Source organism: Apium graveolens, chromosome 11 (assembly GCF_009905375.1).
Source record: "Apium graveolens cultivar Ventura chromosome 11, ASM990537v1, whole genome shotgun sequence".
NCBI classification, from domain to species: Eukaryota; Viridiplantae; Streptophyta; class Magnoliopsida; order Apiales; family Apiaceae; genus Apium; species Apium graveolens.
This window is the reverse complement of record NC_133657.1, coordinates 149,168,797-149,240,885: the sequence shown is the minus strand read 5'-3', so window position 1 is coordinate 149,240,885 and position 72,089 is coordinate 149,168,797. Positions and strand designations below refer to the sequence as shown.

The following is a 72,089-nucleotide window of genomic DNA, read 5'->3' as shown; positions in this document are numbered from 1 at the left end:
CACGAAAGAATGAAAAGTTTATATGGAACGACAAGTGCGAAGAAAGTTTCCAGGAGTTAAAGCGGAGATTAATCACGGCACCTGTTTTGTCACTTACAGACGATCAAGAGAATTTCGTAATTTATAGCGATGCTTCTCATAAAGGATTAGGATGTGTTTTAATGCAGCACGAAAAGGTGATTGCGTATGCGTCAAGACAATTGAAACCACACGAACAAAAGTATCCTACTCATGACTTAGAGCTAGCAGCTATAGTTTTTGCTTTGAAGATTTGGAGACATTATTTGTATGGAGAAAAGTGAGAGATTTTCACGGATCACAAAAGTTTGAAATATATATTTACCCAGAAGGAACTTAATATGAGGCAAAGGAGATGGTTAGAATTGATCAAGGATTATGATTGCTCGATTAATTATCATCCCGGTAAGGCGAACGTGGTGGCAGACGCGTTAAGTCGGAAGGAAAAGTTAAATGAGTTATCAGTACCTGAAGATATATATAAGGAATTTCAGAAATTGGAATTGGAAATTAGAGTTTGCGAACCTGAGGAAGCGAAAGTGTACAGTATGACTTTCCAGCCGGAGTTGTTGGAGAAAATAAAGAAATGTCAGAAAGATGTAATGGATCAAGATATAAATCGTTTGGTAGGTGAAGAATTATGCACGCAGAAGGATGATCAAGGCATTTTGAGATTTTCCTCTAGAATCTGGATTCCACCAGTGACGGAGTTAAAGAATGAAATTTTACAAGAAGCACATAGTTCAAGATATTCCATCCATCCAGGAAGTACCAAAATGTACAGAGATTTAAAGAAGAATTATTGGTGGCCAGATATGAAGAGGGAAATTGCGGAATGGGTTAGCAAATGTTATACCTGTCAGAGAGTTAAAGCAGAGCATCAAAGACCAAGCGGATTGCTACAGCCATTGGAGATTCCAGAGTGGAAGTGGGAACATATTACCATGGATTTCATAGTTGGATTACCAAGGACAAGGGCTAATCATGATGCCATTTGGGTTATAGTGGATAGACTTACCAAGTCAGCTCATTTTCTGCCTATAAATGAAAGATTTTCGCTCGACAAGTTGGTCCATATGTACCTAAAAGAAATTGTAGTTCGTCATGGAGTTCCAGTGTCTATCGTATCTGATCGAGATCCAAGGTTTAATTCAAGATTCTGGAAGAGTTTTCAAGAATGTTTGGGAACAAGACTGAATATGAGTACAGCTTATCACCCCCAAACGGATGGCCAAAGTGAAAGAACGATCCAGACAATCGAGGATATGTTACGTGTTTGTGCTATTGATTTCAAAGGAAGTTGGGACAAACATTTACCCCTGGTAGAGTTTGCTTACAACAACAGTTATCATGCCAGCATTGGAATGCCACCCTATGAAGCCCTTTATGGACGCAAATGTAGATCTCCAATATATTGGGACGAAGTAGGAGAACGCAAGATACTTGGACCTGAACTGGTACAGCAGACAAAGGAAGTTGTTGAACTTATCCAGAAAAGATTAATAGCCGCTCAAAATCGTCAGAGGAAATATGCAGACCAATCAAGGAAAGACATGGAATTTGAAGAAGGAAGCTTGGTATTACTGAAAGTATCACCATGGAAAGGACTAACGAGGTTTGGAAAGAAAGGGAAGCTAAGCCCAAGATATGTCGGACCTTTTGAGATCCTAAAGCGTGTTGGCAAAGTAGCTTAAGAATTGGCGTTACCTCCGCACATGGAACACATTCACAATGTTTTTCATGTATCGATGCTCAAGAAATATAATCCAGACTCCAGGCATGTAATAGAATATGAGCCAATAGAGCTTCAGGCAGATTTATCATATGTAGAGAGTCCGATAGAGATTCTAGAGGCAAGAGAGAAAGTATTGAGAAATAAAGTGGTAAAGTTAGTAAGAGTATTGTGGAGAAACCCAAAGGTTGAAGAGTCAACCTGGGAATTAGAAAGTGATATGAGAGAAAAGTACCCTCATTTGTTTTCTTAGGAGATTCTAAGGACAGAATCCTTTTAAGGGGGGAAGGATGTAATATCCGGGATATATCGTGTAATTATTTTTGATATTATTATGTGTGCCCAGTATCTATTCTGTGAGTTAATTGTTAAGTGTTATCTGTACTTGAATATTCAAAAATAATATTAATTGAGTATTTTAATTTTTATATGTCCAAAATAAAATATAGATAATTGTTATATCTTCCTAATTATTTTTATGTTGATTTATGAATTTATAAGAATCATATGAAATTTCTAAAATCTTTTTCCGGGTAATTAAAATCTATTTTATAAAAACGGGAACCAACCGACGTCAACCGTTGTTACGTTTTTGGAACCCGAAACTCTTCCAAGAACTCCTTCCTAACCTAATTATAATATTCCGAGCATTTTCCATGTTTGGACTTTTTCGATCCGGCGTACGGTTTGTCCTGCGCGGGTCCCGGCGCAACATTTTCGATACAATATTCGTTTCGATAAATCAATAAAACCCGTATTCTCGATAAACGGGAGCTTTTTATTAAACTATCACAATTATCACTTCGTAATACGTAACCAGGCGCTGAGACCAAGACCGCAGTACAAATTGTACTGATTTGGATAATTATCCCGAAAACCGATACCGTTTGGATCAGTTTTTACAAATAAACGTACCGTTTTATATCCGGAATGATCCAACGGGATACTAATTTTCCATAATTATAAATAGACTTTTACCGTATTTTATTTCTGTTCTAAGAATCAAACAACCATTTGGAGGTGTTATTGAATTCAGTTTGGAAAGCTCGAGTAACCAATCTGAAGGTCTTGAAGAGCTCTACCAGTTTCTGTAATCCATACACCTGCAGAAATCAAGGTTATTTTTCTAAAAATTTATTTATTTTCGAATTTATTTTATTAAAAATATGAATTTTTGTTCGGATGATTGTTTGTATGATTTGATGATTGCATGTTGTAGAGCTTGTTTTCCTGATGATTTTCATATGTCATACGTGTGATTTGGAGTTCAATAACATGTTCAAATTTGAGTTTGATTTTCGAATTTTAAAATTAGGGTTTATAACCCGTATGAATGTTCTTAATTGAAATTTGGGGGTTTCTTATTCTGTGATAGATTGATGTTGTGTTATAGTGGGTTGTGTTCTCTGTGAAATTTGCAATCTAGTCGTATAAGTCTCATGAACCAACGAGGTCTGTAGAGAAGGGAGTTGTGTTTTGAAGTTTTCCGATGTTCGCCAGAAATTGGAAAATTTCACGGCCAAATTCCGGCCAACTCAGGGATTGTTAGGTTGTTTTGATTGCATGGTTGTGTTCCTGGTAACCTGTAGATGTGATCTGGAGGTGTTGGTAGGGTGAGGACGCCGGGAACGTGTTCTCCGGCCACCCCCGACTTTTTCCGGCGACTGGACTACAAAATTGCAGTTTGGTCCTTGCAGTTTTGAAAACGATGCAGTTTGGTCCCTGTAGTTTCCAGACTTTGCAAAAATTGGATTTCTATTTTAAAAAATCATATTTCCTATTTATTTTTATTATAAAAATTCGTTTTTAATTTCTGAAAATTCTAAAAATTATTATTTTAATTCCGAAAATTATTTTTTATTCACAAATAAATCTGAATTAATTAGTTAATTAATTTCAGTTAATTTTTAATTGATTAATTAGTCAATTAATTCGAAAATTAATTGATTAATTGATTTAATTAATTATTAATTGATTTTTAATTAATTATTTAATTAGATTTAATTATTTAAAAATGATTTAAAAATTCCGAAAAATAGTTTCGAACTTTAAAATATTATTCTAAATTATTTCCAAGGCTCGATAATTATTCTAAAATTGTTTCGGAGCCAGAATTGGCCAACCGAACCCTGTTTATTATTCCGAAATTGATCCAACGAGCCGTTTTAATTCCGAAAAATGTTTTAAAAATCATTTTAAATACCCGAAAGCATATTTATGACCCGAGACTTCTTTATAAATGATATGTCATTGATTACGTGATGTATTATGTGTTATACGTGACCTGTTGTTTGACTATCGGTCTATATATTCGGTGTTTACTTGGTTATTGCATAGATTTCAATCCGTTAATCGGATTTGGGTAAAACGAAGGGTAGATAGAAGTATGTGTTGAATAGAATCCTGTGAGTTGATGATTGATAGATGCTTATGATATGTGAGCAGAAGAGGCAAGGCGTAGGAAAGGGAAACAGGTAGTTGAGGAGTAAGACGATTGTGATTGAAAGCAAGTGCAGGATAGTAAGCTAATATCAGGCAAGTGTTCTGAACTTTCTTGAGATATTGTAATTCTTGATAGTCTTGTTGACATTGCAAGTGCTTTGAAGCACAGAAACCTAAATCCTGATTTCAGTTAATGTTCTTGAGCTATGAACCATATTCTTTCTAATCCATTGATTATTGTATACCCAAACAAGAACCACAAATCTACGATACTACTCCACAAATACATACAAACTAAATACCAGACACTGAACTGAATTATTATATACTCAATCCATGATATCTTATGCTTTGAAAGATCAAATCCTTGAAACCCTGAAACGTTGTTTCCTTTGTTATCCAATTCTTTCATTACCCAGCATTCAAGCTTTGAAAGTACCTTGTTGATCCTTACAAGGATTTAAACCCTTTCATTGTTAAATATTTATTGTTGTTAATGATTTCGGTTATTGTTTATTATTGCATATTCTGTTATTATGTTAGAATTGGATTCCAAATTCGTGGTCAGACCATATAATGGTCAAGTTAGGCCAATGTGTGCCTTGGATCCAGTAGTTAGAGCAATGCTGTGTGCCTTGCTCGGGGTTAGTGCGTGACTGATCAGCAGCCTAACCTTGGTTTTTAAATTAAAAGTATAATATCCAATTCTAAATCATAATCCATTGTTCACTTAATATCATAAACATATTCACCTGATGATCATTATTCTCAGTTTTGTCATTGTGACTTGCTGAGCTAGTTAGCTCATTTGTGCGATGTTGTTTATATTCTTTCCAGTTAAAAAGAAACCAGTTGGTAAAGAGGATCCCCAGTCCAGCGCGAGAGCTAGGGGTTCAGGTTGAGAAAGCTGAGCTAGTAGGCTTCTTTTGGAATAATTTAAGTTTATAATAGTTTGTAATAATGTTTAATACTCAGTTTGAATTTGAAATAGTTGGGATTTGAACAGTTTGTAATATATTAGTGTGTTTGGCTTGTGTGCATACTTTAACCTATTGCGGTCCGTGGTGATTGGTAAGTAGGGTCATTGCATATATTATTATTATCTTTATTATTGTTATAAGCAGGTTATAATTAAGGTGTTTGTGTGGACCCCAAACTTCTGACCCGGGTTTGGAGGGCGCCACACCTTTGGTAGTCCATCTAGCACATATAGTACCAGAGTCTACCCCTCCCTTGTCCTTTAAAAGAATTCTGTCATATCTCGAGAACTCGGAACACATCGAAGTTCCCACAAGCGTTTCGCTTGTTGATAGAAACAACTTGTTTTATTAGCGCATATATCTATGTATATGTATACGTATTTCTGAATTTTTTGGAGGAAGTACTAAGGATGTGAGTTGACCGTTGTCAACAGATAATTAATTAAGGGGGAGTTTCTTTTGAAACTATATTCAAAATATTTATAATAAGTCGAGATAATATTCTTCGACGATCTGAAATTATTCGAATGATTTTTCCGAAAATCAGAAAGTATTATAAATCGGGTTTTATGATTTTTAAATCATAAATAAATCCTTTAATAAATAATTAATAATTAAATATCAATCTTTAAATAATTAAACCTCGAATAATTATATTTTAAAAGAATATTGAAATAATATTCCTCAACTAATTTATATTTAAGTAATTTAAAGTAATCTTTAATAATACATTTAATAATTGGTTTTAAAATAAAATAAACGTTGGAGAATACTTCTCCCTTTTTAAATGAAGATCTGAAATAATATTCATTGTTCGGGTAATTAAATAGAGTTGAGGGAATACGATTTTTAGAAATCATTTTTAAATAAAATTCAATTTAGTTTAGTATTTCGCAAGAGGACATCGAGTCCCTTGAAATAAAATAAATACAAACTTTTGATCGTCCAAAATATCACCAGGATGATTCCCGGGTTTTTACTATAATATACATACCGACCGACTCTCGTCTACAATATACATGTCACGCTACTTTCTAGCGTTAACATTTATCAAATATAACAACTCTGGAATAATTCCGGGTTTTTATAAATTTACACCGACCAATCCTCGGTCTAAATATATCGTTTCAAATCCGGTACTTTTATTATACCAAATCATCATATCTTATGATTCAATATATAATAATTTGTAAATCACCATAAAACATTTATCATGCATATATAGTAGTATTTAAAAGCAATCACAACACAACAGTTCTAAAGAGGTAGGGTTTGAAAACTTGCCTGGAGTCCAAGACACGTTTCCCCGACTTCCTCTCGTTCCGGGTTTTCTAATCAACAAACATCATAATCTTAATCAGTATTCCTACTCTCATCACCAACTTATATTTCTAGTAAGTTCAATACTTCATAACTTTCATTATTCGAAAGACTCGAAATAAGTATCACTCCTTGGTCGAAACGGACGGTCAAAGTGGTCTTCTAGAATTGACTTTACCGAATATTACTATTACGCGACTCGCACTCTATCATTTTTAATAAATCGTAAAATTAATATTTTAAGACGAAACCACCTCGAGGAGATTTTTGAGTGCTTGTAATATTTATCCTAAAAGTTTCATTTTGATAAAATGAATCTAATTAGGTGAAAAGCATTTCAAAGATTCGGTCAACTACGGAGTTTTACTATTCAAACCGTTTTCACTAAAACGTTGATATCTCTCAAACCGTTAACTCAATTGATGCACCGTTTTCACGTGCGCGATCTAGACAAAATTTAAAACACATTATTTTAAAAATGGTTTTCTAGTAAAAGGATGAAAATCCCGAAGTGACAGTTTCCTAACAGGGGGTTGTTTTCGACATTCGTACTCCGCGCGACCTCGGCTCCGATATTTTTATAAAATTGAAAAATCAAAATTTTTACTTGAAATTTTTATGGAAGCTAAAAAACTCTATTTCTTACTCTTTTTAAAAATTTCATGATTTTTAAATATTTGTAAGTCGATCATTTATATTTACAAAGTTCGCAATTTGTAGCAATTTTGTCGCGTAAATCCCTTTTACTAAAACGGTCATAACTTTTGATCCGTAAATCGGAATCAAGCGATTCAAGTGCCTAAACGATTCTCATAACATTTTCTATCATAATCAAGTATCACTTTTCAGGAAACTACAGTTTATATATTTGGAAACGTCTGCGGAAACTTAAGTTATGTTTTGTTCGTTTTAACGAGATTACGATTACGATCCGAGTTTCGTTTACTTCTTAAATTATTATACCACCGTCAACAACCATCAAATCATCATCTCAACACTAACTCCTCTTAAGAACATCATGTTCTTGGGGTAACAATCATCAACCTTAAAACTAATTAACTAATTATCAAGATAATATGAAATTAATCATCAAAACCATACTTATATCCAAGATCCTTACTTTTCTTGAAACTTAAAACTTAAACAAAGTTTGGATGAATGTTTATACCTTCCTTGAAGCTTTTTAATACTTATTAAAGTCCTAAGATCCTTGATGAAGCCTTGGTCTAGCTTTAGGAGCCTTAAACTTTCATGAAAAATCAAGAAAACAAGTTAGTGATTTTCGGAGTTACTATTCACCCTCAACTTCAAACATTTTTATAAAATTTAGAACTTCATGGATGGGCATGAAATTTGGTGCGTGACTTACCCATTATATGAGAGAGGTTTATTAAAAATTTGGTGATTTTTGAATGAGTAGAACATGAGATATGAATTTTTCTCTCCATGGTGTTCTTGAAAATCAGCATGGTGTTTTGTGTGAGAGAGAGAGAGAGAGAGTTTGTTGCTTCTTGAATGCTTTTCTTGTAAGATTGCTTGTGTTTAATTGTTTATTCTCTAGTATATGTCCTAGGATAGATTTATGTTGGCAAATATTTGGACAATTCTAGCTAGCATTCCTAGATTACAAGCTAACCTAGTTGGCCTTTTAGGTTTTAGCTCACTATTCTTAGCCTTGAATGATCATTCCTACATCTCTAGCTTACTATTTGATAAAGTAACCATGGTTACTTTTCTACCATGGTTAGTTAGTGCGATACGTTTATTTAATCGTTTACGCGTTTGTTCAATCATTTAAACGTTTTCGTAATAATTTCTCGTAAACGGTTCGCGGCGTAAATCCTTTCGTATTTATTTTTTATGTTTTGAAGTATCGTCCTTGGATATAAATCCGTAGGGTTAAAATTATGTTGTGATTCCCGTAATCCTTGATGGTTCGTAGATACGGTCATTTTTCAAAGTTCGTTTTCTTCGAAAACTAATAGCGTTTACATACACTCATTTGGTATGTATAATCACAATATCAACTCGGAATCTTAAATTAAAAACTCGTATATGGTGTGGTCGCAAAAGTTTTTATTAAACCGCAAGGTTACTATTCATAAGGTCTTTTACCGATGTCAAAAATTTGGGTTTTTACAGTCTTCCCCCCTTAAAAGGATTCTGTCCCGGAATCAGTCTAGAAACAGGGAGGGATATGCTTCTCACATGACAACCTCGAGTTCTCACATTGACTTTGCAGTATTGAATCTCTTCATAGAATTTTCAGTCATCCGTTAAATATTTTTCAGAGTACTTTTTATTGTAGATCTATAATCTCTACACGTTGTTCCACATACCCTAAGTATGGCTACAAGTTTATTAGGTCATTTTCAATCGTATGTCTGGCTTTGACGGTTAAATTTCCTAACCTCGATTTGTGGTACTCGTTATAAACTTGGCGACCGTTCGACGATGGTGCTAATTTATAAGTCAACTTTCTTAGTCCTTTAATTCTTCAACCGGTCCAATAAATCTTGGGTTCAACATTTCTTTCCCTTTCGAATCCCATCACTCCCTCCTCGGGAGGTACTTTCAACAATACTTGGTTTATTACTTCGTACTTTCTGTCTTTATAGTTCTGGTCCGCATATCTTTATTGTTCATCCTGGGCTGCCACTAGCCGGGTTCTGATAAGTTCTAGGAATTTCTTTGGTCTGTCGACTCAACTATGGTCCAGTATCCTCCGCTTACCAATTTCTTCCCAACCTAAGAGAGTGCATTTTTTTTCTGTACAAAGCTTTGTAGCCGTTCCAATGCACGCTTGATAACTCGTTATTGTCGGTAATTCGATTAACGTCAACTGGTCGCTTTATTTCCCTTAAAAATGTTATAATATGGATGATTATCGCATCTTCAAGTGTTTAGAATTATCCTTCAACTTATTCGTTTCCCCCTCCATCGCTCCTACTAGTGCTAGAGTTTCGTTCCTTAATGTTTTCCCATTTTGGCGCATCATCTCTGTCGATTATTTTATGTAAGAAGTTCTTGTCACATTTCTACACGCTCGTCTCATGTTACACGCTTAACGTTAGTTTTAACATTTCTTCTCTTAGTAACGTAAGGCACGTCGGGTCATGTTGCCATCTTGAAGGAAGCACCATTTCATATGCAATTGATTGATACACCTTTAGAGTCGTGGAACGCTCAGCTTCCGTTATCGGTAGGACTTCTTTAGTCATTCCCCGTATAATATCTATAATACTACGATTCCTTCTGGGTCATACTTGTTATTCTCGCTAGCGCCTTAGACTTATTCGCGTTTATTGGTACCTGCTACCAGTGGTCTTTATAGGGCGTGTATGATCTTTCTTGACTTCAGTCAGTTCTAACCATAACATTCTTCATTCTGCCACGTTGTCCTTCGTGAGGGATATCGGCGTCTATTTTCCGTATGCTCGCGTGGTAAGTATATCTATACGAATTTTCTGTCAATGATAGGCGATTCTCCTAACCGTTCCAAATAAAAGGCAAGCCGATAGACGTATCTTCAATGGTCTGGATAGTCCTTCCATTCTACTTGTTGATTTGAGAACTCTAAGTCATGCCTCTGTTCGTCCCTTCTCGCGGAATATCTTGGGTCCTTGTATGGAGCGATATCACGGGGTCTCTTTATCACCAGTTATCTCTTCCGCGTTCATAGCAATTTTATAGAGTGGAGATCTATTATTTGTATAGTAAGATAAGCGGTCTTTTTTTTAACCTATTACTAAAAATCCTAAAATTGCACGACGGCTTACTTGGTCCTTGATAATCCTCCTCCAAAATTTATAATAAACTTTTACTCCCATTTGGGTCATTTACAAGCCGTAATCGTCAAAATTTTAATCCTCACCTTTCCGTTTTCACTTTCAACCATGTCGAGTACTTACTTGCCTAATTAATGACATCGCTTTCATATTTGGTCATGACCAATATCCTTTTACGTGTTTAGGCATCTTTAAGTCTTCTTGTTAAGTAATAAAGGTTTCTCTTCATGCGATCCTTCTCATCAGTTGTTCTGAGAGTTGTCATCCTCAATATATCTTTTCCAACTTAAAGTGTTGGCCACCGCATTGGCCTTTCCTTGATGATAATAGATTTCTCAATCACGGTCCTTGATCAATTTGACCAAAACTTCTACGCCGTGTCCAGCGTAAGTAAAAAAAAATTCCAAATTTTCCTCATATGTTAAACTCTTTGTCCCTTCCAATGCGAACCTTATCGCAATTTTTCTAGATCATTATTAGGACACCTTATGTCACGGTCCTAAAGCTGCGTAGATGTATCATTATATTTCATACAAAATCCTGTTTTTATCGCCGAGTATTTCTAACAAGAGGTTAGTACTAATCTTACCTTCACTTTTTGAAAATCTTATTCCTCGAATTGATACATGATCGGTCTTTACCGAATTAATTAGTTCTTATCTCGATAGTGTTTCACAGAAGCGTACCTCATTAATCACGTTATATCTCTATTATCGTTCTTCTATAACCATGTTAAAGATCCTTATGATAATAACTAAGCATGGTATTCCCCTTTTTAAAACAACTTACTCATCACGATGCTCCGATTGCACCATCATAGCACTAAGCTTTCAGTCTCATATTACAACAATCGGTTCTCAACTATGCCTCTCTTTGTTCGGAAGGCAATTAGCCTTGGAAAAATTATTTTCACGATATCGATGAAATTTAGACAATCTTAACAAGATTTCAAAATCTAACATCTGAACAAATAATGAGCTCTGAATAAAAGAGTCGCGACACTCAGAAGATTTATAACTTGGAAGGAAGAATACAACAAGGATTATCCTTCAATGTCCTTAGAATTTTATATTGTGATATTATAGAGAATATACATTGAAAGCAATGATTGCTGAATAATAGCATCATATGAATGATACTTGTAAGATTTTTCCATTGAAAGAATATTTTTCTTTTCGAATAATAGAAGAAATATTGAATAACATCCTCAACCAAAGGTTAACCATTGAGGTTTTAGAGAGATGCTATTTTGAAAGAAGGAATTTCATTCAATGATTAACAAATAAGGAAGTTGTTAGGTCACACACACACACACTGTAGAGGGGGTGAATACAGTGTATAGTACAATCAAATCAAACTTTAATAACTCAAGTAACAGAAAATAAACTTTATTGAAATAATAAACTCTGTTACAGTATGGAACTGTTACCTCTCAGTGATGAACAAATATCACGAGAGCTGCTAGGGTTACAATGAATAATCTTCTCGAATATGATAACACTTATAATGTAAACCCTATGTCTGTGTTTATATATTACACAGTTACAAGATAATCGCTAATTGATATGGAATATAATTCTGCTTCCTAAAATATATCAATCAGATATCTTTTCTTCAAAGTATTATATTTTTCATAGAATTCCTTCTTCATGCATATCTCTACTTATGTTTATCTCGATTTTCTTTCCTTTAATTAGCTGTTGTCCTTATCTGAACGTCCTTCACTACTTAAGTTCTGATATCCATCTTCTGATAATTATCTCCTGATAATATAAGTACTGATATCCTTAAGTCCTGACTTCCAGTAAGTACTGATTTATCCTGTTTAAGTAAGATCTGAAAACTAAACATAAATCATATTAGCCATGACATTATCAAATATATCTAACAATCTCCCCCAACTTGTAAATTAGCATAATATACAAGTTTAACAGATATTTGATGATGTAAAAAACATTAAGTACAAATGCATGAGAACTAGACTAGATAACTACAAGTTACAGTCCTTAAAGCTTTACCAGTCTTTAACTTCTGATAACAACTTCAGTCTGTATTCATATCAGAATTTAAGCAGTTGTAGATCTTGACTTGGCTTCATCTTCTGATCTCTCTGATGTCAGGAGTTATTCTGAGATAGTTCTTCAACAAACATCTCTCAGCATATTTGAGTTCATCAATCATCCTCCTTTTAGCATCTTTAAGTTTTGCAGTATCTTCACCAATTTGAAAGATTGCAGCCCTGAGATCATTAATTCTAGCTTTTCTTATATCCTGATCCAGTCTGATCAAATATGCCTTATCAGACTCAAGATTGAATTCCACAGCCCTGTAACCCAGAAAGGTAGTTATAATCTTAGCAGTGTTGGGCTTCATTTCAACTATATCACCCTTGTGATCTCTGTACTTTGGAAGATATGTGCTGTCAGACTTAACATAATAAAGCCTTTTCTGTCTCTGAATCTGATTCTTCAAATAGTTTGCAGCACTTTCTGTTATTTTGTCATTCACTTGAAGTAAGAATAATACATGCTCCAGTTCTTCAAAATACTTCAATGGAATGGCATTTTCCCTTATATGATAAACCCTACCATCTTTCATGAAGTATAACAAGATGTGTTCTTTCAAGTAGGTATGGTAAACCATTTGTACAGATTCCAGTTGATTCAATCTCTCAGGAGTTGCTCCAATACCTGGTTCACTTAAGGAAGTTGGATCATTGGTAGTGTTCTGTATTCTTCTTTCATCAGCACTTCCCAATCCAGTTTTATCTCTTGCTTCCTTTCCAGTAACCACTCTTGCTTCAAAACCACTTGCAACAGTCTTCAAATGTTGAGTCTGTTTTGCTTTAGTGAATCCTGGTAGGAGTGTCTTTGATTTATCTTCTGATATCAAGTTAACTTGATCTATGTCAGAGGTTACTTGCTTCTTTGAAATATCAGAACTTACTATCTCTTGACTCTGAACAACTTGAGCCATGTGAGAGGTTGTCTTAAAAATTTTCTTGAAGTCAGAGCAAGATCATCATCTTCATCAGTAATTTCTTCATTCACAGGAGGCACATAAACCTTGATAGGTTCACCAACTTTCTTTTTGCCCTTGGACCTTGGATCTATCTGCAGTTGTGATTTAGCCATGGTTGCTTTAGGATTTATCCTTTCTTTTATCACAATGCCTTTGAGTTTTGAATGTGTCTTTTTACCAGAAGCTTCAGATTTAGATTTGACTTTTCCTGATTTAAGTCTGGCTTCTTCTTCCATTAAACTCTCCAAGTCCATTCCTGGATTTTCCTAAAGAAATAACTGTCTTGACATCTCTTCATCAAGATCTAAAAGTTCATCAGAACTTATCCTTTTACCAGTAGCAAAAGTAATTCTTTTTCCAGTATCAGAACTTGTCCTGTGACTTGTGATTTCAGCTTTTCTTGATGAGAAACCTCTACCTTGACTATGACCTCTACCCATTCCAGAGTTTCCATGGTCATCTTTTTCATCATCCTTCCCCTTTAGTGTCTTATCAGTTTTGCATTTGGACTTATTACTTTCTCCCCCTTTTTGGCATCAGCAGGTAAGAGAAGAGAGACAAGCAATTCCACTGAGGCTTGGATTTCATTAAGTTGAGATTGCTGAGAAGCTTGATTTTTCAAAATATCATCAATCTGAGATTGTTGTTTCTCTTGAGTCTTCTCAATATAAGCAACTCTGTCAAAGGTAGGTTGGAAGAATTTTTTCTTATCAATCTTCTGAACTTGTTCTTACTTCATTAATTCTTCTTGAATTTTATGTATCTCTGCATGAGTAGTTGAATGAAGACCTTGTAAATGTTTAGTACTCAATGCAGTGACTCAAAGCTGTGTTTTGAAATCATCAGTAATTAACATCTCATCAGCTTTTGTCAAGTGCTCAGCAAGATTCTTTGTAGATGGAACACAGGTAACTGAGTTCCATTCCTTAGTCCACTCCTGTCCTGCAGGAGTTTCATTCCAAGGCACTGGTGCTTCTCTGATGACAAACTTCTTAAGTAGTTCAGATTTAAGAATAGTTTGATGAGGTGCATGTCCTGAAGGACCTGCTTCATCAGCATCTGTATTTGGAGCAACATCACTAGTATCTCCAGCATTTGCAGCATCAGAACTTACAGAATCAGTATCTTATGATAAAACAACAGTATGAGAAGCAATTGAGACTTCAACATCATCCTCTAATTGCTGATCTGGTTCCAAGTTCTGATCAATAGCCATATCCTGATGCGCACCTAAATTCTGATCATCATCATCTAGATGCAGAGAAGGTGTAGTAGATAATTCTGGAGGTTGAGCAACATCAGTAACAGGTATTGTTGATGGATTAGTTGCTGTTGGAGCTTCTAAGTAAAGCACTTCAGGCACAACCAAGTTCTGGATATCCATTTCAGCACTTATGCCTGGATCAACAGGAGATACAGTCTTGTGAACAGGAGACACAGATGGTGTGTTAGCCATTTCAGTAGCTGCTTTATTAGTTAGAGTTAATGGAGAAGCAGGGGCTTGAGCAGATTCCTTTTCTTGTGAGATCAGAGATTCCTGATCTCCTTTCTTAGGTGTTGCTTCCTCATCATCTGAAACTGGCCTTTTTGCTCTCTGTTTCTTGTATCTCTTTGAAGATGGGGATTCCTTGGGAGGTTCAGCAGAAGTCATTCTTCTAAGCCATTTGAGAAGCTTAGATCCCCCAATTCCAGAATCCTTCTGAGAAGGAACCTTCTCAGCTTCTTTAACAACAGGTTCTGAAGTAGAAACCTGTTCCTCACTATCAGACTCATCTCTCAAAATAATCCTCCTTCTCTTCTGAGGTGTTTGAGGAACAATCTTTGTCCTCTTAGGCTTGGAAGATGAAGGCTTCACAGTAGGTGCTGAGGATGAAGGTTGAGCTGTCTGTGAAGTGGAGATATATGATTTGAGATATGTTCAGAGGGATGGTTGAGTAGTATGAGTGGTATGTTCTGATGGTTGTTGTGGTGTTTGGGATATGGTGGTAGGTTTGACATCAAAATAAACAGATCTTTAGGTTTCAGGATCAGCATTTACCAAGATCTGTTTTACAAACTGAGGAATCTGTAAAGGTCTAACCACCCTTTTCTTAAGATCAGCATTTACCAAGTCATTAAAGGCTCGTTTTGCAATTTTAAATGATGGAGTTATGGTACTGGCAGGTTGGGGTTCATCAGTACAACAAAAAGTATATATAAGCTGACAGAATCTAGCAAAGTAGACAACATTCCTATCCTCTGTCATCCTAACCCCAATAAAACCTATCACAGCAGTTGCAAAATCAAAATGAGCTTGGTTAATGATAGCATACCCGATGTGCTGACTCATTATAGGGATGGCATCAAAGTTGGAACACTTATTCCCAAAAGCTTTAGTGATGCAGTCAAAGAAGAAGCTCCATTCCTTTCTGATATGAGCCCGTTTCAACTGTCCAAGCTTAGCCAAACTCTGCTCATACCCCAAACTGGCCATTAACTCCTGAAGAGCTGATTCCTCTGGGGTTGAAAAAGTACATCCTTCTGGTAAATGTAGGGCCTTGCGAATTGTACCAGGAGTTACCACATGTATAGAATCATCCATTTCGAAAACAATACTGGGAGTACCATGTGTAGCACCATTATCAAAGTGCCCAGTCCGCCAAGACGTCAGAACTTGTTGGCTCGAAAAGACTGAAGACTGGGTCAATGCATACCCAATTTCACTGTGTGCAAGAAGATCTTGCACAAAATGCAACTCAGACGGAGCTTCAGCATGATCGAGAATTGCAGCATAGTTATTTGGAACGAACTTAGCCCCATCAATGATTAAATCCTTAGGTGCCATGAGAAAAATTGAGATTTAAGAGTGCCTGTTAGGTGTTTGATAAAATGTCTATATGAAAAACCAACGTCAGGAGATGAAAGAGAGTAAAAGCAAAGAAAGAGAGATAAAGTGTAAAAGTAAATAAAAGATTCTATAATCTTCTCTCTCTCTTACTTATACTTGGTAAAAAAAAATATAACCGTTGGACACTTGTCAGACATACAGCAATAATGAATAGTTAATGGGCACGGTAAAACAGTAATCATGACTTACCCACTCGCAGTTTTTCAAGGAAAAACCGTTCCACTTACCCAGTAATTCCATTAATCGAGGTAAATCAGTTTTAATTCAAAATTTAAACTGTTCCCACTTATTCAATTATTTTTCACTGCAACACCAATATTCTGAAAAAAAATTCGAGTGAGAATGACCAAAATAAATCAAGTAAACAAGTACTGATATTGTAAGATCAGAACTTAATTTAAATCAAAATAGATATGGTCATCGGAATATGAATATTTATCAGGATTTATCAATGCATTACAAAACATCTCAGAGACAAGAACTTGCAAAAAAATAGAAATTTCATTAATATATTAAGAGAATACATTCATGAAATTTAAATTACATCAGAACTTTACAAGATTGTACTAAGCTGCTAAACCTAACATCAACAGCCTTTGTCCTAGCTCAAGAAGCAGGGCAAGGATGACAATGAAGAAAAACAGAAAGAAGAAAATAAGTTATTTCTTCTTCCTATCTCGATGAACAGAATAATGAGTCTGATGATTCGCTCTTGCTGGCGGAGAGCTTCCAGCCTTTCTTCCTCCAATCGCTCCAGATGGCGATGGTAGTCTATGTAGAAGAACAGGAGGTGGGTGAGTACCTCCTGGGGAACTGAATCCCATATCTCATCAGGAATGGCAGTGACGTGCCATTCCTGCTGCCATGCTTCATAGCTTAACTCCATGTTGAAGGTCTCATAGTTTAAAAACATATTGTAGTTAACCATGATGTTGTGTATATGAGGGAAAAATGAGTAAGTGTTTGAGGAAAGAATTGATGTATAGGCTGATGTGAAGTGTTCGTTTATATAGGCAAGAGAATGCCTGGAGACGCAAAGAAATTTAATGTTGACAGTTAGAATTAATTCTACCTCGTCTCCCTAGACTGGGAAGACGAAAAACAGTCATTGGAAGTGTAAGTCAGGGTTTAATGCGCACAAGTAACAAGTAAAAAATTACTGTACATGTACATGTTTTACTAACTCTAATTAGATTGACTGTTAATATTCTACGCAAACATATTCTGATTTAAAATAAGACTATTTTTAGATTTTATCCATAAATAAGTCAAGTAAAGGATCAGAGTTTAATATCAGAACTCAGACTTATATCAGAACTTAACAGTTATCAGAACATGATTTCTTAACTCGAAAATGAATGCCTATTTTTGTAATTCTTCACACAAATTCTGATGTAGATTCTTCATAAATTAGTCATCAGAACATTCAACAGAACTTGTCCTCAGAATTTGTATAATGTGACACAGAAACTATTCATCTAAAATAACATAGATCACCACAGTAATTTTCATCATTTATATGGAGTGTTTAGTGTGTGCATTAAGCTAAATATCAGACAAAGAGTAAAGTCTGATTCACTTCAGTACATCTTAGAAATAAGGAATAACTAAAACTTTACTAAAAACCTGTCATTATTCTGAAGCCTACTATTGAATGAGTTCATACTTGAGTCCACCTCAACTATTTTATGCTAATTTTGTGCATCTTTTTAAATTCCATTGTACAGTGGCTTCTCAGTGTAAGTGAGTCACGACTGCTTATCAGAATTTATGCTATTATCAGAGTATTTCTCCAGTAATCATAGAGTGTGAAAAGTCACCAAGAAAATATTTTACTTTTCTGATGCATATTTACTTAATACCAGCAATGCACTTGGGTCGTCCCTTCCACATTTTTACTCTAGATCTCAAAGGAGTACCTGATTTTAATCCTTGATTCTTTTTCTTTTGATAAGTGAGGTTTATCAGCACTTAGTACATTCAACAGATTTACTAGCATCAGAACTTAACAAATGAGAAGCAGTTTTCTAGTTTGTGACTTAGTAATAAGATAGACAAAGTAAACTCAACTAAGCTCAATATCAGAATTCGCTTCTGTCAATAGATTTCCACATAAATAATTACTTCTAACATGGGATTTCTAGTGTATTGAAGACTACTAGGTCAGCATCTAGCACAGATATCCTCATAGGATTGAATAGTTACATAAACAGTCATATCACTATTAGAGTTTAGAAAGTCACATCAGACAACATTCAGTACTTAAGCAATTTTCAATTAAGCACAGAATACACAAAGAGAGTAATTTCTGTAAATACTGATCATAAAGTCTGATGCATCAGAACAAAACTAAGCAGATTTAGAAAAAGAACCTGAAACCATTCCAAGTTCATTTACCAATCTTGTAAAAGTAGCATCACACAATGGTTTTGTGAAGATATCTGCTAGTTGTTGATCTGTTGGAACAAAGTGCAATTCCACTGTACCTTCATCCACATGTTCTCATATGAAGTGGTACCTGATGCTGATGTGCTTTGTCATTGAGTGTTGAACTGGATTACCTGTCATAACAATAGCACTTTGATTATCACAGTAAATAGGGATTTTGAAATATGTTAACCCATAATCCAGTAACTGATTCTTCATCCAAAGAATCTGTGCACAACAGCTTCCTGCAGTAATGTACTCTGCTTCTGCAGTTTATGTGGAAATTGACTTTTGTTTCTTGCTAAACCAAGAAACCAATCTGCCTCCAAGAAATTGGCAGCTTCCACTTGTGCTTTTCCTGTCAATTTTGCAACCTGCAAAATCTGCATCTGAGTAACCTTTTAGTTTAAAATCTGATTCTCTGGGATACCACAATCCCAGATCAGCTGTTCCTTTAAGATACTTGAATATTCTTTTCACAGCTGTTAAGTGAGGTTCTCTTGGATCTGCTTGAAATCTTGCACAAAGACAGGTAGCATACATGATATCAGGTCTACTAGCAGTTAGATAGAGTAGTGAGCCAATCATACCTCTGTAATTAGTAATATCTACTAATTTCCCAGTATCCTTGTCCAGTTTTGTTGCAGTGGCCATGAGAGTGGATGCACTTGAACAATCTTGCATTCCAAATTTCTTCAGCAAGTTTCTAGTGTACTTAGTTTGACAAATAAAAGTGGCTTCTTCATTCTGCTTGACTTGAAGGCCCAGAAAATAGCTAAGTTCCCCCATCATACTCATTTGATATCTTGACTGCATCAGTTTGGCAAACTTCTTGCAAAGTCCGTCATTTGTAGAACCAAAAATGATATCATCAACATAAATCTGGACCAGAAGTAAGTCCTTTCCATGGTTGAGGTAGAACAGTGTTTTGTCTATAGTTCCTCTGTTAAATCCACTTTCCAGAAGAAACTGAGCTAAAGTCTCATACCATGCTCTTGGAGCTTGCTTAAGTCCATAAAGTGCTTTATCAAGCCTGTAGACATAATCTGGATATTTGGAATCTACAAAGCCTGGAGGTTGTTCAACATATACTTCTTCCTCCAATTCTCCATTGAGAAAAGCACTTTTTACATCCATTTGAAAGACAATAAACTTTTTGTGAGCAGCATAAGCCAAAAATATCCTTATGGCTTCCAATCTAGCAACTGGTGCAAATGTTTCATCATAATCAATTCCCTCCTGTTGAGAATATCCTTTTTCAACCAGCCTTGCCTTATTCCTTGTAATTATGCCATCACTATCAGTTTTATTTCTGAATACCCATTTTGTACCAACAACAGATCTGTTCTTTGGTCTTGGTACTAGGGTCCAGACTTTGTTTCTTTCAAATTCATTTAACTATTCCTGTATTGCTTGCACCCAATCAGCATCTTGAAGAGCTTCTTCCACTTTCTCTGGCTCAGTCTGAGAAAGAAACTAATTGTAAAGACATTCACTTGAAGTAGTTGTTCTAGTTCTGACACCTGTATCAGGATTTCCAATTATCAAATCATGTTTATGTGATTTAGTCCACTTCCTTGCAGATGGAAGGTTTTCTCTAGAACTGGATGCTCCCCCATGATCCATGCTATCTTCATTTTCATTTTCTGATGCTCCCCCTGAAACTATGCTCTCTGAGTTGGATTCTTCAGAATTTAGATTTTCAGAACTATCAGAATTTGGCTTATCAGAACTTGACGAATCAGAACTTGACGAATCAGAACTTGACGAATCAGAACTTGAAGAGCCAGATGTATGTTCTGATGCTTCTTGAGATGTGGTAAGATCTTGAGTATGCTCCCCTTGCATAGGTGCATCTTCCTTTGGCGTAGTCACCACAGTTTCAATAACATCAGGGTTTAATCCATCAGAGTTTGCAGTATCAGGACTTAGATTGTCAGGATTATCAGTATCAGAATTTGAGTCTTCATTTTCAAATCTCAGCTGATCATGATCAATAAAATCTTCAAGTCCAGTAATCTTCTTGTCATCAAAAGAGACATTGATAGATTCCATGACCACTCTTGTTCTCAAGTTATAGACTCTGAAGGCTTTTGTGGAAAGTGGATATCCAACAAAGATTCCTTCATCAGCTTTTAGTTCAAATTTGGATAGTTGTTCAGGATGAGTCTTAAGAACAAAACACTTGCATCCAAATACATGAAAATACTTCAGATTTGGCTTCTTTTTCTTCACCGTCTCATATGGTGTCTTTCCTTGCTTGTTGATGAGTGTTGCATTCTGAGTAAAATAAGCAGTCTGCACAGGTTCAGCCCAGAAATAGGTTGGAAGCTTTGCTTCATCAAGCATTGTACGTGCAGCTTCAATGAGAGTTCTATTCTTCCTTTCAACAACTCCATTTTGCTGTGGAGTTCCAGGAGCAGAAAGTTCCTGCTTGATTCCATGGTTTTTGCAGAACTCTTCCATTATCAAATTCTTGAACTCAGTACCATTATCACTCCTTATTATCTTTACTGAATCTTTTACCAATTTATCCAGTTGCCTGACATGATCAATCAAGATAGATGCGGTTTCACTTTTTGTGTGCAAGAAATACACCCATGTGTATCTGGTGAACTCATCCACTATGACCAACGCATATTTCTTCTTTGCAATAGACATGACATTTACTGGACCAAATAGATCAACATGTAGTAGGTGATAAGGCTCAAGAATTGATGATTCAGTCTTGCTCTTGAATGTGGATTTTCTTTGTTTAGCCTTCTGATAAGAATCACAAAGGCCATCAGGAGCAAATACTGACTTTGGAAGTCCTCTCACAAGATCTTTCTTGACTAGTTCATTTATATTATTGAAATTTAAATGAGAGAGTTTCTTGTGCCAATTCCAGCTTTCTTCAATTGATGCTCTACTCATCAGACAGATTGCAGAACCATCAGTACTTATTGAAAGCTTAGCTTCATAAATGTTACCACGTCTGTATCCTTTCAGAACAACTTTGCCTTTAGATTTACTTACAACTTCACAGTGTTCTTCAAAGAAATCAACATGATAACCTCTGTCACAGATTTAACTTACACTTAGCAGATTGTGTTTAAGTCCTGAGACCAGAGCTACTTCTTTAATGATGACATTCCCAAGATTGATATTGCCATATCCCAATATTTTTCCAATGTTGCCATCTCCATAAGAAACACTTGGGCCAGCTTTCTCCACAAAGTCTGATAGCAGGGCTTTATTTCCAGTCATATGTCCTGAACATCCACTGTCCAGAACTAGGATATTTTTCCTGTTGCCCTGCAATCACAAAGACCACTAATTATTAGTTTTAAGGACCCAGGCTTGCTTGGATCCGTTGGCCTTATTAAGTTTGTTAACATTTACAGCGGATTTAGCATCAGAGTTTATGTTAACATTTTTCTTATCAGAATTTACACTATCAGACTTTAAATCAGAACTTACACTAGAAGGAACAATGGAAACTTTCTTTAAAGAAGGTTTTATTTGATAATAATCATAGTACAAACTATGATATTCCTTACAAGTATAAATGGAATGCCATAAACTACCACAATGAAAACAAGGATTTTGTGGCTTATATCTAACAAACTGACTCTTAACTCCTGACTTTGAAGGTTTCTTCCTGCAAAAAGAAGCCAGATGGTTAGAACTTCCACAGTTATGACACGTTTTCCTAGGAGCTTTAGGAACAGACTTATAATCATTGCTTTTATTCACACCTTCCTTTCCATTCCTATTTTTCCTAGGTGATTTTACCTTGTTTACATTCTTAACATCTTTCAGCTTATATTAAGCTGCTTCTTTGTCATTAAGCCTATATTTACTTTAGCTGTCTTTTCCTGTTTTAGTTTGTCAGAAGTTAATTCCTTTTTAACTTCTGATTCTCATTATCAGACCTTACAGCTACAAACTTGACAGGTTTTAACTTTGGCTTTTGTTTAACAACTACAGGCTTAATACCTTCAGTTCCTTTATCATTCTTATCCTCTCCATAACCTAAGCCCTCTTTCCAGTTTTCACTACTTAACAAATTCTGAGTTGTTCTGCCAGAGTTAGTCCAAGTCCTGATAACCTCTCTTTCCTTTTCTAACTCAGTTTTGAGAGATTCATTCATTTTTAGCACTTCATCCCTAACATAAAAAGCATCATCTCTATCTTTCTGAGTTTGATGGAACATAACTAACTCCTTTTCTAAGAAATCATTTCTTTTCTTAAAAACAAGATTTTCAGAAGTTAATCTTTCACATGTTAAAGTTTGATCTCTATAACTAACAAACATGGTTTTAAGATATCTTCTCAACTCATTTATATCATCAGTATGAAAGGCATAAGTAGTTTGAATTACCTTTGATTTAGCAGCTTCAGAACTGGTTTCAGCACTTGCCTTATCAGCATTTGCCATCAAGGCATAATTCTCCTCACTTTCAGAATCTGAGGTGTCTGTCCAGCTTTTCTTCTTTGTGACAAGAGCTTTGCCTTTGTCACTCTTCACTTTCTTGCAATCAGGAGATATGTGGCCTTTCTTACCACAGTTGTAGCATTTGACATTTGTATAATCTCCTCTGTCAGACTTTCCTCCTCTGCTCTCAGATCTTCTGAAATTCTTCTTATCAGAACTTGTGCCTTTCCTGGAAAACTTCTTTCCCTTCCTGAACTTCCTGTATGCAATCTTTGTGATCCCTTTCACCATAAGAGCACATAGCTTCATCATCTCCTCATCAGCATCCTTCTCAGGCAAGCTTTCAGATTCTGAGTCATCATCACTTTCAGAACTTGATGACTTAGTATCAGACTTTGTGAAGATAACTTTACCCTTGTCTTTCTTTGAGGTAGCTGCCTTGGGGGATTCTTCTTCAGCCTTAAGAGCAACTGTCCTTGACTTTCCACCTTTCCCCTTGCTTCTTTGTTCCATCTCAAGTTCATGAGTCTTGAGCATTCCATAAATTTCATCAAGATTGTAGTTGTCTCTTATTGTTGTTGCCTTCAAATCCCAGCATTCAGGAAGAGCTAACAGGAATTTAAGGTTTGAATCTTCAAGATCATACTCCTTATCAACCAGTGACAGATCATTCAAGAGTTTGACAAATCTATCATATAAATCAGTCAATGACTCATTAGCCTTTGAGTCAAAGTGTTCATACTCTTGAGTGAGTGTTGTCTTCCTATTCTTCTTAATCGTATCAGTTCCCTGACACCTTGTTTCCAGAGCATCCCATATCTCCTTTGCAGTCTTGCAGTTTATTACCCTGTTTGACATTACATTATCAATGGCACTATGCAGCAAGTGTCGTACCTTAGCATCCTTAGCAATTGATGTAATATCTTCATCAGTGTAATCACTCTTTTCCTTTGGTACAGTCTTTATTGCTTCACCTGCAACTGCAACTGCGAGCTTGGTTGGTTTGTGAGGCCCTTCCTTGATTCTATCAAGATATTCTGGATCTGTTGCTTCCAGAAACATGGTCATCCTTACCTTCCATATGGGATATTCAGATGGTCTCAATATGAGAACTCTGATGGTCTCATATCGGCTTTGAATTTGTGTCTTAGGAGGCTCTTCAGTTTTGGTGGGCTTAGTTGGAGTTTCTGTTTCAGACATGATTGTGTTTGGATCTTAAACTGTTTGTGCGTTAACAGATAGCTCTGATACCACTTGTTAGGTCACACACACACTGTAGAGGGGGTGAATACAATGTATAGTACAATCAAATCGAACTTTAATAACTCAAGTAACAGAAAACAAACTTTATTGAAACAATAAACTCTGTTACAGTATGGAACTGTTACCTCTCAGTGATGAACAAATATCACGAGAGCTGCTAGGGTTACAATGAATAATCTTCTCAAACATGATAACACTTATAGTGTAAACCCTATGTCTGTGTTTATATACTACACAGTTACAAGATAATCGCTAATTGATATGGAATATAATTCTGCTTCCTAAAATATATCAATCAGATATCTTTTCTTCCAAGTATTCTATTCTTCATAAAATTCCTTCTTCATGCATATCTCTACTTATGTTTATCTCGATCTTCTTTCCTTTAATCAGCTGCTGTCCTTATCTGAACGTCCTTCAGTACTTAAGTTCTGATATCCATCTTCTGATAATTATCTCCTGATAATATAAGTACTGATATCCTTAAGTCCTGACTTCCAGTAAGTACTGATTTATCATGTTTAAGTAAGATCTGAAAACTAAACGTAAATCATATTAGCCATGACATTATCAAATATATCTAACAGAAGTATATTGTTATTCAATCACTTTTTGATTTTAATTGGATATTCGTTATATAAATGAAAGAATAGAACATTTCATGAAAAAAATATTTCATAAAACTGAGTATGAATTCTCGTTTGAGTGGGCGACCTAGTTAGGTATCAATTAAATCATTCTTTGAAAATTTCATCAACAATTAAATTTTGCATATATAATGCACTATGGAAAAATAAAAATTTGATTGGAAGTGGAACTAGCAAAATAATAACTAGTCCATATCAAGCAATATTATCAACCGGCTAGAAAAATGGCCAGCTCAATTGGTTTGGCCCATAGCAACTAGCTAGGACGATTAGCTAGGCTTTCGTCGTATTAATTAAACTTTCGACTAGTTAGGACAATTAACTAGTCATTCATGAGAACATATGTAACTAGGGATATTTCAGTTTGTTTGAAAAAAATCTCAATGTCGTAACCACTGTAGAAATTTGTGCCTACCCGGATGACGATTTTGAAATAAAGAGTTTTCAAATTTGGGTCGAGAAAGACAATTATAACTCTGAATCGAGTGGTCTTGGCATCGGAATAATCGATAGCCTCTTATCAAATATTTCTTTCCAAATAAAAGGGTACACTCAGAGGTGTCCTTGTTCACATACTTTATCAGATTCTCAAATAGAATTGAATTCGGAATACCAATATCAAATTGATACCCTTACTATGATTTCAAAGTTTAATATATAATTTCATCCCGATTAGAAGAAAAGGATTCCCTAGGAATCTATGGATATTAGATCATCCATGTTTTTAAAAATTGTTAAATATTTACAATCTCGACTGAGAAGAGTAAGTATAAAAGAAGAATCAAATAAAGATATTCATTATGAATATTCGTCCATGAATTGAGGAGAAAAAAAAATCTCCTTGGATAATTGAAATAAAGTATAAATAGTTCGGAGCCGAACAAGAAGATCATAATCTATGAATGAAGGTTCATTAATCAACTAAAAGAATTGAACAAGTCCTGATGCAGAGAAAGACTATTCAAGATGGTCACATCAGAAGTTCAAAGTAGGGAAGGAAAAGGATTGCCTGATATGACTTATCAAGGCAATACGAATGATCAACAGTTTGGTGGGAGTAGCGTGACAGTGAGTAGGTGCCAAAATATTTCACTGATTATCCTAACTCTCGTTATTATCTTCCTAAGGATGATACCACCTCTTCGTCTTTGGAATTTCATGTTTCAGCTAGTGTCTCTTTCACATCATTTTAAAATCGCTTACTAACTTAACTTTCGCACGTATATCTGTCATCCAGGTGTTTTACCTCGAAGACCTTACTCATAAATATTCCAAAATCATATTTTAAGCCGATAGAGGCCTGCTACACGCATCCGTTACTAACTACAAGTGGCCAGTTCTCCCTGGGAACATATCAAAGAGATCTCTTAGGGATCTCAATGCAGTCCATAAGTTCGGTGGCATGTGTGTGTAAGTGAACATATATTACCAAATATATTAGAGGTCTACGAGTATATATACGTAGTCTCTGACATCATTTCTACCGAAGAATTCCAGTCTAGACTCACTGGTCTATCCTTTTAAAAGGTTCTAAGATCGAACTATCGCTCATTGTAATCTTACGATATTCAATTGTAGACATGCCATCAATTCTCGATGCTCTCGATCTCTGAGCTAAACCATCATAACCTTACAAGTTAAGCGCACTAATAATATCACGTAGTGTACTCGTCTTACGATAAAATTCTTATATTACATTCAAATATTCCGTAATAGAATTAAATCCTTAAGGGTATATTGGACACTGTCTCTAGTGAATTCGTGATTAATAAGATATTCACATCCTCATTGGTAAAATGACACCTTCAACTAGTTTGGGTCAATAACCTCAACTGTATAATAATTAGACTTTATGGTTCTCACATGTGATGCCCCTTCATGGGCAACCTATAAAGAACTACGAGTAACAAGGCTCGTGTTATCAAAATTTACTTATGGTGTTAGTAATATCGTCTTTACCCCAAATGCCCCAGAGACTCAGCTCCGAGTTCTATATCCACATCCTTGCCAAATCATATATGATTATAATTTTTGTTCTCATCATTCTGATAATCTCTAATGATTCTATTAGTCAAACTTTAATACCTCAAATATACATTTAATCTAACCTACATATTGAGGCTACATCCGGTAGTCCAATGATGAACTCTATATGAGCTCTTACGAAATCTCACATCTAGACAAAATCCTAACACTCTCGTCTCTAAGTACTATAACTTAATGCTCTGATACCATTTCTGTAATGCCCATAAATCCGGGATCAGGAATCTGGGTCGTCACGCAATCCTTCAATCATGTGTAACCTGCATTAACTCAATAATCCAATAATTCCATATTACAGACCCCCAATCTCACACACTCACAAGTTATAGCCTTAGAAATGACGTACAACAAGTATCATCTGTTATTAAAACTCAAATGTACTTTACAGGATCTCAAACAATTATTCATAACCTCTACATGAAGTTACAATAATTACGACTGATATCTTATACCTATCTGATAGTCTGGCCCACCTGAGACAAAGCTGCCAGGGATTCTCCCCATGACTGCAAGCGACTAAGTCCCACACCGACATACTAGTTATCTGTTGTGTTGTGTCATTTAAAAGAAAGCAAGAGTGAGCTATAATGCCCAACATAATAATGTACAGTATGAAATGACTGTATGATAAACTCAAGTAAAACGTTATATATGATCAATATGTTTTATTCAAAAATAGTTTTCCTTGGTGATACACACCTTCTTTTGAAAATAATTCTTTGGTGTATTTATTATCCTGCGAATACCTTAATGGTAAACCCAACACCTAGGCTTGGGTTACGGTATTGCATCACAATTCCAATTGGAAGAATAGGACATTCGTTGGAGCCACCGCATATGATGATCAGTCGTACTATAGAAATAGTAACCTTTTCTACTAGTAGAAAGACGACACCTTCGTATTCCGGTTATCACCCTGGCCGCATTCGGGCTACGTGTCCCATTTTTGGTATACACATACTTCACAAGTTCCTGAGTACACCGAGTACCTTCGCCTGCGGTACCTTTGGTAGTCCATCTAGCACACATAGTACCAGATTCTACCCCTCCCTTTTCCTTTAAAAGAATTCTATCATATCTCGAGAACTCGAATCACATCGAAGTTCCCTCAAGCATTTTGCTTGTTGATAGAAACAACTTGTTTTATTAGCGCATATATCTATGTATATATATACGTACTTCCGAATTTTTCGGAGGAAGTACTAAGGATGTGAGTTGACCGTTATCAACAAATATTTAAATAAAGGGGAGTTTCTTTTGAAACTTATTCAAAATATTTAAAATAAGTCGAGATAATATTCTTCAACGATCTGAAATTATTCGAATAATTTTTCCGAAAATCAGAAAGTATTATAAATCGGGTTTTATGATTTTTAAAATATAAATAAATCCTTTAATAAATAATTAATAATTAAATATCAATCTTTAAATAATTAAACCTCGAATAATTATACTTTAAAAGAATATTGAAATAATATTCCTCAACTAATTTATGTTTAAGTAATTTAAAGTAATCTTTAATAATACATAAAATAATTGGTTTTAAAATAAAATAAACATTGGAAAATACTTCTCCCTTTTTAAATGAAGATCTGAAATAATATTCATTGTTTGGGTAATTAAATAGAGTTGAGGGAATACGATCTTTAGATATCATTTTGAAATAAAATTCGAGGTAGTTTAATATTTCGCAAGAAGACATTGAGTCCCTTGAAATAAAATAAATACAGACTTTTGATCGTCCAAAATATCACCAGGATGATTCCCCGGTTTTTACTATAATATACATAGCGACCGACTCTCGGTCTACAATATACATGTCACGCTACTTTTTAGCGTTAACATATATCAAATATAACAATCCCGGAATACTTCCGGGTTTTTATAAATTTACACCAACCAATCCTCGGTCTAAATATATCGTTTCAAATCCTGTACTTTTATTATACCAAATCATCATATCTTATGATTCAATATATAATAATTTGTAAATCACCGTAAAAAAATTATCATGCATATATCATAGTATTTAAAAGCAATCACAATACAATTGTTCTAAAGAGGTAAGGTTTAAAAACTTGCCTGAAGTCCAAAACATGTTTCCCCGACTTCCTCTCGTTCCGGGTTTTCTAATCAACAAACATCGTAATCTTAATCAGTATTCCTACTCTCATCACCAACTTATATTTCTAGTAAGTTCAATACTTCATAATTTTCATTATTCGACAGACTCGAAATAAGTATCACTCCTTGGTCGAAACGGACGGTCAAAGTGGTTTTCCTGAATTGACTTTACCGAATATTACTATTACGCGACTCACACTCTATCATTTTTAATAAATCGTAAAATTAATATTTTAATACGAAACCACATCGAGGAGATTCTTGAGTGGTTTTAATATTTATCCTAAAAGTTTCATTTTGATAAAATGAATCTAATTAGGTTAAAAGCATTTTAAAGGTTCGGTCAACTACGGAGTTTTACTATTCAAACCATTTTCACTAAAACATTGATATCTCTCAAATCGTTAACTCAATTGATGCACCGTTTTCGCGTGCGCGATCTAGAAAAAATTTAGAACAAATGTTTTTAAAAATGGTTTTCTAGTAAAAGGGTGAAAATCCCGAAGTGACAGTTTCCTAACGGGGGTTATTTTTGACATTCGTACTCCGTGCGACCTCGGCTCCGACATTTTTATAAAATTAAAAAATCAAAATTTTTACTTGAAATTTTTATTGCAGCTACAAAAATATATTTCTTACTCTCTTTAAAAATTTCATGATTTTTAAATATTTTTAAGTCGATCATTTATATTTACAAAGTTCGTAATTTGTAGCAGTTTTGTCGCGTAAATCCCTTTTACTAAAACGGTCATAACGTTTGATCCGTAAATCGGAATCAAGCGATTCAAGTGCCTAAACGATCCTCATAACATTTTATATCATAATAAAGTATCACTTTTTAGGAAACTACAGTTTATACATTCGGAAACTTCTGCTGAAACTTAAGTTATGTTTTATTCATTTTAACGAGGTTACGATTACGATCCGAGTTTCGTTTACGTCTTAAATTATTATACCACCATCAACAACCATCAAACCATCATCTCAACACTAACTCCTCTCAATAACATCATGTTCTTGAGGCAACAATCATCAACTTTAAAACTAATTAACTAATCATCAAGATAATATGAAATTAATCATCAAAACTATACTTATATCCAAGATTCTTACTTTTATTGAAACTTAAAACTTAAACAAAGTTTGGATGAATGTTTATACCTTCCTTGAAGCTTTTTAATACTTAGTAAAGTCCTAAGATCCTTTATGAAGCCTTGGTCTAGCATTAGGAGCCTTAAACTTTCATGAAAAATCAAGAAAACCAGTTAGTGATTTTCAGATTTACTATTCACCCTCAACTTCAAACATTTTTATAAAATTTAGAACTTCATGGATGGGATTGAAATTTGGTGCGTGACTTACCCATGATATGAGAGAGGTTTGATAAAAATTTGGTGATTTTTGAATGAGTAGAACATGAGATATGAATTTTTCTCTCCATGGTGTTCTTGAAAATCAGCATGGTGTTTTGTGAGAGAGAGAGAGAGAGAGAGTTTGTTGCTTCTTGAATGCTTCTCTTGGAAGATTGATTGTGTTTGATTGTTTATTCTCTATTATATGTCCTAGAATAGATTTATGTTGGCAAATATTTGGACAATTCTAGCTAGCATTCCTAGATTACAAGCTAACCTAGTTGGCCTTTTAGGTTTTAGCTCACTATTCTTAGCCTTGAATGATCATTCCTACATCTCTAGCTTACTATTTGATAAAGTAGCCATGGTTACTTTTCTACCATGGTTAGTTAGTGAGATACATTTATTTATTCGTTTACGCGTTTGTTCAATCGTTTAAATATTTTCGTAATAATTTCTCGTAAACGGTTCGCGGCGTAAATCCTTTCGTATTTATTTTTTATGTTTTGAAGTATCGTCCTTGGATATAAATCCGTGTGATTTTAAATTAGTAATTATGTTGTGATTCCCGTAATCCTTGATGGTTCGTAGATACGGTCATTTTTCAAAGTTCGTTTTCTTCGAAAACTAATAGCGTTTACATACACTCATTTGGCACGTATAATCACAATATCAACTCGGAATCTTAAATTAAAAACTCGTATATGGTGTGGTCGCAAAACTTTTTATTAAACTGTAAGTTACTATTCATAAGGTCTTTTACCGATATCAAAAATTTGGGTTTTTACACTTAATACAAACCAACTTATTTAAAATAACCTGACACATCTAACTTTCTACGGAAACTCGCAAACCACACCTGGTCTGACACGACAATCTCAGAGGAGCTCGATATAGGAGGAACTGAAATTTGGCCCTAAAAAATATTAAAATCACAAATAAATCAAGAAAAATAGTGTTTTTGCTAATTTTTCTTGAATAATAAACTGGCTGGCTTTGTGCATTGATTCCAACTTTACTTGTACACTTTTATATGAATATACAAAACATTTTTTCAAGGGTGAACGATCAATCGCTCAGCAGTACCAATATATGAATAATAAGCAAAACAGTTTATGATAAACAAGTATAGGAACATCAATCATAACTCGTTTATAAAAACAAGTAAAATGTGTGTAAACTGGATATCAATAATTAGCATGCTTTATAAAACAATAACATCAATCGTGTGTTGTGCAAATACCATAGTCCAATTTTAGCATGCTATTTTCATATCCAAATCATCTGTTCTATTACGGGAACCACAAAACCATTTGTCCCGTTACGGGGACCCAAAATCATTTGTTCCGTTACGGAAACCACGAAATCTCGCTCAGATATGTATATATTGGATGAACAATGATGAGAGAGTTGATCAGGCTATCACCATCGGATGGCTCCATCTGCCATCTCATAAAATTTATTCCAGAACTCAAAGAATAGTTAGGTCTCTGTCACGCTGGATTAAGTAGTTTAAATAGGGTGCACAACCAACTTAGCCTGCTACGCCATCTTCCTGGCCGTTATGGGCCCTTGCACACGCTCATCCAATTATCTGATATATTTTATCCAGTTTTTAAACCACTTATACCTATCTCTTTTCAAAACAGTTTTATCACAATACACTTTCCAAAAACCTTTCTAATTTATTCACAATTTCGAGATAGGCATTTTCAGAAGTTACTTTTCCCCAAAACATAAGTTAACAAAACATTTTTAAAACTCAGGGGATACGTAACTTAAAACGTTCTGTTCTAGTACAGAATTTAAATCAACAATTATTTATATAATACTGAACTATAAAAGATATGGTCAGGGGTAATTGCCTCAATACACTTGAACAACTATTGCTGGCGGGCCTTGCACCGACCAGGATGCTCGGGATTTCGATTGGAACCTACAGAATCGAAATATTGTAAATTAGACGACTGAATATGCTTTACATATCCTCGCTAACAATCTACCTGTATGTTAACAAAATCCGACTCGTAATATACGTATTATTATAATACACGTATCAATTAGGGTTCATGTCCTCTAAAGTCGGTTCGGTATTCATTTTCAGAAAATACGTAAATCCATCATTTTTGGAAATTAGGGTTATTGGTTATTTTTGCCAAAATATTTCACCACGACATGTAATCAGATTTCGTATAAGATATTTATATATGCATATATATATTCGTTCGACGTCCCGATGATTACATGATACGTTCCCCTATTTCCGTAATTTGATTTCTCAGAAATTGGGCAGCGTTTCCTCTATTTATCATACTATCCCGTCGAAACATAATCGACGTCAATTCACAACAATCACAACAATAATCCATAATTCTGCAATTCCCGACCACTGATATAAATCAATTACTAATCATCATTATTATTAGTATTTTATGTTTTTATTCGTAGGACTCAGAAATATTCATCACCGTCCACCGTCAGCTTATCAAAATTCATCGCTGGTGGCGGCGAATCTCCGAGGTACCCGTTTCGGATGCCAAATCACGAGTTTTACCGATTAATTCTCAAATACCAATAATATCAACTATTCAAATAATCATTAAAATTTATTCGAACTTCTCATATAAATTCGAATAAATATCATAATTAAAATTGAATAATTAAAATATATGTTTGCAACCGAATTTGAGGCCAATAACCAAGAATCAATTCGAATTAATTTGAATTAAGCAACACAAAACAGACAACCATCTACACGCGCATAGGCGCACAGGTACGCACACGACCACCTTGCCGGAAAATTCGGCGGCAGCCGAAAAATAGAGCATAACACACCAAAAACACACACACGCACATATATACACACACTATATATATATATACATATAAAAAGAGAACAACAGGAAGCAAAGCTGGGGAGTAAAACCGGAAACAAACCGGAAAGAAACATCGCCGGAAATAAAAAAGCACGGCAGCGAAGCACCTGAACCAAGGGGGAAAACGGGGAAGAAAAGAAATCGAGGGGAGAAACAAGAGACGCGAGAGAGATTAAGCAGGGGAGAGAGACGCGACGAGAGAGATTAGGAAGAGAGAGATGCCAGAAGGATAAGATGAAGAAAAGGGATAAGAATTAGGGGAGTTTATTACGTTTTATCGCGCTATTTTTGAATCTGACACCGCGATTTAATATTTTTAACGAATAACTTACGGGTAAAAGTAACCTGAAAATTTATGAAAATAGTTTTAAAAATCTTGGAATAATTTAAAACTAATAATATAAAATTTTCAAAATTTTTAAATCATTTTTGGAATGCACATTAGACCCGTATTTTACGATTTAACGAACGTGCAGGTGAATAAAAGCCGAAAAATTTCCGAAATAATTTTAAAATTCTCAAAATATTCCAAACTTCATAAAATATGAATTTGGTAATTTTTGAAGCATTCTGAAATTTAATATTGAATTTATACTAAAATACAATCAGAAAATCATTCAGGAATAAATAATTAATGAAATGTTGATTTTCAAATTTTATAAATTCCTAAAAATAATTAAATAAATTATAAAGAAATAAAAATATTTTTAGAGATAATCCAAATATTTATGAAAAAAAATCTTCAATAGAACTACTTTTAATAGTGAAACAAAAACAATGTTGCTCAGCAAATAACTGTATAAATAATCCCAGTACACCAATAAACCACATAAATAATAATAAGACAACACACAGATGACATAACCAATACACATATTTATTTACTCAATTATTTAATAATTACATATTTAAATAATGCCAAAAATATACGAGTCGTTATATCCTTCCCCCTTAAAAAGATTCCGTCCTTAGAATATGATCTAACTAAACAAGTGAGGATATTTGTCAAGCATATCTGACTCTAACTCCCAAGTAGATTCTTCTACTCGAGGATTTCTCCAAAGTACTATAACTATAGGAATAGACTTATTTCTAAGGACTCGTTCTCTGCAGTCTAGGATCTGGATCGATCGTTCCACGTAGGACAAATCTGGTTGAAACTCGATTGGCTCATATTCAATGTCCTGGTTCGAATTAGGGATATAGCGCTTCAACATAGATACGTGAAACACGTTAAGGATATGCTACAGCTGTGGCGACAGCGCCAGTTCATAGGAAACTTTACCCACTTTTCTCAGTACCTCAAACGGTCCGATATACCTAGGACTCAGTTTGCCTTTTTGTCCAAATCTAACCAATCCCTTCCAAGGTGAAACTTTAAATAATACCAATGATCCTATTCCTATCTCCACATCCTTGCGATGTAAGTCCGCATTCTTTCTCTGTCTATCTTGAGCTACTTCTAACCTTTTTCGAATCAATACAACTGCGTCCTTGGTTTGCTGAACCAACTCAGGACCTAACAACTTCTTTTCTCCTACTTCATCCCAATAAAGTGGGGGACCTACACTTACGTCCATACAAAGCTTCGTATGGTGGCATTCCTATACTAGCATGATAACTATTATTATTGGAAAATTCAATTAACGGTAGGTGATTATCCCAGTTTCCTTTAAAGTCCAAAACACACACTCTCAATATATCTTCTATTTTTTGAATCGTCCTTTCACTTTGGCCATCTATCTGAGGATGGTAAGCGGTACTCATCTTTAACTGAGTTCCTAAACATTATTGGATTTCATCCAAAATCTTGAATTAAACCTTGGATCTCGAACATATACAATCGACATAGGGACTCCATGCTTGGTCACAATTTCATCCAAATATAGCTTGACTAGATTATCCAAAGAATATCTTTCATTGATCGGGAGGAAATATGCAGACTTCGTTAACCTATCAATAATTACCCAAATAACATCATGGTTCGACTTCATCTTTGGTAGTCTAACTATAAAATCCATTGTAATTTCTCCCCATTTCTACTTTGGAATCTCTAAAGGTTATAGCAATCCACTTGATCTTTGATGTTCTGCCTATACTGTTTGACAAGTGTGACATTTACTAACCCAATTTGCTATTTCCTTTTTCATTCCTGGCCACCAAAAGTTCTGCTTCAAATCCTGATATATTTTAGTACTCCCAGGGTGAATAGAAAACCTAGAGTTATGAGTTTCCCGAAAGATCTCATTCTTCAGTTTAGTCACATTGGGGATCCATATTCTTGAGGAAAATCTAAACATACCTTTATTGTCCTTTTGAGTACAAATTTCTTCTCATGTCAAACTATCTAGTCCTTGATCCATTATTTCTTCCTGGCACTTCTTAATCTTGTCCATCAATTATGGCTAAAAGGTACTCTCAGACAATTGCTCCTTATTACCTTCTGGCTTTCGAACTTCAATTTCCAACTTTTTCAATTCTTTCGCTAATTCTTCACCAATCTTAATCACATTCAATCTTTCCTTCCTGCTCAAAGTATCTGCCACTACATTGGCTTTGCATGGGTGGTAGTTAATGGAATAATCGTAATCCTTAATCAGTTCTAGCCATCTCTATTATCTCATATTTAGATCCTTTTGGGTGAATATATACTTTAAGCTATTATGGTCCGTATAGATCTCACACTTTTCTCCGTACAAGTAATGTCTCCATAGCTTCAATGCGAACACGATTGCTGCCAATTCCAAATCATGTACTGGGTACTTTTGCTCATGGGGTTTTTACTAGTCTGGAGGCGTATACAATAACATTATCATGTTGCATCAATACACAACCTAAGCCCTTTAAAGAAGCATCACTGTAGATTACAAAATTTCTCGTTTCATCTAGCAATGCTAACACTGGAGCTGTTAATAATCTCTTCTTCAATTCTCGGAAGCTTTCCCCATATTTCTCTGTCCAGATAAACCTCTCATTCTTCCTGGTCAGCTTGGTCAATGGAGTCGCAATCTTAGCAAAGTCTTTTATAAATCTTCGGTAATAACCTGCTAATCCAAAAAAACTTCTAACTTCCGTCGGGGTCTTTGGTTGTTCCCACTTGGATACAACCTCAATCTTTATAGGATCCACCTTAATACCATCCTTACCCACAACATGACCCAAAAACTGAACTTCATCCAACCAAAATTTGCACTTTGAAAACTTAGCGTACAACTGCTTCTCTCTTAGCCTTTGTGGGGCAATCCTCAGGTGTTCAACATGATCTTCTTTAGTCTTTGAGTATATGAGGATGTCATTAATAAGTACAATAACAAACTTATCCAAGTACTCCTTATAAACCCTGTTCATTAAATCCATGAAAGCTGCTGGTGCAATTGTTAATCTAAATGACATCACCAGGAACTCGTAATGTCCATATCTGGTTCTGAATGATGTCTTTGGTATGTCTTCAGGCTTAATCTTCAACTGATGGTAGCCCGACCTTAAGTCAATCTTTGAGAAATAACACGCTCCCTTAAGCTGGTCAAACAAGTCATCAATCATGGGTAAAGGATACTTATTCTTAATGGTCAACTTATTTAATTCCCGATAATCAATACACAACCTCATACTTCCATCCTTTTTCTTTACAAATAGCACTGTTGCACCCCACGAGGATACACTTAGCCTAATCACACCTTTATCCAAAAATTCCTGAATTTGTTTAGCTAGTTCCTTCATCTCTACGGGAGCCATTCAATATGGAGCCTTTAAAACTGGTTCCGCTCCGAGAACTAAATCAATAGAAAACCCGATCTCATGATCTGGTGGCAATCCTGGCAACTCATCTGGAAAGACATCTAAAAATTACCTTACTATTGGAATCTCGTCCAGATTAGGTACCTTTTTCTCAATTTCTACTATACGGGCTAGGTAAGCCTCGCTTCCTTGTCTTAACAGTTTCTTTGCCTTTAATATCGAGAGAAATTTCTTTTCTTGCTATTGTCTTTGATAATTTACCCTGGTATTATCCCCTGTAAACATCACAATCTTCTTTTTCTTACAGTTAATATTTGCCTTATAATGGGACAACCAATCCATTCCTAAAATCACGTCGAAATCTCCTAGCTCGAAGGGTATTAGGTCAACCGAAAAAGAATGCCCGTGGATTTCCAATTGACACTTAGTATAAAACTGACTCACTGAAGCTCTATCCTGATTGGCCACTTCTATGGTTAAGGGCTCAGCTAAATCTTCCAACATTAAATCCATTTTATTCACACATTCTTTTGATATAAAGGACTTAGATTCTCCTAAATCAAATAGAACTTTAATAGGTACGGAAGTAAGAGAAAGCATACCTGCAATTACATTCGTATCCTGGGCATTGGACCTCTTAGTCATGTTGAAAGTTCTAGCTCTAGTTGTGCTGGATGCCGGTCCTTGAGATACAGTACCTTGAGTAGCAGCCCTACAATTCCTAGCAAGATGTCCAACCTTACCACAGTTATAGAAAGTAACTGCGGGTTTCTCTGAGTTGCACTCCGATGCATAATGACCCTTCTGATGACATTTGAAACACTTGACATCCCTTCTGCACAGACCACTATGTTTCTTGCCACATAACTTACAATCCACCGCTGAATTGCCTAACTGGGTTGGAGTAGAAGCAACTGAAGTGGCAGTAGGCCTGGCCTGGGGAAAAGTCTGTCTTCTAAACCTCCCGTTCCTATTTCTTCCACATTGCTTTGGAAACTTTTGACTGGATTCTCCTTGATCCGCCTTATCCGTACCGCCATCAAATTTTCTCTTTTTATCGCGCCTTTTCTTGGCGGCTAGATTCTGGCCACTCTCTATAACTAGAGCGGCCTGGACCACTGAGGTATATGACTTGAGCTGCAAGGCTACAATTCCACTACGGATTTCTAGCTTCAATCCCTGCTGGAACCTCTTTGCTTTCTGAGCTTCAGTTGTCACATACACAGGTACCAATCGGGCCAATTCCGTAAACTTGGCCAAATACTCTACCACACACTTTTCATCCTGCTTCAATTCCAGAAACTCAACCTCCAACTGACTTTGCAAACAGACCTTCTCCCTCCAAGGCACAAGTGGACTCCTACCAATAATTTACTTCACCCCTAAGAAAATAACTCGCATAGTCTGATTTGAGATTATCACTTACTTGAGTGAGGGTAAAGGCTTTTTCCATCTCCTTTAACCAAATCCTGGCCGCAACAGGGTCCACCTCGCCCTTAAACTCTGGAGGTTTCACCGACTGAAAAGATTTAAAACTAACAGTTTGGTTCACCTCCCTTTGCTGAGGTTGTTGCTGAAGCTGAAACTATTGTTGTTGGATTTGTTGATGTTGTTGTTGTATGAATTGCTGTTGTTGTTACTACTGTTGCAGAAATTGTTGCTGAAATTGTTGTTGCTGGTGAGCCATTTGGTTAGACTGTTGGCGTAAACACGCGCTAAATTATATGCAAGTATACGCGTTTGCAAGTAGTATAAGATATAAATTAGATTCATTCCCATAGAGACTGGCTTGGTTAACTAATTAATTTATGCACTTATGCAACAATGTATGGTTATTATTCAATGCTAAGACGATAACAATTTGAGGTTGTTTATAACTAAGAATTAAACTAACAATTATAACTAGGGAATAAGATTGATTGAATTAATATGTATGAAAAACATGAGATTCTAACTTCAATAAATACTTTATTCAATAGCCTTTTCATTCTTAACCTTAACATATAATGGTGATGACACTAATCAGACAACACGAAACTGATAAACACCAACTTTCTTTGCACGAATACCATACTACCATACATCCACAAAAGATGTTAGGTCACACAACACTGTAGAAGGGGGTTGAATATAGTGTTAATACAATCAAATCGATTTTAAACACAATAAAGTAAACAGATATATTTAATAAGATAAACTCTGTTATAATGGAACTGTTCTCTCTCAGTGATGAACAAATATCACTAAGAGCTGCTAGGTTACGATGTATAATCTTCTCGATAATGATAACACCTTTAGTGTAAACCCAAAGTCTGTGTTTATATAGTACACAGTTACAAGATAACTTCTAATTGATATGGAATATAATTATATCTCCTAAAATATATCAATAAGATATCTTCTACAAGTCTTCCAGTCTTCTAACTCTTTCCATGCATATCTTCTTTTGTTTAAGTCACGATCTTCTACTTTAAATCAGCTTCCTTCGTTATATGAAAGTCTTCCCGCACTTAAGTTCTGATATGACCTTAAGTTCTGATATTAAGTTCTGACTTCCATTAAGTCCTGATTTCAATAAGTCCTGATATGTCTTGTTTATTAAGATCTGAAAACTAAACATGAAATATATTAGACATGACATCTCAAATATATCTAACAATCTCCCCCAACTTGTAAATTATGCAAAATATACAAGTTAATAGATTTGATGATGTCAAAAACATTTAAGTACAAATGCAAATAAGAGTTTAACTAGATAACTAACTACAACTTACAGTCCTTGTAGTTTTTACCAATCTCACCGAGTCAATCTGAATCCATGATGATTCTTGACAAAGCTTGATATCAGCTTTTCTTCTTTAATCCTCAGGACTTGAGACATTGTAGTCTTGACTTGCTTCATATCTTCATTCTGACTTCCAATTTGATAGATTGCAGTCCTTAAAGCAGAGATATGGTTTCTTTCTAAACCATCATTCAGTCTTATTACACTAGGATGAGAAGAATCTTTATTGTAGCATAGACATTTCCCTTTCAGAATCACTTCAAGCTTAGCAGAATTCTTCTTCATTGGAATTTCACTTCCATCATTTTCAACAATACTAGGAATGAATTCTGTAGCTCTTGAACCAGAAATTCTTGCTTTATCTCTGATGGTCTTCAATATGAAGTTTGACCATCTCCTGGTAATATCAGACTTTACCTCTAAAAGGTAATGAAAGAATTGAAGTTCTTTCAGTGATTTGTTTAACACATCTGATTCTGACATCTGATATGTCCTTCCATCTTCAAGAAATAGAATCAGATTTTCCTTGACATTGTGCTTGTCATGAACATCCAGTACCACTTGAACAGAGATAACCTTATCAAGATGTTTCTATGTAACATCTTCAAGCGGTCTTTCAGTCAATAGAAATGGATCTCTAGTAGCAACTTCAACTCCTATTTTGATCTTAGCTTCATCATAACCTAGTCCAGCCCTGTCTCTTGGTTCTCTAGCATTTAACCCAATAGTCATGAAAGTAGACATTAATTGACTTTTCTTTGGATCTGATGGTTTGACATTTTTCCACAGAAGTTTCTTTTTATCAGCTACTTCCATTTTATCTAAATCAACTTGAGCACTGTCAGAGGTTGATGTCTTGATGATTTTATCAGAACTTGTTGTTTCTGTTGTAGCTTGAAATTCTTCACTCTGAACAAACTGAGCCTTGTCAGAGGTTGTCTTTGATTCTTCATAAATCTTCTTTCTTTTCAAAGTTTGAACATTTTTATCTTCAGCAAGATCATCATCAGTAACTTGAACCATTTTGCACACTGGCTTTATCAGAATTTGAGGAATTTTCATCTCCAATGGCTTGATTGGTTCATCAACTTTTACTTTTCCTTTGTCTTTGGGATCAATCTCAGATTGTGATCTTGTCTTGGGATTTGATGCCTCAGTATGTGACTTCTCCTTGATCACAATGCCTTTTTCCTTAGGCCTTGGAGGTTTCTTTGCAACAAAAGCTTTTGGCTTTAGATTTTTCTTTTCAGCTTTAAATCTAGCTTCTTCCTCCTTGAGATTTTCTAAATCCATTCCTGGATTATGCTTCAGAAATAATCTTCTAGCAATTTCCTCATCAAGTGTCTGAAGCTTGGGATCCTTGTAGTAGACTGTTGTCTGCTTCCCCTTGAGCTTCAGAGTTTGCATGAACTTTTGAGAATCTTGACTTCCACCTTGTATCGGAACATCAGGCTTTGTCAGACTTTGCTCATCAGAACTTGATATCAGATTTTGAGTTTGAGCAGCTTCAGAACTTGTCTTATTTTGAGTAGAAGATTTACTTGCATCAGTAATTAGTTTCCTTGAAGAAACCTTGTTGCTTTGCTCTTTTCCTTGAACTTGACCTCTACCCTTGCTAGGGTTTCCCTGGTCATCAGTTTCATCATCTTTCTTCTTCAGTAATTGATCATTTGAGCATTTGGACTTAACTAAGTTCTCCCCCTTTTGGCATCATCTGATAGTAGGAGTGAGAGAAGAAGTTCAACTAAAGATTGAATTTCATCCAATTGAGCCTGTTGAGAAGCTTGATTAGCCAGAACCTCAGAGATTTGGGTCTGTTGCTTCTCTTGAGTTTTCTCAATTGCTTCTACTTTCTCAAAAATAGTTCTGATAAACCTCTTTTTATCAAGCTTGGTCTCCATATCTAGCTTTTCAGCCTTTTCTAGAAGTTTGTCGACCTTTTCTTGAGTAGCATAGTGTAGACCTTGAAGGTTCTTGGTAGATAGAGCAGTGATCTTGAGCTGTGTCTTGATATCAGAATTTATCACAAGCTCATTAGCTTTAGCAATGTGCTCTGTCAGAACTTTAGAGCTTGGAATGAAATCAGTTTCATTCCACTTCTTGGTCCACTCTACTCCTCTGTGAGTATCTTCCCAAGGAATAGGAGCATCCTGTTCAACAAATTTCTTGACCAATGCTTCTTTTTCAAGTACAGGAGTTGGAGTATGTACTGAGACACTATCTCCAGAACTTGATGAAGACTCATTATCCTCTGATAACACTACAATGTTTGAGGCTATAGGAGTTTCTGATTCAATTTCATCTAAATTCTGATCTTCAAGTTCTTGATCCAGAATTTGTGTAGATGGTATCTCAGCATCAGCATTTAAGATTGGAGAATGAGTTGGAGATGTCTTAGCTGCTGTTGGTGGAGCTTCCAGATAAAGAACATTTGGTATATTCAGATTGTGAATATCTATTTCAGAATTTGCAGCTTGTTCTTCAGCATCATCTGTAGATTTAATAGGAGAGACATGAGGTGTTGGCAGAGTATCTTGAGCTTGAGTAGGGGATGGCAGAGCTTCAATTACAACAGGTTCTGATGAGATCAGAGATTCCTGATCCCCTTCCTCAGCCTCAGTTGTATCCTCAGATGTTGGCTTAGCATTATACCTCTTTGCCTTCATTTTCTTCAATCTCCTTGCCAATGAAGGAGTTGCTTTAGCAGCATCAGAACTTATAGTTCTCTTTCTTTTCAAGGAATCTGAATCTTGAGCTGCAGTTTCTTTCTGAGAAGTGATATTCTCAGCTTCAACTATCACAGGTTCTGATGCATGAACCTGTGCTTCCTCTTCACTATCAGATTCATCCCTCGGAATCATTTTCCTTCTCTTTTGTGAAGGCTGAGGAATAGACTTTGTCCTCTTTGGCCTGGAAGGTGAAGGTCTGATAGTATATGCTGATGATTGAGGTTGAGATGACTGTGTTGGTTTGAAATATGTCCTGATGGTAGGTTGTGGTTGTGGTTGAGAAGTTGTTGGTTGTGTAGTGGTTGGAGGTTCTGATGGAGGTTGGGATGGTTGGACATCAGGATATATAGCAGTGTATGTGGATGGGTCAGAGTTTACCAACAACTGTTTGACAGATGTAGGAATTTGGAGGGGTCTCAAAACAGTTTTCTTATTATCAGCAGATAATAAGTCAGTAAAAGCTCTCTTAGCAAGCTTAAATGGTATAATTAACTCACTTGCTAATTGGGGTGTATCAGAACAACAAGAACTATAAATAAGCTGACAGAATCTAGCAAAATATACTGTGTTTCTATCTTCTGTTATCCTATCCCCAATAAAGCCTAAAACAACATTTGTATAATCAAAATGAGTTTGATTTATGAGAGCATACCCGATTTGTTGACTGAGAATTGGGATTGCATCAAAATTGGAGCACTTGTTTGCAAGAGTCCCGGTGATGCAGTCGAAGAAGAAACTCCATTCCCTCCTTATGTGGGGTCTCTTCAACTGTCCCAGCTTCGCCAGAGTCTTCTCATAGCCCAGATTGGCCATTAGCTGTTGAAGAACTGGCTCTTCAACTATTGAATATGTGCAGTTTTCTGGCAGATGGAGTGTTTGTCGAACTGTGGCCAAAGTCAGCACATGGGCATCCTCCCCTATAGTAAAGACAATACTTGGGGACCCATTGGCACCACCATCATCATACACGCCTGACCTTCAGAACTCCAGCACTTGAGTTCCTGAGAATGTGTCTGGTTGGGCCAGTGCATAACCTATCTTAGAGTTAGCGAGAAAGTCCTGAACGAAGTGAAGATCTGATGGGGCTTCACTCTTGCTAAGAATAGCCAAGTAATTATTGGGGACAAACTTCGTTCCATTGAAATAATGTCTTTTGGTGCCATTTCTGTAAGAAATAAGTGAGAAAATATATCGTGCACAAGGTGTTTGATAAAAGTTCTGTATGAAAAAGCTTCAGAGAATATTAGAGAGAGAGAGAGAATAAGAGAGATTAAGAATAGAAAAGTAGGTAAAAGATTAGAAAATCTTTTAACTCCCATATATATACTCTCTCCACTCAACAATCCTTTTTTGAAGTAAAACATACACTTGTACACCTGTCAGCCAGTAAATAGGTAAAGCAGAGTTAGTGGGCATGAGAAATAAGCAATAATTAACGTGCACATGCAGTTTTTCAAGATAAACACGTTTACCACTAACCCAAATGATTATGACTGTTTTTATCTCACCTAATTATATTCTGATTAAATATGACCGTTACAGTATTTACCACAAATAAGTCAAGTAAAGAATAATGCCACGTAAGCATCAGAGTGTCCATCAGGATTTAATATCAGAACTTGACTATTATCAGATTTTAACAGTCATAGGAAAATGGCTTCTGTACTCAAAAAGTGAATGTTTGTTACTGTGATTCTTCATACAAATACTGACTTGTTTCTTCAGAATATAATAATCAGAACTTCCATCAGAACTTGTCCTTAGAATTTATGCAAATGACACTTAACTGTTTGTCAAAAACAACTTAATCACCACAGTAATTTTCATCATTCATATGGAGTGATAGTGTGTGCATTAGCAGAATATCAGATAAAGATTATAGTCTATTAAACTTCAGTACATCTTAGAAATAAGGCATAACTAAAAAAAGTGCTTAAAATATGTCATTAATAATGAAGTCTACTATAGAATAAATTTATGCAAGAATCCACCTCAACTATTTGTGCTCATTTTATGCATCTTTTGAATTTTTTTTTACAGTGGCTTCTCAGTGTAAGTGAGTCACAACTGCTTATCAGAATTTATGCTATTATCAGAGTATTTCTCCAGTAATCAGAGAATGTGAAAAGTCACCAAGAAAGATTTATTTGCTTTTCTAATGCATATTACTTAATACCAGCATTGCACTTGGGTCTTCCCTTCCACATATTTACTCTAGATCTCAAAGGAGTACCTGACTATAATTTTTTTTTCTTTTTTTTCTTTTCTTCAGATAAATGAGGCTTATCAAGCATGTGGTTTATCCTTAAGATTTACTGACATCAGAATTTGACATATAAGAAGCAAGAATCTAGTTTGTGACTTAGTAATAAGATACACAAAGTAAATTTGACTAAGCTCAAAATCAGAATTTGCTTGTGTTAATGAATTTCCACATAAACAACTAATTCAAACATGGGATTTCTAGTTTGTTAAAGACTACTAGGTCAGTATCTAGCACAGTAATCCTCATTGGATTGAATAGTCACAGAACATTCAAATCACTATTAGAGTATATAAATCCACATCAGATAACAATCAGCATTTAATGTATTTCAATTTAAACACAGATTACATGAAGATAAGACAATCTGTAAACACTGATCATAAAGTCTGATGTATGAGAACAAAAACTAAGCAGATTTAGAGAAAGAACCTGAAACCATTCCAAGTTCATTTACCAGTCTTGTAAAAGTAGATTCACATAGTGGTTTTGTGAAGATATCTGCTAGTTGTTGATCTATTAGAACAAAATGCAATTTCACTGTACCTTCCATTACATGTTCCCTTTTAAAATGGTACCTAATGCTGATGTGCTTTGTCATTAAGTGTTGAACTGGATTACCTGTCATAGCAATAGCACTTTGATTATCATAGTAAATATGTATTTTAGAAAATTCTAACCCATAATCCAGTAACTGATTCTTCATCCAAAGAATCCGTGCACAACAGCTTCCTGCCATAAAATATTCTGCTTCTGCAGTTGATGTGGAAATTGATTTCTGTTTCTTGCTAAACCAAGAAACCAACCTGCCTCCAAGAAATTGGCAGCTTCCACTAGTGCCTTTCCTGTCTATTTTGCATCCTGTAAAATCTATATTTGAGTAACCTATTAGCTTAAAATCTGATTCTCTAGGATACCATAATCCTAGATCAACCCTTGAGGTACTTGAAAATTCTTTTCATAGCTATTAGATGAGGTTCTCTTGGATCAGCCTGAAATCTTGCACAAGGACATGTAACATACATGATATCAGGTCTACTTGCAGTTAAATAGAGTAAAGATCCAATCATACCTCTGTAGTTAGTAATATCTACTGATGAACCAGTATCTTTATCTAACTTGGTTGCAGTGGCCATGGGAGTGGATGCAGTTGAACAACCTTACATTCCAAATTTCTTGAGTAAATTTCTGGTGTACTTGGATTGACAGATAAAAGTACCTTCTTCATTTTGCTTGACTTGAAGTCCCAGAAAATAGCTAAGTTCTCCCATCATACTCATTTGATATCTTGACTGCATTAGCTTTGCAAATCTTTCAGAGAGCTTGGCATTTGTAGAACCAAATATGATATCATCAACATATATATGTACCAAAAGTAAGTCCATTCCATGGTTGAGGTAGAACAATGTTTTATCAATAGTACCTCTGTGAAATCCACTTTCCAGAAGGAATTGAGCTAAAGTCTCATACCATGCTCTTGGAGCTTGCTAAAGGCCATAAAGTGCTTTATCAAGCCTGTATACATGATTTAAAAATTTTGAATATACAAAGCCTGGAGGTTGTACAACATACACCTCTTCTTCCAATTCTCCATTGAGAAAAACACTTTTCACATCCATTTGAAAGACTTTAAACTTTTTGTGAGCAACATAAGCCAAAAAGATTCTTATGGCTTGTAATCTAGCAATTGGTGCAAATGTTTCATCATAATCAATACCCTCCTGTTGAGAGTAGCCCTTAACAACCGGCCTTTCTTTGTTTCTTGTAATTATGCCATCACTGTCAGTTTTATTTCTGAACACCCACTTTGTGCCAATAACTGATCTATTCTTTGGTCTTGGCACTAGGGTCTAGAATTTATTTCTTTCAAATTCATTTAACTCTTACTGCATTGCTTGCACCCAATCAGCATCTTGAAGAGCTTCTTCCACTTTCTTTGGTTCATTCTGAAATAGAAAAGAATGATAAAGATATTCATTTGATGTTGCAGTTCTAGTTCTGACACCTGCTTTAGGATCTCTAATTATTAAGTCAGGTGTATGTGATTTGGTCCACTTCCTTGCAGATGGAAGTTGATTTCAAGAACTGGATCCTCCCCCATGATCCATGCTATCTTCATCAGCATTTTCTGATGCTCCCCCTGTAGTTATGTTCTCTGAAACTTCAGAATTTGAGTTGGTTCCTTCAGGATTTGATGAATCAGAGTTTCCAGAATTATCAGAATTTGGCTCATCAGAACTTAATGAATCAGAACTTGAAGAGCCAGCGACAGCATCTGATGCTTCTTGAGAGTCTTGAGTTATGGTAGGATCTTCAGCTTGCTCCCCCTGGACATGTGCATTTTCCTTTGGAGTTGTTACCATAGTTTCAATGACATCAGAACTTAACCCGTTAGAACTTACAGGATTAGAGTCTAAGTCATCAGAATTTACAGTATCAGAGTTTAAATATTCATTTTCAAATCTCAGCTGATCGTGATCATTGAAATCTTCAAGTCCATTAATCTTCTTATCATCAAAAGATACATTTATAGATTCCATGACAACCCTTGTTCTTAAATTGTAGACTCTGAAGGCTTTTGTGGAAAGTGGATATCCAACAAAAATTCCTTCATCGGCTTTTAGATCAAATTTTGACAGCTGTTCAGGATGAGTCTTAAGAACAAAACACTTACAACCAAATACATGAAAGTATTTCAGATTTTGTTTCTTTTTCTTCATCATCTCATATGGTGTTTTTCCATGCTTGTTTATGAGTGTTGCATTCTGTGTAAAACAAGCAGTCTGCACAGCTTCAGCCCAAAAGTAGGTTGGTAGCTTTGCTTCATCAAGCATAGTTCGTGCAGCTTCAATGAGAGTCCTGTTCTTTCTTTCTACAACTCCATTTTGCTATGGAGTTCCAGGTGCAGAAAATTCCTGTTTGATTCCATGCTCTTTGCAGAACTCTTCCATGATTGAATTCTTGAACTCAGTGCCATTATCACTTCTTATAATTTTAACAGAATCTTTGACCATCTTATCCAGCTATCTGACGTGATCAGTTAGAGTAGATGCAGTTTCATTCTTCTTGTGCAAGAAATACACCCAAGTGTATCTTGTGAACTCATCCACTATAACCATAGCATATTTCTTCTTTGCAATAGACATGACATTGACTGGACCAAATAGATCAACATGCAGTAGGTGATAAGGCTCAAGAATTGAGGATTTAGTTTTGCTCTTGAAAGAAGATTTTCTTTGTTTTGCCTTTAGACAAGAATTACAAAGGCCATCAGGAGCAAATACTGATTTTGGTAGTCCTCTCACAAGATCTTTCTTTACTAGCTCATTTATGTTGTTGAAATTTAAATGAAAGAGTCTTTTGTGTCAATTCCAGCTTTCTTCAATTGATGCTCTACTTAACAGACAGATTGTAGAACCATCAGAACTTGTTGAAAGTCTGGCTTCATAAATGTTACCATGCCTGTAACCTTTCAGAACCACTTTGCCTGTAGAATTGCTTATAACTTCTCAGTGTTCTTCAAAGAAATCCACATGATAACCTCTGTCATAGATTTAACTCACACTCAGTAGATTGTGTTTAAGTCCCGAGACAAGAGCTACTGTTTCAATGATGACATTCCCAAGATTGATATTGCCATATCCCAGTGTTTTTCCCATGTTGCCATCTCCATAAGAAACTCCTGGGCCAGCTTTCTTCACAAAGTCTAATAGCAGGGCTTTATTTCCAGTCATATATCCTGAACATCCACTGTCCATCACTAGGATATCTTTCCTGTTGCCCTGCAATCACAAAGACCACTAATGGTTAGTTTTAAGGACCTAGACTTTCTTGGATCCTTTGGCCTTTTTAAGTTTGTTAGCATTTGCAGTGGATTTAATTTCAGAGTTTATGCTAACATGCTGTTTATCAGAACTTATATTAGACTTTGCATCAGACTTTGCACTAGAAGGAATTAAAGTAACTTTCTTCAAAGAAGGTTTTATTTGATAGTAATTATAGTACAGACTATGATATTCCTTACAAGTATAAATGGAATTCCATAAACTACCACAATGAAAACAAGGATTTTATGGCTTAAACCTAACAGACTGACTCTTAACTCCTGATCGAGGAGGTAAAAAGTTTATATTCTTATTCTTCCTGCAAAAAGAAGCAAGATGGTTAATGTTTCCATAATTATAGCATTTCTTTCTGGGAGCATTAGGAACAGACATATAATTATTGCTTTTGTTCACACCTTCCTTTCCATTCCTATTTTTCCTAGCTTCCTTTACCTTGTTGACATTCCTAATCTCTTTCAGCTTATGCTTAAGCTGCTTCTTTGTCATTAAGCCTATGTTTACTTCAGCTGGTTTATCCTGTTTCAATTTGTCAGAAGTTGACTTCTCCTTAACTTCTGTCACAGACTCTTTCATCTTTTCAGAATCAGAATTTATAGTTTTAGCTCCAAACTTAACAGGATTTACCTTTGGCTTAGCAATCTGTTTAACAACAATTGGCTCAATTTGTTCAGTTCCTTTTTCATTTTTATCATCTCCATAACCTAAGCCCTCTTTCCAGTTTCCACTACTTAATAAATTCTGAGTTATTCTGCCAGAGGTAGTCCAAGTTCTGATAATCTCTCTTTCCTTTTAGAGTTAGTCAACTTTTAGAGATTTATTCAATTTTAACACTTCATCTCTAACATATAAAGCATCATCTTTTTCTTTCTTAGTTTGATGAAGAACAATTAACTCCTTTTCAAAATAATCATTTCTCTTTTTATAAGCAGAATTTTCAGATGTTAATCTTTCACATGTTAAAGTCTGATCTCTATAACTAATAAACATGGTTTTAAGATATAATCTCAACTCAGTAATATCATCAATATGAAAGCATAAGTGGTTTCAGGTACCTTCAATTCAGCAGTTTTAGGGCTGCTATCAGCATTTGCCATCAAAGCATAGTTCACCTCATCTTTAGAATCTGAAGTGTCTGTCCAGCTTTTCTTCTTTGTGACAAGTGCCTTTCCTTTGTCACTTTTTCCTTTCTTGCAGTCAGGAGATATGTGCCCTCTTTCACCACAATAGTATCATTTGATATTTGAGTTGTCTCCTCTGTCAGACTTTCCTCCCTTTCCTTCAGACTTTATGAACCCTTTCTTATCAGAACTTACACCTTTCCTGAAAAACTTCTTTCCCTTTCTGAATTTCCTATAGGCTATCTTTGTGATACCCTTCACAATAAGAGCACACAATTTCATCATCTCTTCATCAGCATCTATTTCAGATAAACTTTCAGTTTCTGAATCATCATCATCAGAATATGATGACTCTGAATCAGACTTTATGATGAGAGCCTTTCCTTTGCCCCTCTTTAAGGTAACAACTTTAGGAGATTCCTCCTCAGCCTTAAGAGCAAATGTCCTTGACTTTCTTCCATGCCTCTTGCTCCTTTGGTCCATCTCAAGTTCATAAGTCTTGAGCATACCATAAATTTCATCAAGAGTAGTTTCAGTAAGGTCATAGTTGTCTCTTATGGTAGTAGACTTCAAATCCCAATTTTCTGGAAGAGCTAAAAGGAATTTTATATTTGAATCTTCAAGATCATATTCCTTGTCCACCAGTGACAGATCATTCAAGAGTTTGACAAACCTGTCATATAAGTCAGTTAATGACTCATCAGCTTTTAAGTCAAAGTGCTCATACTCTTGAGTGCGTATAGTCCTCCTGTTCTTCTTGATTGCATCAGTTCCCTGGCATCTTATCTCCAGAGCTTCCCATATCTCCTTTGTAGGCTTGCAATGTATTACCCTATTTGACATGACATTATCAATGGCACTATGCAGCAAATGCCTTACCTTTCCATCCTTGGAAATAGATGAGATGTCTTCAACTGTGTACTCACCATTCTACTTTGGTATGGTCTTTGCTGGTTGATCAGCAACTACAACAGAGAGCTTGGTAGGCTTATGTGGTCCTTCATTAATTCTGTCAAGGTATTCTGGATCTGTAGCTTCCAGAAACATGGCCATCTTCACTTTCCATATGGGATACTCAGAAGGTCTCAGTATGGGAACCCTAATAGTCTCATATCGACTGTGGGTTTGAGTCTTTTGAGTTTCTTCAGTTTTGGTGGGCTTGGTTGGACTTTGTGCTTCTTCATACATGGTTGTTTGGATCTTTACTCTGTGTGTGTTAACTAAAAAAGCTCTGATACCACTTGTTAGGTCACACAACACTGTAGAAGGGGGTTGAATACAGTGTTAATACAATCAAATCGATTTTAAACACAAGTAACAGTAAACAGATATATTCAATAAGATAAACTCTGTTACAATGGAACTGTTCTCTCTCAGTGATGAACAAATATCACTAAGAGCTGCTAGGTTACAATATATAATCTTCTCGATAATGATAACACCTTTAGTGTAAACCCAAAGTCTGTGTTTATATAGTACACAGTAACAAGATAACTTCTAATTGATATGGAATATAATTCTGTCTCCTAAAATATATCAATCAGATATCTTCCACAAGTCTTCCAGTCTTCTAACTCTTTTCATGCATATCTTCTTTTGTTTAAGTCATGATCTTCTACTGTGAATCAGCTTCCTTCCTTATATGAAAGTCTTCTCGCACTTAAGTTCTGATATGACCTTAAGTTCTGATATTAAGTTATGACTTCCAGTAAGTCCTGATTTCAGTAAGTCCTATGTCCTGTTTATTAAGATCTGAAAACTAAACATGAAACATATTAGACATGACTTCTCAAATATATCTAACAAAAGAGATAGAAGCTGAATAGACACCAATTATATTGAGACCCTATATGTCTATAGAATTTGACAACATAACGGTTTAAGCACAAGTTATCTATCTTGATTACATACGGCAAGTAAGATGGCTAAAATTACCCACGAATCATGCATAACAAATACATGAACCTATGCTAGCATGGCAAGTTCTAAATCCTTATATTCACTTTCGCTTCATTAAGAATTAACACACTATCTTATAAGTTCGCGACGCTCATAAGATGAATACGCACAACCAATACTAGGTTATCATAGAATCACCACACACTAAGGCATCGAAATAAATCAACTAAAGAAATCCATAAATAAATCCACTAGAACCCCACGATAGCGATTAACCCATAATCGGACTCATCATCAACGTGGGTTCCGATGAAAGCATGGTATAATAAACGTAGTCTTTAAAAAAAATAATTAAACAAAGTTAACACAAGAGTATAAGTTTAACAAAACAAGAAACGAGCATCCAAGAATACAACTCAAAACAAAGATTCACAAGAATAAACTAGGTTGTCTTCGCCTTTGTTGAATTGTGCTATAGGTCTCTTGTGTGACGACTGAGGAATTTTGCGTCGTAATTAAGTAAATAAAGAGTGTGTTATGTGATGTGATTATAATTATGTGATTAAGTGATGATTATTTGTCTTATCTGTATACTAGAGTTTAGGAGCGTGGATAAAAACGTTCCAATTTAAAGAGTCAGCTTAAAAGATAAGCTGTGGTGTCGGGCCGTCAGGTAGAACGGAACCCGTCCTAATATGGAGTTAAAGAATATAAAATATGAATTATATGATTGAATGAATGAATGAGTAAATAAAGTATTTCGTCCTAAGTGACGTGATGATTGGTAAAGATATTGAGAAGCGTAATCAAAACGCTGAGTGTCGGGCCGTCAGGCTGAACGTGACCCGGTACGCGTAAAAGAGGATAAAGAATAAAGAAGGATGAATTTTATGATCAGACCTGAGTCGTTATGTGACTGTATATGTGTGATTGCTTGACTGTATGCATGACTGCGTGTTCTGTGTCAATTTTGTGAATTTTAAAGGAATTACTTGATTTAAGTAAAGGTTTAATTAACCTTCGTGCATTTTTATAAAATCATTCGAGTAAGATAAAAACATGGGATTTGTTCTGTTATCTTTGTAAAGGTCCTAGAGACTTTTTAAAAATGATGAGTGAATTTAATTGTTGATCTTTTCATTTTTAAATTGATTTTATGAGAAAAATATATTTATTAAAGCAAGTTTGCGAAATTCATATAAAATTAACCGTTCGCTCAAAAATTCATTATGAGTAATGGATAAAAAGCTAATTTCGAGACATACGTGTTAAAATTGTCATTTTCAATAATTCTTGACTTTCCGATAGAGATATATTTTATATTTGAATTTTGTTGTATTTGAGTAAAAAGAAAAGGAATGAGTGAGTTAAAAGAGAGTTAGTAAATTACCAGATTGCCCTTGTTTCTAAGTGGGATATATAACCCACTTTCTTTTCTTTTCTTTCTTTTGTGCACTCACTTTCTCTTCTCTCTTTTCTCTCTCTCTCTCTCTCTCTCTCTCTCTCTCTCTCTCTCTCCTCTCTCTCTCTCTCTCTCTCTCTCTCTCTCTCTCTCTCTCTCTCTCTCTCTCTCTCTCTCTCTCTCTCTCTCTCTCTCTCTCTCTCGGAACTCTCTCTCTTTGATTTCTCTCGGTATATTGCCTCTCCCTCTCTAATTCCTTGAAACACTCCATGAATCTTTATCCTTATTCCATACAAGAGCTTTAATTCGTGTGCATGTGTGTGATTAAGCTTGCATATCGATGTGTGTGTGTTGTGTGTGCTCGGTGTGTGTTCACCCGAGAACCACATGGTCCTTCTTGTTGTTGATTGATGTCATCTTGTTAAGCTTGATTCTTTGCAAACCAATGATAGAAAAGATGTGCATGTTAGTTTATCTTGCGTAATTGACGAAATCGGGGGCTTCGTGGTTGGACACCCTCGAATCAGGGCACCACCGAGATGCCACCGCCACCAGTGATGAACTCCGGTGAACCGGTGGTGAGCTATGATGTTAAAAACTGAGCTCTAGAACCTTAAAATCAAGTATTTGTGTTTGCATGTGATGTTTTGATTAAAAGGCCGAATGACCCTTACTATTTTAGGAAATCAAGTTGATTGTATTGAAATGCATGAGTTATTAATTTGATGTTGAAATATAGGTTGATTTGTGATTTAAAGATTAAGGATATCAAGTTGCATGTTTTGTTTTTTTTTTGAAAAACCCGAATGGTGTTAATCTTTAAAAGTTGTGGGTTTGAGTTAACTTGTTTAAAATCATGATGGATTGTTATTAGATTAAAAAGGAATGAAATTGTTGTTGCATGCTAAGTTTAGGTTCGAATTTTATGGTAATAAGAAAGGAAATTGATTTTTGTGAGATAATCTTGGTAAACACTAAGTTTGTATGGCCTAAAAGTGATTGCATGCTAGTTTTAAAGAGGATCAAGATGTACATGTCATTGATTTGTCTTTGAGGTGCAAATTTGAGTTTTGCCGAATAGGAATTGAGTTAAAAGGGACTAATTTGATGAATAAATGGATGCATGTTGTGATTTAGGATTGTGTTAAGAAACTTAGTTGGCTTACTTGATGAAAATGAAGTGTTTGATATAATGATAAGTTGAAATTGAATTGCATGCGAGCATGTATGTATAATTTGGTTCTAATTTTTATGATTAAAGGAAAGGGGGATGATTCTTTAATAAGTTTTGAATGAGTTGTGTGCGTATGTGAATTAAAGTGAGTATTTGGTTGATTTTGTGTGATAAGGCCGAATAGGCCATAAGGATTAAAAGTCGAAAACTTGGTTTTTATGATCGAAAGGATGATTAAAGATGTATAAGTAAATATCTATGAATTTGTTTGCTTGATTATAATATGTGGTTCGAATTAAGGAACAAAAGAAAAGGGAACTAAGTTGATTGATTTTAAAGAATATAAGTGAAAGTTGTGAACGTAATTGTTTGGTTGTGAATAGGTCTTGTACTCGTACTAGAGTCGTGTTAGTGTGATTTGAGAAATAGCTAAGGTCAAGCGAGTGCGCTTTTATGGTTAAGTATATAAGGATATAAAAACTACGAGAAAGGGATATGCTATGTGCTTTGTGCTATGTGCTTATATGTATAAGCTATATTCGTATGCTCGAGTCAAAGATATAATCGAGTTATCGTATAGAGTGATCGTTCCGGGAACAAGAGTTGAGAATCTGATTAAGATTTTTGGTTTTATTGTAGATTCGGAGCGTTAGGGCATTCAGGCTAGGAAAGGAAAGGATTTACTAGGTGGCAGTAGTTCAACTTTCAGGAAAGCAAATCCAGGCAAGTAACTCTTGATTACTTGTGTAAACGGTTATAAAGAGAATGTTGTTCATACAATGTAGAGTATTGAACTGTTAAAATATGAAACCCTTGCTTTATGAAACCCTGATATTGATCTGAAGTACCCTTGTTCTTGATAACCTGTTATTGATAATCCTATTGATTTCACCCTTTGATAATCTGTCTTTCTGTTCAAGTACCTATTAAGCCATGGATTATATTGAGCCTTTTGATTATCCTTGTTAACCCTGTTTAATGATACCCTGTTTCTTTTGATCACCCTATTGATCCCTAAACCAATGTTGATCCTGTTAGTAGTTAATCGAGGTTTATGCATATTTAATTATTAGATTAGAGGTGTGTGAGTCCTCATTTCCTAACCCCGAGATTGAGGGCGTCACAAGTTCGTATCAGAGCTACAGGATCTAGTCCCTGAGACAAGTTAGGTTTTAAAAAAAGGGGTATTTTGGGAATATATCTATATCGCGAGAGAGTTCGACTCATATAGAGTTGAGTTGGACTATTAGGTATAGTCTAAGGAAAGTGTTGATTGGTAAAGCGGAAACTAGAGTTAGGGTGTGAGTTAGCTGGAAGCTTTATTTAACCCTAACATTGTTTCTTGGTTGCTGTTTTGTGTTTTCTCTCAGGATCCTAGTAGTGGTAGTGACTCAGACTCAGAGATTAGTTTGACTGGTACCCCTGTAGACCCTATTCCACCCTCTCCAGAGGAGCCTGTGTATATTAGTTCAGACCCAGAGGAGGACCCTTCTGAGAGTAGTGAGATCCCCATGCAGATTTCACCCTTGAGGCCTGATTCAGAGACCCCTGCCCCTGAGCCAAAGTCGGAGATGCCTAAGACTGTTCCTGTCATTGTTGGTGGCAAGTTAGCCCAGGACCGAGACTTTGTGTACTCCCGCATTCCTGAGTTGGGAGCTTTGGTGGATAGACTAGCCAGAGAGTCTAGGCAGAGTGCTTCTGTTATGGATGATGAGTGGCGAGTTCGGGTGAAGATGGTGGAGCAGGTTGCCAGGAGGAGATTGGATGAGGGACCATCCACTAGTGATGCTGATGCTGAGGCCCGGAGGCTGCATAAGATCATTCGCTAGATGTTGGTTGTGTTGAGAGAGATTCTAGATGATTATACGGGACTGTTGGTTGAGCCCGTAGATTGTTGTTTTCAGCGCCGGTAGGCTTTGTGATACTTGGTCAGATGCCGGGATCCCTTTTTCATTTATCTTGTTGTATTTCAGACTAGTGTAGTAGTAGTAGTAGTTGGAAGTTAGGGGTAGATAGGGGGATGTTTTCCAGTTTTTCCTCTGTTTAACCCTGCTATTTATTGTACCTTGTTTCAGAACCTTAATATCCAAAATATTCTCTATGTAACCTTTGTTTAAATAATTCCATTGTGCACCTTGATTATCTTATAAACTGTTCTCAATGCCATGTTTTAATACAACCATGTTTTTGTATAACCATGTTTAAAGATCATAAAACCCTATTCCGTGCCATGATAAAACAACACTGATATGAGAATTATGTAGTAATAGGATTGCATGTGCAAATTGGGTAAAACTTAAAACCCATAAAAGAGATTTTATAGAAACTGTTGTTAAATATATACATGCCATGCTATCGTATTGCTAAATAATTACTCAATCAGGTTTGTAAGAAATGGCCAACTCACCAGATCACCAAGAAGAAGAAATTCCCACCCAAGACCCAGAAATAAACCCAGAAGCCACCATGATGAGCAGACTTGCTCTGCTTTTGCAACAACATGTGGCCCCAAATGTTGGAAGTTTCAAGCACTTTCAATCCGTTCATCCCCCAGAGTTCTTAGGTTTGCCAGACCCAATTAAAGCGCAGTCGTGGTTGAGAGAGATGGAAAAAGCTTTTGAATTAGCCGAAGTTAAGGATGATAAGAAAGCTCAGTACGCGAGTTATTATCTGAAAGATGAAGCAAGTTTCTGGTGGGAGTCTTCTAAGGCGTTGTTGGAAGGCAAAGACTTATCTTGGGAGAAGTTCACTGAGATGTTTCTGGAAAAGAATTTTCCAAGTTACATGCAAGATCAGTTGGAGATGAAATTTCTGGATCTTAGACAGGAGGAAATGTCGGTAGCAGAATATGAGGTGAAGTTTTCAGAATTGGCAAGGTTCGTACCTGAGTACGTGAATACTGAAGTGAAGAAGGCTAAGAGGTTCCGGCAGGGACTCAAGCCGTGGATTAGGAGTCAGATAGCAATGTTGGAGATTAAGAACTATGCTGCCTTGGTTTAGAAAGCAATGATAGTGGAAGGTGAGCGGGAAGCTGCTCGAAGAGAAAATGAAGGAAGAAAGAGGAAGTTTGAAAGCTCTGAGCAAGAGCAAGGAAGCTCAAAGCTCAGAGGGAAGTTTGGGAAGAATGGTGGAGGTCAGAACCAAAAGTTCCAGAAGTTTAGACCCGAGAATGGAGCTAAAAAGAACCGTCTCCAGAAAGCTGGACAACCGGGAAAGGATAGCAGACCCCAGATGCAAGAATGCAGGAACTGTGGAAAGAGACACCCGGGGAGGTGTAATAAGATGGACATAACATGTTTTAAGTGCAACCAGAAGGGGCATTATTCTTCAGAATGTTCAAATGGAGTAAGCAAACCTGATTTGGCTTGTTTCAAGTGTGGCAAAGTGGGCCATATGGCCAGAAATTGCAAGGAGCCTGTGCAGAAGGCTAATGTTCTCAGAATTACTGGACCGCCTTCTCTCCCAGCACCATCAGCTCAACCCAGAGCTAGAACCTTCAACATGATAATGAAAGATGCGGTGCAAGAGGTGGACGTGGTAGCAGGTATGCTTGTTATAAACTCAGTAAATGTAAAAGTTTTGATGGATTCTGGAGCAACTAGATCTTTTATCTCTAAAAGTATTCTTGATAAGTTAAATTGTGTTGCGTACCCTCTAGAGCCTAATTTGATTATAAAGGTAGCAAATCAAGAGAAAGTTGTTGTTAATAAGATTTGTCCCGATTGTGATGTGTCTATAGAAGGTCGGCACTTTTTTGCTGACTTAATTCCTTTTAAGTTAGGAGAATTTGAGGTTATACTAGGAATGGATTGGTTGTCAAACCATGAGGAGCAAATAGAATGTAAAAGTAAGAAGGTGAAGTTAAGAACCAAGGATGGTGAGGAAGTGATATTTAAAGGAAAGAGGCAATAGAAGAAATTTCTAACGGCTATTGAGGCAAGAAGATTAATACGTCAAGGATGCGAAGTTTATTTGGCTCATGTCGTGGACGTGGAGAAAGAATCTGTAAAGATCGATGATATTCCGGTAGTAAGAGATTTTCCAGATGTGTTTCCTAATGAATTGCATGGACTACCTCAAGACAGAGAGATCGAGTTTATGATTGACTTGGCTCCTGGTACGGAACCAATGTCGAAAGCTCCCTATCGCATGGCACCGGTTGAAATGAAGGAATTGGCAGCTCAGTTGCAAGAGTTGTTGGACAAAGGAGTAATCCGACCGAGTGTATCCCCGTGGGGCGCACCGGTGTTGTTTGTAAAGAAAAAGGATGGAAGTATGCGATTGTGCATCGATTACCGTGAGCTGAATAAGTTGATAATCAAGAATAAGTATCCTCTACCACGGATCGATGACTTGTTTGACCAATTGAAAGGAGCTTTGTGTTTCTCAAAGATTGATTTAAGATCTGGGTATCATCAGTTAAAGATTAAAGTGGAAGATATACCCAAAACAGCATTTCGAATGAGATACGGACATTATGAGTTTTTGGTAATGGCGTTTGGCTTAACGAATGCGCCAGCTGCATTTATGGATCTTATGAACAGAGTGTTCAAGCAGTATTTGGATAAGTTCGTTATTGTGTTTATCGACGATATACTGATTTACTCCAAGACGGAAGAAGATCATAAGAAGCATTTGAGAGTTTCCTTGGAAATTCTGCGAAAAGAGAAGCTGTATGCGAAGTTTTCAAAGTGTGAATTTTGGCTAAAGGAAGTGCAATTTCTTGGTCATGTAGTTAATAAAGAAGGAATTAAAGTGGACCCAGCCAAGATAGAAGCTGTAATGAATTGGGAAAGGCCCAAGACTCCGACGGAAGTTAGAAGTTTTCTGGGATTAGCCGGATACTATAGAAGATTTGTGCAAGATTTCTCAAAGATTGCTGTTCCCTTGACAAAGTTGACGAAGAAGAACGAGAGGTTTGTTTGGACTGAAAAGTGCGAGGAAAGTTTTCAGGAGTTAAAGAAGAGATTGGTAACCGCCCCAGTGTTGGTATTACCAGATGATAAAGGGGAATTTGTGATATTCAGTGATGCTTCATATAAAGGACTTGGATGCGTGTTAATGCAACACGGGAAAGTAATAGCATATGCGTCAAGGCAACTTAAGCCGCACGAGCAGAAGTATCCAACGCACGATTTGGAATTGGCAGCAATTGTGTTTGCCCTTAAGATTTGGAGGCATTATTTATACGGGGAAAGTGCGAGATTTATACGGACCATAAGAGCTTAAAGTATATCTTTACTCAGAAAGAATTGAATATGTGACAAAGAAGGTGGTTGGAATTGATCAAAGATTATGATTGTGCGATAAACTATCATCCTGGAAAGGCCAATGTGGTAGCTGATGCCTTGAGTCGAAAGGAAAAATTGAATCTGTTAACGTCATACGAAGAATTAATCAAGGACTTTGGCAAGATGGAAATAGAGGTGCAGACTCCAGAATGTGGAGGTGAAGCTATTTATGCAATGATGTTTCAACCTGAAATTTTGGAAAAGATTCGATGCTGTCAAGAGCAAATGATGAGTCGCGAAAAGGATAAGTTGACGGGAGAAGAAATTAAAGCTCAAAAGGATGGAAAAGGGATATACCGTGTTAACTCACGTATTTGGATACCTAATGTCGTAGAATTAAAGCACGAGATTTTGCAAGAAGCGCATAACTCGAGATTTCAATTCACCCTGGAAGCACGAAGATGTACCAGGACTTAAAAGAAAATTATTGGTGGCCAAACATGAAAAAGGAAATTGCGGAATGGATAAGTAAATGTTACACGTGCCAAAGAGTTAAAGCGGAACATCAAAGGCCAAGCGGATTGCTTCAGCCACTGGACATACCTGAATGGAAATGGAAACATATCGCGATGGATTTCATGGTAGGATTACCTAAAACCAAGTCAAATCACGATGCGATTTGGGTGGTAATCGATTGGTTGACAAAGTCAGCACATTTCTTGACGATAAATGAAAGGTTTTCATTAGAGAAGTTGGTCAAATTGTATCTGGATGAGATCGTGATGCGTCATGGAGTTCCTGTATCTATCACGTCTGATAGAGATCCAAGGTTTAATTCGAGATTTTGGCAACAATTCCATGATCATTTGGGAACGAAATTGAAAATGAGTACGGCATATCATCCGCAGACAGACGGACAAAGTGAAAGGACAATCCAGACGATTGAAGACATGTTGCGAACATGTGCAATAGATTTCAAAGGAAATTGGGATGATCATTTGCCCTTAATTGAGTTTTCCTACAACAATAGTTATCACGCGAGTATTGGTATGCCGCCTTATGAAGTGTTGTACGGAAGTAAGTATAGATCCCCTACTTATTGGGAGGAAGTTGGTGAGCGCGAGTTAATTGGCCCAGAGCTAGTTCAGCAAACGAAGGAAAAGGTTGAAATGATACGAAATAGATTAATTGCAGCTCAAGACCGACAGGCAAAGTACGCAAATCAAGAACGAAAAGATGTGCAATTCGAAACTGGAGACAAAGTCTTGTTGAAGATATCTCCTTGTAAAGGCTTAACTCGATTTGGAAAGAAAGGAAAGCTGAGTCCAAGGTACATTGGACCATTTGAAGCATTGCGACAAGTCGGGAAAGTGGCATATGAATTGGCGTTGCCGCCTCAAATGCAACATTTGCACAATGTTTTTCATGTATCTCTTCTGAAGAAATATAATGCTGAGGCGAGCCATGTTATCGAGTTGGAACCAGTGGAAATCCAACCAGATTTGTCCTATGTGAAACAACCAGTGCGAATTTTGGATCGAAAAGAAAGGACGCTTAGAAATAAAGTTGTACCTCTAGTCAGAGTGTTGTGGAGAAATCCACTAGTTGAGGAATCGACTTGGGAATTAGAAAGCGAAATGAAAGAAAAGTATCCCCATCTGTTTGCTTAGATTAGATTCTGGGGACAGAATCCTTTTAAGGAGGGTAGATTGTGCAGACTGAGGAATTTTGCGTCGTAATTAAGTAAATAAAGAGTGTGTTATGTGATGTGATTATAATTATGTGATTAAGTGATGATTATTTGCCTTATCTGTATACTAGAGTTTAGGAGCATGGATAAAAATGTTCCAATTTAAAGAGTCAGCTTAAAAGATAAGGTGTGGTGTCGGGCCGTCAGGTAGAACGGAACCCGTCCTAATATGGAGTTAAAGAATATAAAATATGAATTATGTGATTGAATGAATGAATGAGTAAATAAAGTATTTCGTCCTAAGTGACGTGTTGATTGGTAAAGATATTGAGAAGCGTAATCAAAACGCTGAGCGTCGGGCCGTCAGGCTGAACGTGACCCGGTACGCGTAAAAGAGGATAAAGAATAAAGAAGGATGAATTTTATGATCAGAACTGAGTCGTTATGTGACTGTATATGTGTGATTGCTTGACTGTATGCATGACTGCATGTTCTGTGTCAATTTTATGAATTTTAAAGGAATTACGTGATTTAAGTAAAGGTTTAATTAACCTTCGTGCATTTTATAAAATCATTCGAGTAAGATAAAAACATGGGATTTGTTCTGTTATCTTCGTAAAGGTCCTAGAGACTTTTTAAAAATGATGAGTGAATTTAATTGTTGATCTTTGCATTTTTAAATTAATTTTATGAGAAAAATATATTTATTAAAGCAAGTTTGCGAAATTCATATAAAATCAACCATTCGCTCAAAAATTCATTATGAGTAATGGATAAAAAGCTAATTTCGAGACCTGCGTGTTAAAATTGTCATTTTCAATAATTCTCGACTTTCCGAGAGAGATATATTTTATATTTGAATTTTGTTGCATTTGAGTAAAAAGAAAAGGAATGAGTGAGTTAAAAGAGAGTTAGTAAATTACCAGATTGCCTTTGTTTCTAAGTGGTATATATAACCCACTTTCTTTTCTTTTCTTTCTTTTGTGCACTCACTTTCTCTTCTCTCTTTTCTCTCTTTCTCTCCCGAACTCTCTCTCACTCTCTCTCTCTCTCTCTCTCTCTCTCTCTCTCTCTCTCTCTCTCTCTCGGCAACTCTCTCTCTTTGATTTCTCTCGGTATATTGCCTCTCCCTCTCTAATTCCTTGAAACACTCCATGAATCTTCATCCTTATTCCATACAAGAGCTTTAATTCGTGTGCATGTGTGTGATTAAGCTTGCATGTCGATGTGTGTGTGTGTGTGTGTGTGCTCGGTGTGTGTGTTCACCCGAGAACCACATGGTCCTTCTTGTTGTTGATTGATGTCATCTTGTTAAGCTTGATTCTTTGCAAACCAATGATAGAAAAGATGTGCATGTTAGTTTATCTTGCATAATTGACGAAATCGGGGGCTTCGTGGTTGGACACCCTCGAATCAGGGCACCACCGAGATGCCACCGCCACCGGTGATGAACTCCGGTGAACCGGTGGTGAGCTATGATGTTAAAAACTGAGCTCTAGAACCTTAAAATCAAGTATTTGTGTTTGTATGTGATGTTTTGATTAAAAGGCCGAATAGCCCTTACTATTTTAGGAAATCAAGTTGATTGTATTGAAATGCATGAGTTATTGATTTGATGTTGAAATATAGGTTGATTTGTGATTTAGAGATTAAAGATATCAAGTTGCATGTTTTGTTTTTTTTTGAAAAACCCGAATTTGAGTTAACTTGTTTAAAATGATGATGGATTGTTATTAGATTAAAAAGAAATGAAATTGTTGTTGCATGCTAAGTTTAGGTTCGAATTTTGTGTTAATAAGAAAGGAAATTGATTTTTGTGAGATAATCTTGGTAAACACTAAGTTTGTATGGCCTAAAAGTGATTGCATGCTAGTTTTAAAGAGGATCAAGATGTGCATGTTATTGATTTGTCTTTGAGGTGCAAATTTGAGTTTTGCCGAATGGGAATTGAGTTAAAAGGGACTAATTTGATGAATAAATGGATGCATGTTGTGATTTAGGATTGTGTTAAGAAACTTAGTTGGCTTACTTGATGAAAATAAAGTGTTTGATATAATGATAAGTTGAAATTGAATAGCATGCGAGCATGTATGTATAATTTGGTTCGAATTTTTATGATTAAAGGAAAGGAGGATGATTCTTTAATAAGTTTTGAATAAGTTGTGTGCGTATGTGAATTAAAGTGAGTATTTGGTTGATTTTGTGTGATAAGGCCGAATAGGCCATAGGGATTAAAAGTCGAAAACTTGGTTTTTATGATCGAAAGGATGATTAAAGATGTATAAGTAAATATCTATGAATTTGTTTGCTTGATTATAATATGTGGTTCAAATTAAGGAACAAAAGAAAAGGGAACTAAGTTGATTGATTTTAAAGAATATAATTGAAAGTTGTGAACATAATTGTTTGGTTGTGAATAGGTCTTGTACTCGTACTAGAGTCGTGTTAGTGTGATTTGAGAAATAGTTAAGGTCAAGCGAGTGCGCTTTGATGGTTAAGTATATAAGGATATAAAAACTACGAGAAAGGGATATGCTATGTGCTTTGTGCTATGTGCTTATATGTATAAGCTATATTTGTATGCTCGAGTCAAAGATATAATCGAGTTATCGTATAGAGTGATCGTTCCGGGAATGAGAGTTGAGAATCTGATTAAGATTTTTGGTTTTATTGTAGATTCGGAGCGTGAGGGCATTCAGGCTAGGAAATGAAAGGATTTACTAGGTGGAAGTAGTTCAACTTTCTGGAAAGCAAATCCAGGCAAGTAACTCTTGATTACTTGTGTAAACGGTTATAAAGAGAATGTTGTTCATACCATGTAGAGTATTGAACTGTTAAAATATGAAACCCTTGCTTTATGAAACCCTGATATTGATTTGAAGTACCCTTGTTCTTGATAACCTGTTATTGATAATCCTATTGATTTCACCCTTTGATAATCTGTCTTTCTGTTCAAGTACCTATTAAGCCATGGATTATATTGAGCCTTTTGATTATCCTTGTTAACCCTGTTTAATAATACCCTGTTTCTCTTGATCACCCTCTTGATCCCTAAACCAATGTTGATCATGTTAGTAGTTAATCGGGGTTTATGCATATTTAATTAATAGATTAGAGGTGTGTGAGTCCTCATTTCCTAACCCCGAGATTGAGGGCGTCACATCTTGTCGTCTTCTCCTTAGCTCTGATATGTCTCTAACTTGATATATTATTAAAAACGACCTAAAGTTGTTTATATAGCAGCCCCATACAATGTAGAAGTCTTTCTCTCAAAAGCCATGTAGAAACAAAATTCTGCTATCCCGATACGGCGCAGCCGCGCGCTTGATCAGCGCGGGCGCGCTGGCTTTCTGATGTTTGGGCGCGGGCGCGCTGGCTTTCTGATGTTTGGGCGCGGGCGCGCTGGGCTTCTGCCAAAATTTTAACTTCTTTTTTTTCTTGCAGTTTTGAGCCGGTCTTCACGAGCTTTATTCCTTAGACACTATCCTAACACCATATTAGCATCAAATCAATGCTAATTCATCTGATTCCCAGATTAATGCCTGCAATGCAAAAACACTAGAAAACACATTAAAACACCAATAACTTGAGTACAAATACACCAATTCAAAGCTTAATAGAGCATTATAAAGTGTCATAAATTCCACTCAACATACCCCCAAATTTGAATCGATGCTTGTCCTCAAGCATAAACAGACTAAGAAAAAACAAGAAATAAAAATGCATGAATGCAACTAAATGAATGCAATAATCCCTATAGAATAACTAAACCAATCAACAAGCAACACCTCAAAAAATGCAGTTATTCGCATAAAGATCAACCAAACCTCACAAATAAATCTACAAACCAAAGACGTGCGTGTGTGCAACTGCTTACATATATACTATCGCAACTAGATCAATAATCATGACTCACTACTTATCACAACAATTGCAAGTTTATAAATAGAATAAAAGCTAGACTCAAAATAACTTATAACACTTCAATTCTTATATCGGATTTTAACATGGATTCATGCTTTTAATCACAAAAAAACAACACAAGTATGGTTATTTGATCGTGCAATGAGTGAGGTCCACAAAAGACTTATACAATAGTACCCATGTAGTGAGCGTTAGGTTAGCGGATCCCAAATTATAAAAGCCTTATGTCACTAGGCACAAAGTCCCCTAAGAACTGAATAACTCGAGTACTAAAGAGCCCACTCGTGATCAATTATACATAACACTTATTTCTTTTTTTCTTTTTTTTTTCCAAATTTCTGAACGAGTTCGTTTCGCTCCATCTCGCTCAACCCTAGACTACTCATATAAATATGAGTCAGCTACTAACCATTTGACACCTAGCCACCCAACTAGCAATGAAATCAAATTTTTTCCAATTTTTTAAATCCATGTTAATTTATTATTAAGAGAATATCCTAAATTCTAAATATAAACAAGCGATTAAACCTCGACAAATAAATAAACCATGACCATGATCTAGCACTCTAGCAACCTATAAGACTTAGTGAAATACAATTATCTCAAGCATGCAAATTAATTCGATAAGACTTAACATCACTAAATATGACATCACTACACTAGCATCCTCCTGCTGCTGCTGCGACGAACCATCCTCCTCTCCTATCTGAGCTCTCCAAGCTGCTCTACGGGCCTGCGAAGAACCTCCCGCAGTAGCCTGATCCATGGGGACATCACCTAGCAGATGAGCATATGAATAACCAAGCCCCTTAGGATCAGGCTTCCCTTCATACCACTCTTGCATGCTCAATAGCGTAGAACTGTCGATAGGAGCACTGGGAAGCTGCAGCTGCTCATGTGTGGGCCAATGAACACCAACTGCCACACACAGCTTCGTCACAACGGACGCATAAGGTATAACACCTATGGTACCTCCTCTCAAGAACCTCAAAATCACCTGATAAATAACCATCCCCAAATCAATGTAATCGCCCTAAAGAATACCCCATAGCAGATGAGCATGCTCCACAACAATCTCATGCACATACGAAGATGGCATGATGTTAGCACAAATAAATGAGTTCCAAGCCCGTGCAAACCTGTTCATGTATGACGCAGGGAACGTGGAATAATCAGTAGTGCCCCTCCTGAACTTCCAGTGAGTCTTAGGCAAACACAGAGTCGCAACGATCAGATCCAAGTCGAAGTCCTTGGGAGTCTTATCGTTCCATGTGTCCTGACCGGGCTTCCTCGCGGGCTGCTCAATCACCCTCCTAATGGCATCAACGTTGTACTCTACAGTCATCCCCCTAACCACCGTGAAGCCATTCTTCTCTACCTTAACGTTAATATAAAACTCCCGCACAACACTCATGGGCACAACAGTGGGAGCCTCACAAAAAGGAACCCAACGCATCTCAAGAATCATCTCCAAAAGCTTACCATCCTTCCCCGATGGTAGAAAACCTCGTTCCTTAGCAATAGGCTTTGAGAGAAGCCTCGTGTACTCCTCTTCAGCCTCAGGAGTAGAAATCCTTGGCCTCACACCACCCACAGATGAAGAATCGGTGGTGCTGCTGCCAACTTGCGTTCTTTGTCTCTTGGGTGCCATTGGGATTGAATAAGAGAGAATAAAAACTAAGTGTTGAGAGAGATTTGTGTTTGAGAATTTGTGAAGTGGTGGAGAAGTTTGTGTATAAGTGTGTGTATTTATAGGTGGAGAGATGAGGTTTAGATATGGAATAGAAGTGGGAATTGTTTATGGGAATCGTGGGAATAATGGGTTTGATTTGAAGAGGAAAATTTAGGATGTGGAAGAGTAAAATTCGGTTTGAAATTGATTTATAGTTAAAACCCCGAAATTCCCTTAAAAACTGTTGTTTTTATTTTTTTCGAACAGGACCCGGCACGACCACGCGCTTGGACAGCACGGGCGCGCTCACCTTTTGGAAAACCGGCGCGGCTGAGCGCTAGATCAGCGCGGGCGCATTTTGCTATTGAAGTTGGCCCTGAATTTTTGGTCCTGAATTTTATCTTTTTCTGATTTTTTTGTGTTTTTCTCCTTCCTTCTTGCATCCCCTACCTACTAATATACAATAAACTTGGGTTGCCTCCCAAGAAGCGCTTCTTTTACGTCTCTAGCTCAACGTAGAACCTTGAGCTCAAACGGACAATAGAACGGCACTAACCACCTCGCGGTGTGCCGTATCACCATAGTAATGCTTCAACCTTTGACCATTTATCTTGAATGCTTGGCCCGGATCACTTTCAAAAATTTCCACCGCTTCATGCGAAAACATAATTTTGATTATGAAGTGCCCTGACCACCTTGACTTCAAGTTTCCCGGAAAAAGACGGAGACGAGAGTTGAACAAAAGAACTTGTTGCCCCGGCATAAATGATTTGAGCACTAGACCCTGATCATGCCATCTCTTGACTTTCTCCTTGTACATTTTATTGTTCTCATAAGCTTGAAGTCGAAACTCGTCGAGTTCATTCAATTGAAGCATCGTCTTCTTTCCAGCTGCATCCAAGTCAAGATTCAATTTCTTCAAAGCCCAATATGCCTTATGCTCAAGCTCCACAGGCAAATGACACCCCTTACCATAAACCAACTGAAACGGCGACATTCCCAATGAAGTCTTATATGCTGTTCAATACGCCCAAACAGCTTCATCAAGCTTCAAAGACCAATATTTCCTCGATGGACACACAACTTTCTCTAAAATGCGCTTGATCTCTCTGTTATACACCTCAGCTTGACCATTTGTCTGAGGATAATAAGCCGTAGCAATGTGATGATTCACATTATACCTTTGCATTATAGCAGTAAACTTGCGATTGCAAAAATGTGACCCCTCATCACTGATTATGACTCTTGGAGTTCCAAACCTTGTGAAGATATCTGCTTGTGAAGAAAATTAAGCACTAATTTCGCATCATTCATTGGCAACGCCTTAACTTCAACCTATTTTGACATATAATCAACCGCCAACAAGATTACTGATTGTTACGAGCTGAGATAAATGGCTCCATGAAGTCAATTTCCCAAACATCAAAGACCTCAACCTTGAGAAGCACATTAAGAGGCATCTCATCCCTCTTAGACATATTACCCACACGTTGACATCGATCACATTTCAAAACAAACTGGTGAGCATCTTTAAACAAGGTTGGCCAAAAGAAACCTGCTTGCAGAATACGAGCTGCTGTATTTTCTCCACCATAATGTCCTCCATAAGCTGTTGAGTGGCAATCTCGCAAGATGCCCCCTGTTTCGCTGTAAGGAATACATCTCCTGATGATTTGGTTAGCTCCTTGTCGAAAAAGAAATGGCTCATCCCACATATACCACTTCACTTCATGTAGAAACTTCTTCCTTTGAGCATAAGATAAGTCGGGAGGCATGATATTACTCACAAGGTAGTTCACAATGTCTGCAAACCATGGTTCTTCTTCTTGCACTCCAAACAGTGGCTCGTTGGGAAAAGACTCATTTATCAATGTCTTATCCAATGAAGTAGCATTAGGGTTCTCTAAACGCGAGAGATGATCAATGGCTTGATTTCCAGTCCCCTTTCTATCCTTGATCTCTAGTTCAAATTATTGAAGCAAAAGAACCCATCTAATCAATCTAGGCTTCGAGTCCTTCTTTGAGGTGAGATAACGAATTTCAGCGTGATCAGTGAAAACTGTCACCTTAGTCCCAAGTAGATAAGACTGAAATTTCTCAAAACCATAGACAATAGCCAAAAGTTCTTTCTCCATAGTAGTATAATTCAGTTGAGCACCATTTAGGATCTTGCTAGCGTAGTAGACCACATGTAATATATTGTTCTTCCTCTGTCCAAGAACTACTCCAACTGCATAGTCACTTGCATCGCACATCATGTCAAAAGGTTCATTCCAATGAGGTGCAGTTATAACAGGTGCCGTGATTAAACTCTTCTTCAACATCTCAAAAGCTACAAGGAACTCGTCATCAAACTTGAAAGGGACATCTTTCTCTAGCAAACTGCACAATTGCTTTGAAATCTTAGAGAAGTCTTTGATGAAACGCCTATAGAAACCCGCATGGCCGAGAAAACTGCGAATTCCTTTAACAGAAATAGGTGGAGGAAGATTCTCAATGACCCACACCTTGGCTTTTTCCACCTCAAGACCCTTACTAGAAACCTTATGCCCGAGAATAATGCCCTGTCGCACCATAAAATGACATTTCTCCCAATTGAAAACCAGATTGGTCTCAACACACCTTTTGAGAACGTGTCCAAGATTTTGCAAGCATTCATCAAAAGAACCGCCAAACACAGAGAAGTCATCCATAAACACCTCCACATTATGGCCAATCATATCAGAAAAGATGGCCATCATAAATCTCTGAAATATGGCTGGCGCACCACACAGACCAAAAGAAACTCGTCTGAAGGCGAAAGTACCAAATGGACAAGTGAAGGCCGTCTTCTACTGATCTTCTGGAGCGATATAAATCTGATTATAACCCGAATAGCCATCCAGAAGATAGTAGTATTCATGACCAGCCAATCTGTCAAGCATCTGGTTAATGAAAGGAAAAGGAAAATGATCCTTCCTAGTGGCCTTGTTCAACTTCCTGTAGTCCATGCAAACTCTCCACCCTGTGACTGTTCTTGTAGGAATAAGCTCATTCTTCTTATTTTCTACCACAGTAATTCCACCTTTCTTTGGCACACATTGACTCACCCATGAACTGTCAGAAATAGGATAGATGATACCTGCATCTAGCCACTTAAGAATTTCCTTCTTCACTACTTCCTTTATGATCAGATTAAGTCTTCTTTGCTGCTCGACCAAGGCTTGCTACCTTCCTCTAGCAGAATTTTATGCATGCAATAAGAAGGGCTGATTCCCTTGATATCTGATATAGTCCAACCAATTGCCGATTTGAACTCTCTCAGATTCTTAGAAACTTTTCCTCATCACTACCTGAAAGGTCAGATGCAATATTAACAGGCAAAGTAGATGCATCACCTAAAAATGCATACCTAAAATGCTCAGGTAAAGGCTTAAGCTCAAGAGTGGGAGCTTCCTCAATAGATGGCTTGAGGCGTTTATGAGCTTTTTTCAATTCTTCCATTCCAAGAGATTCAAAAGGCATATCAATCTTCCTCTTCCAGAGAGAAGCATTCAAATATTGTAATTGTTCTTCACCTTCGTCATCTTCACTATCTGAATTTCCGAATAAGGCTTTTTCTAAGGCATCAGACCTTAGTAATTGATCAAATTCTGAAGTAATCACGGAATCGACCAATTCCACCTTTAAGCACTCCTCATTTTCTATAGGAAATTTTATAGCATTGAACACATTAAAAGTTACATCCTGATCCAGCACTCGCATTGTGAGCTCACCCTTCTGCGCATCTATCAAGGTTCGACCAGTCGCCAAGAAAGGTCTTCCCAAGATTATGGGAATCTTCTTATCCTCCTCGAAATCAAGAATGACGAAATCAGCAAGGAAGATGAGTTTATTAACCTTGACCAAGACATCCTCCACAATACCTCACGGATATGTAATAGAACGGTCAGCCAATTGCAAAGTCATATAAGTTGGTTTTAGATCAGGTAAGTCCAACTGCTTGAAGATTGACAAAGGCATCAGATTGATGCTAGCTCCCAAGTCACATAAGCATCTGTCAAAAGACAATTTTTTAATAGTACACGAAATAGTGAAGCTTCCTGGATCTTAAGCTTCGGAGGCAACTTCTGTTGTAGCACAGCACTGCATTCCTCCGTGAAAGCGACTGTCTCTAAATCATCTAGCTTCACTTTCCGAGAGAGAATACCTTTCACAAACTTTGCGTAACTAGGCATCTGCTCAAGAGCCTCAGCGAAAGGTATGTTGATATGAAGTTTCTTGAACACCTCCAAAAACTTCTCAAATTGCTTGTCCAGCTTTTTCTTCTACAGCCACTTAGGAAAAGGCGGTAGAGGATAGATATGTTTCTCCCCTGTATTACCCTCAGGAGGAGTGTGCTCAACAGTAGTCTTCCTTGGTTCCACTTCAACTTCCTGCTGCTCTACTTCTTTCTCAACCCCAGCTTCTTCAGTCAATGCTTGAGTTTGTTCAGGATTCACAACCTTTCTAGACCTCAAAGTGATTGTCATTACCTGCTCCTCAGCTTCCCTCTTTCCTGGCACTTCAATGTCACAAGGTAGTGTACCAGGCCGAAGATTTAGCAAGGCATTGGAAATTTGTCCGATTTGATTTTCCAAGGTCTTGATAGAAACAACTTGACTTTTCATTAGCTTGTTGTAGCTGAAGTTGCTGTCTTGGTGCATATTGCGGTTGCTAAAAATACTACGCCATAGATGGCCTATCGTAATTATTTAATTATGCGTGTTACAAAATTATGTTACCTTAGCTATGTTCATCTTAGCCTACGGTAACGTAGTATTTTTAATGTTACCATAGCCTTTATAACATATTACTATAGTTTTAAAGTGTTACATACGGTAACATGTGGAAACTTATGTTACAATAGGGTGTTAATGGATAAAAAATATCATTTTACAAACAATAAAATTTATATAATTATTTGACTTCAAAATTAATTTATTTTGATAATATAACATTCAATAATATTAATATTAGCTAAGATTAATAAAATATATTTTTTTGTTTAATTTTATAAACTGTACTATATAGTAACTCAAATTTTATTAACAAAAAATTTGAACAGTATTTAACTTTAAAAATTTATAAAAAAAATAAAAATAAAGTGAAATTAGAAATTTTGGGCTCGGAAGGTTAAAGTATGGCTTAAAATATTTGGAGAAGCGGCAATTTTGTAGACGAGGTCAAAATTTCCCTCTCTCGGCTTCCAGAATCTCCCTCTCTCTCTCGGTCGCTCTCTCCTCTCGCACGCTCTCTCC

At 36.3% G+C, this 72,089-nt stretch overlaps 1 protein-coding gene across 1 annotated transcript; it reads right to left on the bottom strand.

Moving 5' to 3' along the window:
• Nucleotides 1–37,318: 37,318 nt before the first annotated feature.
• LOC141696001 (uncharacterized) lies at nucleotides 37,319–65,982 on the bottom strand. Its single transcript, XM_074500199.1, has 3 exons — nucleotides 65,803–65,982; nucleotides 38,542–38,597; nucleotides 37,319–38,438 (listed from the first exon to the last, which is right to left on the bottom strand). Exons 1-3 carry the CDS (start codon nucleotides 65,980–65,982, stop codon nucleotides 37,319–37,321), a joined length of 1,356 nt encoding a protein of 451 aa, XP_074356300.1.
• Between the last annotated feature and the right edge of the window lie 6,107 nt (nucleotides 65,983–72,089).

Coding starts and splice junctions, on each gene's coding strand:
- LOC141696001 (XM_074500199.1), bottom strand. CDS start 65,982: ATGCAAGAGTGGTATGAAGGGAAGCCTGATCCTAAGGGGCTTGGTTAT. Junction 38,598..65,802: donor CGCAGCAGCAGCAGGAGGAT/GCTAGTGTAGTG, acceptor AAATCTTTTCAG/TCGGTGAAACCTCCAGAGTT. Junction 38,439..38,541: donor CCTGTTGCGGCCAGGATTTG/GTTAAAGGAGAT, acceptor AATTATTGGTAG/GAGTCCACTTGTGCCTTGGA.